Below are 68,053 nucleotides of genomic sequence, written 5' to 3' on the forward strand. Positions count from 1 at the left end.
GACATAAATTTGCGAAAAAGGAATGGACTCGGAACTTTAAAAAGTTTATGAAACACTTTCTTCCCATGGCGTGAATATTAAAGGATAAGAAAATCAATGTTCTTCCGTTTTCTTTTCAACTAATCTGCCCGCAACTCCATCATGTTCATCACGCCAGAGTCTACACTCTCAATACATCCCACAGAGAAGGCAAGAACTTACGACAGGGTATCGCTACAAAATTTTAACAGAGAGGCAAAGCTAGGAATATCAAGCAAGGGGGAAGACAATTTATTTAATAAAATGTAAACAAAGAAAATATAATACGATTCAAGCTTTCACTCGCACATCAAAATATTCTATGCTAAAATTGTGATGCGACTACTTAGTGCTATGAAAAATCTTATAACACCAAGAATAACAGCAGGGAACATGCTCAAAGAAGAGATCACAAAGTGCAAAATTTGCGCTGTCATTAACTCTAATATAGTGTAATCTTACAATCACTTGATTTCACAAATAAGAAGGGAAAACAAATAATCAAATCCCTCCCTATTTGACGCAATATGGAGGCAAAAACACGATCACAAATAAAAAATTTAAGCTTTGACCCCATAAAGCAGAAAACTATTGTTACATAATGATGTTCATTTGCAAGTATTTTAAAATAGCCAAAACATGTTCTTAAAATCCATGCTAAGATAATAAGAAAAAAAAATATTTCACTTCTGTCAAAACTCGAACTCATGGTTTCATGCTTTTGCATATGATTGCAAAAAGACCAAGTAAATTCTGAATGTTTTTCAGCAATTTGACCTGCTTGGAGACCTCGAATATTCATCTCTAGAAAAATTCCAGGTCAGCACTGGTCGATTTCGTTTAACAGGGATTCAACGGAAAGATTTGCTTTACAAGAGTGGCATTCAAGACTTGGAATTCAAGTACACATACATCAAAAGGTACAATGAACCCTATAGATCCTGGGAAGGAACATTTGTACACCAACCATAGAGAACGAGATGTAGGGATAATCCCTAAAATGTCCCAAGATTTGAAACTTATGATGAAAAGTAAACAACAGCATTACTACAGATGTTTGTTAATATACCAACAAGTAGGCAACAATAACACTCAAAATGTCGCTAAACACGAGAAGCTTCATAATATAATAATCTTTTTGATGCTCCTCTAATATCATACTTAATGAACTTGCATATACATTACAATAAATCCAGACAAATCTACACTACAATCCCAATCTCAAAAAGGTGTCACACCAGCCAAGACCTTACTCATCTACAAAAGCCGCGACAAAAAGGAAACTGAGAACAAAGAGATTAGTAAGTCAGTTAGGCCAGCTAAACAGGTGGATAATAATTCAGTAGGCATAACTAATTTTGTTAGCTTTAGTTAGTCGTTACCTATTTTCTAGGCTTGGACGTACATATATATTTCTTGTAGTTTGTAAAAGGTAGGAAATATATGAATAAGCGATCAAGGAGAATTGCAGTGCTTCTACTTCATTATCCTTTAAAATACGTTATTTCACATTTTCTTGCCAGGGATAATCTACCACAACAGGTAAACCCCACAAACCAAAAATGTTTTGAGCAAATTGAACAAGATTTAAAGGCTATGAAGGAGTTGTTATAGGATCAGGTTCATTCTAAAATCGCTGCGTTGGAGGAAAGAATTACCAAAAAACATGACAGCATTGGGAAATCCTTAGCCATCTTAACGGAGGGATAGGCGAAGTAATCGAAAAAAGATAATCTCAGTCCAACAAGATTGAGGGAAAGACAAGAATCTTCTCCTATAGCAGGGCATTCGAGAAATAGGGAAAATCTTCATATACAAGAACATGAAGGAGAAAGCAATTATAGAGGGGGAAGTCACCGGAAGTTTCAAAAATTGAACCTACCCATCTTTAATGGTGAGGATCCAGATGAATGGCTAATGAAAGCGAAAAAGTACATACCAGTTTATAGACCGAATGATGGAAAAGGTTGAGGCAATCGTGGTTAGCATGAAGGGAGAAGCACTTTTATGGTATAAATGGGAACATCAAATAACACCATTGACGGCATGGAAAGATTTGAGAAATCTCATTCTTAAATATTTCAGACCACAAGATGAAGGAAATATGTATGAGCAATGGTTTTCAATTTAGAAAATGGGTACACTGGTTTAGAAAGGGTCACTCACCAGGACATTGAGGCATTCTTGATTGGGCAGTCTTGCGTGGTTTGAATTATAAAGTTAAGAGGGAAATGAGAGTCTTAGAATCCACCAAATTGCAATAGACCATGGATTCGGCCACAAAGATCGATCAAAAACTTATCTTTCCACCCAAAATTCTACAAATTACTCAACTACCCTTAAAAACACAAAGAACCCGACCCCACCATATCAAAACGAACCCAAACCGAATACTCGAACAAAAACTCCATTTTTATCGAGAGAACGTTTTCTAAGATAAACAGAAAAAAGAGGACTGAGACAAAAGGGCAAAGGAGCTTTGTTTTCAATGCGATGGGAAGTGAGTTATGGACCACAATTGTAGTAGAAAGGAATTGAGCGTGTTAATTAGGGTAGAAGAAAGTGAAAGCTATATAGTGGAGAAAATTGGAGGAAGAGGCGACATAAACAGTAAACATTTCTCCTAATTCAGTCATGGGGCTTACCAACCCAAAGCTATGAAATTAGTGAGAAACATTGAAGGACAAGAAATTATAGTGATGATATATTCTGGAGCCACAAATAATTTATCTTGACAAAGGTTGTCCAAAAATTGAGAATTTCGTGTGTAGAAGACGAGAAATAAAGTTCAACGCTTGGAAATGGGGAAGACATCTTGTGACAAGGAATTTGTGTGGAGATACAATGACTGGAGGTAATAGGAGATTTCTTATGCCTAGAGTTAAGGAACTTAGATGTGATATTGGGAATACAGTGAAAAACTCAAACCATGAATTTTAGGAAGGTTTGGACGGCGGTTTGGAGATCCTTCATTAAGAAGAACAAAAATATCATTTACAATGATGTTTAAAATGATACGAAGAGAAGGTGAAGGCATATTGGTGGAGTATAATGGTGCGAAAAACAAGGTCTGGACTGTGGAACCAGAAGTTTCCTCATTCTTACAACCTATCGTTCAATCCTTTCCTGATGTTTTTCAAAACACCCTCAGCTTACCACCACAAAGAACGCATGACCACCAAATCAACCTTAAAGAGGAAAAAAAACCCATCAACATTTGACGGCGTTACCCACTTGTTCAAAAAAATGATATCGAACAAATGATACAAGATATGTTGAAGGCTGGCATAATTCAACCATCCAGGCTGAGCACTCTATTCTATAGCCAACCCCAACCCGATAATTTTGGTAAAGAAGAATAGATCTTGGCGCTTTTGTGTTGATATTTATAGAGCATTAATAAGATCATAGTACCAAATAAGTATCTCATTCCCATGATCGACCAATTGTTGATGAGCTTCCTGCAAAAGTGGTGTTTACAGAATTGTATTTAAAATCAGGGTATCATCAAATTCGAATGAAGATCCAGAACATTCGAAAAACGGCTTTTTGAACCCATGAAGGCCACTATGAATTTTTAATAATGCCATTCGGCTTAACAAATATCTTTCAAGCCTCGATGAATGAAGTATTTTGTCCCGTCCTACGCAAACTCATATTTTTTTAAATTGATGACATACTCATTTACAGTAGAAATGAAGAGGAACATTTGGGGCACGTAGAGTTAGCTCTAGTGTGTTTTTAAGAAAAAATACCTTGGTGATTAATGGAGGTAAATGCGTATTCGGGGTGCACATGGTAGCATATTTGGGATACATCATTTCAAAAGATGGAGTGGTGGTGGATAATGAGAAAATTGAAACCATGATGTCTAGGCCCATTCCCAAGAACATCAATTAAGGGGATTCTTAGGGCTAATCGGATGCTACTGGAGATTTGTTAAACGGTATGCTCAACTAGTAAAGGAACTTACTAACCAACTCTAGAAGGAAGCCTTCTCCTGGAATGATGCTTCCCAACAAGCCTTCAAACAGCTTAATCACATTATGACCTTGGTTCCATATACTCGTAGTTTGTAGAAGGCGAAAGTATATGAATAAGAGATCAAGAAGTCACAATCCTTAAAAATACACCATTTAACATTTTCTAGCCAGCGATAATCTACCAAGAAACCATAAGAGTATTGCAGACTCACAGCAGAAAGTTAGATGCTTCCCAATATCCTTCACATGCCAAACACACACATTGACCACTGGAAAGGGGTATATTGAACATTTGAACCTCAATCTATCATTATAATTAGTATTTCAAACAAGGCCTACCCTTCTGAAAAACTTATGCCTTATGAATAATAGTTGGACACGAAGTATCATTGTGCCAAAGCCCTAGAGTAGTTTTCAAATTTGTCGGTGCTAGAAGGAACCAGAAGAGCTCAAAGGCTAGACTTAGGCTCACATCTTGCATACCTAATAAAATCTTTAAAATTCTTTTAATAATCTTCATTTATTTGGTTTTAACCCCTTGTAATAGTTCTAAAAACATCAAAATTTAGAAAACTATTTTCTCCAAAACTATAACAAAACTCCTCTAACATGTAGACTAGAAGCAACTAACAACACATCAGTGTTTACTCCACCCTTCAAACATTTATGAAGTTCTTTTGAACTCTCTAAATAATTAGAACTGCAAAAAGAAGTCTCCATAAATTTCCAAATCATGTCATGAAGTCAAACTTCAAGCAAGAAAAAAGAAGTCTCAAAATTCCATCACTGATTCAAGAAACACAATCAATGTTGTTAACGATGCGATATCAGAGTTCGAACAATGTATTTCAAACTCCAATATTGCCAAGATCGAATGTATGAAGTCTTGTGACAAACACATTACGCTATCAATGATATCGATGTTTGTAGGAGAAAATAATGCAATAAAAACGACACAAAGATTTAACGAGGTTCACCCAACTTAGGCTACGTCTTCCGGTGTGTAGTATCTTTTATATTATCAAAAGGAGTTCAAAGAACTCTTAAATATGGAGAATTACAATAGAGAAAAGATATAGGCTAGTGTTTGGCTTGGGGTGTGTTTTGTGGATGAGTTTGGATGAACAAATGAGCTCTCTATTTATAGGAGAGATCACACTAAATAACATTGAGTACATTAAAACTATGAATAAATGACAATGAAACAGCCCAAAGCACTTGAAGAGTCAAAAACAGTATCCTAGGAGTATCAGAGACATCGCTCGACCAAAAGCAAAGGCTCACTCGATCGAGCGGGCTACAGGAAATTTCTGGTTACATTCTGTCTGCTCGCTCGACCCACCCTGAAGCTCGCTCGATCGAGCGAGCTGGTCGAGCGGCACTTCAGAGAGCTTCTGACAGTTTTGCTCGACTTTGCATAGTAGAGCATCTTGAATTAAACCTTTACACTTCTTCATTAAGTCCATAACTCCCATGATTAACTCATTAATTCACACTTTAATCATCATCATAAACCACAAACATTAAGTCAAAACTTAATACACCCATTCATGACATCCCTAGGATTGCATCCCATAAGTCACCACATGAATGCACCCATCGAATGTGCACTCAAGTCACACCATTCATAACAAATGTCAATAAGTTTTCATCAGAACTTTCCTGAAATAAACTAATCTACATAATGCTCACCATTCAAGTGAACCCAAAACTCAAAACCCATCATCTTTCAGCAAGTTGTACCCATTTAAAAGCACTAGATTACAATCCAAAATTCAAAATCAACCCAACAAATAACAATTTTCTGACAATCTTTATTAAGCCAAAGTTTATCAAAACCAGCCTAACAACAATCGATAGCAATAATATCAAAACAAATGCCAAAAACTTGATGTAAAATCACAAAAATCAATGCCAAAAAAAGTGAATACCTTAAGAGAGAAATTGAGAGCAACAGAAGGGTAATACCGAAGAACACCACTACCATTACCCCTCCAAAGAGAGACAAAACCTTCTTCTTTGACCACACTAACAATGCAATCAAGCATACCCTTAAATTTTCTATGTTTACCGGCAACAATTGCAATATTGCTTTCTTGGGTTTGTAATAAAAGCTTGGCTCTTTCAATGGGTGCAACAATGGTGTGAACCACACCACCCATGACTGCTCCTGCCATTAGATCTCTTTGGAAGCTTGTTGCATGTCTACATGACCCACTTGCTGTTTTTTGGGTTGAATTTGATGTTTTTTCTTCTCCATCATCTTCCACCATCATCCCTTAGTTTGCCTATGTAGAATTTGTGTTTCCCTCTCTAATGATTCATGATCATGTTGAAAGTTGCAAACCTTTTTGTTGTGTAAAATGGGAAATGGTTTGTGAATGGGAGTAAATGAAGAATTTTGTTGGGTTTTGAATCAAATTGAGGGATTTTTGCAATGGAAAAGAGAAGATGATGTTGAAAAATAAAAGAGGAAAACTTGGAGACGCGGAATTTTGGGCTTGGAAGGATGATTGGAATTAGGTCCCGAGGGATTGTCTGTTTTAGAGACGTATCATAAGTCAGCCCATTAAAGATTAATATTTACTTATCGTATTTTTAATGTCTACTTACATTATTTTTAATATTTATTTATCATATTTTTAATGTTTACTTTTAATATCTTAAATATCTACTTATATTGTTCTTAATAGATCGATCAATTAGAGCTCACAAGAATTTGTGGATCGGAATTGGGGAATGGTAAGTTTACAAGAGGAATAAAGGGATGGGAACAACGCCAACCAACTACATACAACATACTCAATTCTTTTCTTTGGGTCTAGATTTCGTGGAAACACACGTGGCAAAAATTATTTTATCCAAACTCTTTTTTTTTTAAAGATTAAAGGCCACTATTTTTCCAATTCATTCAAAATAATTGATCGGATTAAAGAAGGATAATTTTCCTTCCATATCATATAATATCTAAAATTAATAGACCTGCGAGCAAGCATATGCGTTGCTTTGTTACACTTTCTAGAAACAAAAGAAAATATACAAAATATAAAATCATTAATAAGATTTTTACAACGATTGATAATATCTAAACTCAGAAATATTAGTTATAGAATTTTTCATAGCTTGAACAACTCTTTGCGTGTCTAGCTCAAAACATACATGCTTCACTTCATTATCAATAGCCCATCTCATTGCAAATTCTAAAATTTTTGCTTTAAAATGTTTGAATCTCCGCCTTCAATATGAAAATCTAATATTGCAACTTGCACTTCGCCCGTATGATTTATGAGGATACCAGCCCCAACTAAACATATTAGTTTCCTCAAAACTTGCTGCATCTACATTAAACTTCCATTTGTTGGGATCTGGAGTATCCCAAGAAATAGCTTTCGCGCCACATGACTTTTTGGATGCGTCGTATTTATCATAACAAATCACCATTCTTGAATGTAAGCTTGTACCTGTAAAAAAAAAAGAAAAATTGACATCCACTAAATAACCATCCCTAACTCTATCATTTCTAGTATTCCAAAGGCACCAAGCGAAACAAACATATAATACAACTTTTCTACTGTCAAACTCACAAGCATATAATATAGCACGAACCCAATCCTGAAAAGAACTAGCATTAAAACAATCCATTGGCAAAACAAGATTTGTACAAGCCCAAGCCTCTTTAGCAAGCACACAATCTAATTACATGTATATTTTCTGTTTCATTAGAACCAGGGCCGTCGTGACATTTTAGTGGCCTTGAGCGAAATTAATTTGTGGGCCCTTAAAAATAAACATGTGTCTGATTATTATTTTAGTGATGGCTAATAAAATAATATATTTTTCAAAGGACAGTTCAAATTTATACAAGTAAACTAGTTAACAGAGAAAAATACAAAAAAATCAACAACACTAATTGACCAATACTTATATTAAATGTTTCTCACTTAAAAATATAAAAATGTTACACAATATTCACTAGTATACTATCGGCCTAACTTTAAAAAAGATTAAAAAAAAAGTAGCCACCAACAACCAAAACATTAGCAAAAAGCAATGAACTATTCAAGTATGTAATTAAATCCTGCAATTGGAAAAAAAATCTAAGATATCGAGCAATAGCAAATAATCAAGTGATCAAATTAAATTATTTTATGTCGCTTTTTTTGTGTATCCGTAAGTTTTATTTATTTATTTATTTTGTTTTGAAGGTTGGAGTTCAGGAGTTGTATAAATATTGAGTTGTGATGGATGATGGATGACATATAAATAAATTAGGAATTAGGATGACAATAGCATAGTAGACGTAGTTTCTAGAACTTTTATTTTTAAAGTAACTAATTTAATACTAATTAAGTAATGACATTGCTCTTCTCCATAACTTTTTGTTTTTATTGTGAATGTTAATAAGCTCAGATCTTGGCTTTTTAGACTTCATCTGATGATTGTTTTTTAGCATACTTTGCCAAATTGCCAATTTAAAATTGGTTGTTTTAAATCTTAGTACCAATTGACATTAATTTAGTAACTATAATATTGCTACTGGTAATAATTTGTTTTCTCACAGCATTTTATAACTATATCAATACCAATTTTAAAAGAATATACAGAGTATCACTTATATACTAAAAAAATGTTTTAAACATGTGCAAGAAAGATTCTAAACATATTCAACATGTTCGATTATACAAGGCTCTAAAAATTAGGGGCTTTACTATTAAATCACGTAGTGTACGTCAAGTGTTTACAGATATAAAATTGTTGGAAAAATATGAAATTGCAAAAGGCCATTAAAAAATTTGTCAATTTTTGCTCCGCCCCTATATGCAACACATTCCACCGTAGTGCATATTCTTAAATAAAGGCTTTCAAACATTAAATGTTATCAAATATGTTTGGGTATATTTAAGATATAAACAATTGGGAATCTTAAATATGAAAAATGCATAGGATCATCAAATTATTTACTAGTTTTTGCTCCGCCTATGATCACGAACATGTATTTTCAACACTGGTATAGTTAGGAGTTTTGTAAGCCACGTTATTTCATTGAAATTGCTACATTAAGATCTAAAAACTTATTCAGAAAACTAACAACTTTTAAGAGACAAATGACTATATACACGGTTATCTATCTATCTATATACGCGTATAACTCATCAAAAAATGATGATTATAATAAAATTATAGTAATAATACATTTGTTTTAGTTTGCAAACCAAGTAATATTGGATCTACAAAATGCATATTAAATTCAACAAGTTGACTGGTCATTTTTTGGTAGAGAAATAGGCATATAATATGATATGTATGGAAGCATTACAAACTCTTAGCTGTTTTTCATGGACATATAAATCATGAAAATTTGTGTACTTTGGGTAGTAATTTTGTACATTTTGGTAGTTGTTAATGGAGTTCACATTACAAAACAGCCTTATAGGACAGCCTTCCACTTTCAGCCTCTCAAGAACTGGATGAATGGTGAGTCTATCAATTTTATGTTATGTTGCTTTATATAAAACTATGTCCATCTGAAATAGCAGTATTTGACTCAAATACGTGAGAGTGTTTTAAGTCAAACAATGTTATTTCAAATAGACAAAGGGATTGATCATTCCAAATTTTATTGGTTATCATTTTGATGTATTATTACTTTTCCATGCTTATATTATTTATTTGATGGTGAATGGTGAATGGTGAATGATGTTGCTGATTTGGGATTATTAATGTGTAGATCCTAATGGTATGTCTTCTTTCTCTATTTCAATTAGTTTCAAAAATGATATGACATTTACATATGTGAGTGTTTGGTACGGTGAATGGGGATACGGATATAGACTGTTTGTTATCTTTTCTCATCCGGACCCTGTTTTCGAGCGGAATATTGGGTTGATGATGATGATATGTGAGTGTTTGGTGAATGGCTTTTACAGTAGGTATTTTAGGTTGTTTTTGGATTTTGGCTTTTTATTTAGTCAAACAACAAAAAAATGTTTGAAATATGGTTTTTAAGTTGGTTGATAAGCCGACTTCTAAACCAAAACCCAAAAGCCGCTATAAGTACCTTATTCATTGGTTTTTGGCTTTTTATCTGTTTTTTCCGTGTTAAACAGCCAACAGCCAATAAATAATATTTACCAAACATCTCCATAACAACCACCTCAAACAGTTGGCTTAATAGCAAGCTAATCAACCAATATTTCCAATTGGCCAAACTGACCAACAACTCTGAACACTCATTCCAAACAAGCCCTTAATCTAAACAACTCATATAATTCGTGTAAATTTTGCCTACAACAGGACCATTGTACTATAAGGGTGTTTACCATTTGTTCTATCAATATAATCCTTACTCAGCAATTTGGGGGAACATGACTTGGGGTCATTCAATTTCACATGATCTAGTAAACTGGGTTCATTTGGAACATGCCCTTAACCCAATAGACCCATATGATTTGGGTGGGTGCTTTAGTGGCTCAATTACAATACTCCCAGGAGGAAAACCTGTGATTCTCTACACTGGTGCAGATACTCAAATATTCCAGTCACAGAATTTGGCCTTTCCCAAAGACCCATTAGACCCTTATCTAAAGGAATGGGTTAAATCACCACATAATCCTGTAATTGCTGCAACTGATGGGGACATCGATCCTAGCAATTTCCGAGACCCAACAACTGCTTGGAAAACGACTGATGGTACGTGGCACGTTCTCATTGGTGGAAAGATAGATGGTCGCGGAATGGCTTTTAGGTACGAAAGTAAAGATTTTATCAATTGGACTAGGAGCGAAAAACCTCTTCATTCGTCAGTAAGGACTGGAATGTGGGAGTGTCCGGATTTCTATCCTGTGAGTGTTAATAGTAAAGATGGATCGGAGAACTATCTTGAGACGGTGAATACTAAGTTCGTTCTTAAAGCGAGCTTTCTTGATCATGATCATTATATACTAGGGTATTATAAGGCGCAAACAAATGAATTTGAGGTAGAAACAAGTGACTTCTTGGAAGGTAATATTGATTGGAGATATGACTATGGAGGCAAGTTTTATGCCTCTAAGACTTTTTTTGATAGTGGGAAAAATCGACGAATACTTTGGGCGTGGATCATTGAAGCTGATGGTAGAGCAAACGACGTAAAGAAGGGGTGGTCGGGGCTTCAGGTAATACTTATTTAGCTAAAGATTTGAACTTATCCGGTTTCTTATTTATGTGAAGTTGTAGATGATATTTGCTGTCAAGGGTCAGTCTAACAGACTCTTTGTTATTACAAGGAGAGGTTGTGTATTCTCTCTCAAACCCTCAACCCCCGTTGCTAAATTGTTTGATCTTACCTCACCGATAAAGTGTTGCATGCTATGTTTTGGTTTCTCTTTTGAATTCATGAATTTGAGCAACAGAGCGAAAATCTTACTATCATCGTCATATTGCAGTCGATCCCTCGTGTAGTATGGCTTAGTAGTAGCGGAAAGCAATTAGTGCAGTGGCCGATCCAAGAGATTGAAAGTCTTCGCAAGAATAAAGTCGAAATCCAACACAAGGAACTCAAAAGTGGATCAATGTTTGAAGTAGTTGGCATCACAGCAGCACAAGTAACCATTATGCAAATCACAGCATCATTTGTGTCGTTTTAAGCGTTCTTAACATCTATTCGCTGTTATAACCGACTATTTTGTTGTTGATTATAGGCTGATGTCGATGTCTCATTTGAACTTCCGAACTTAGAAGATGCTGAACAAATCGAACCTAGTTGGACCGATCCTCAGCTGCTATGTACACAAAAAAACGCTTCAGGAGAAGGCAGATTCGGACCATTTGGCTTGCTAGTGTTGGCTTCCAACAACTTGACAGAACAAACAGCAATTTTCTTTCGGGTTTTCAAGAATCAAAGTAGACATATAGTCCTCATGTGTAACGATCTGAGCAGGTTAATTTCCATGTCTACGCACAATTAACTCGTTCATCTTCTAATTAAATCACACTTCGTGCTCATCACTATCGCAATTTCGACAGATCTTCCTTGAGTAAAGATGTCGATAAAACTAGTTTTGGAGCTTTTGTTGACATCTATCCTCTTCAGAAGAACATTTCACTTAGAACTTTGGTAAGTATCGGATGGCAGTCGATAACATAATTTTTGTCATGTTACTCGAATAAGTTCATGTGAATCTGCTTACAGATCGATCATTCAATTATCGAAAGCTTTGGTGGGGAAGGATTGGCGTGCATCACAGCTAGAGTATACCCGGTTTTAGCAGTAGACAAGGAAGCTAAACTGTTTGTGTTCAACACAGGAAGCCTTAGCGTAAAGATCTCGAAGCTCAATGCTTGGAGCATGAAAGCGGCTACGATAGTTCCGTTCATGAAAAGAAGAAAGCGGCCAATTAAAAACTGAAGTTCGAGAAAGTAGGAAACAAGGGAAGCCAAGCTTAAAAATAATCATAAGTAGTTCCAAGGGGCATGGAGTTCATTTGTGTTGGAAGCTGTAAGCTTAAATGTTTGTTTTGAACTTTCTGATGATACTCAATTATTTATGTAATGCAAATAAAATACCCCTCCGTCCCTTTAAGTTATCCGAGTATGATTTCCCCCTTAAGTTGCAAACTCTACGCCTCATGGTTTGTAGGAAACTTGAAGAGCTTAGAATCAGAGGCCATAAGGTTGTAAAGTCATATCCGGAAGATGGTTCATTGCCCACCACACTCAATTTGCTTGAGATACGTTGATTCTCAAGTCTTAGATCAATCAATTGGAGGGAGCGTCAACATATCGCCTTTCTTCTCGAGTTAGAGATTATGAATTGCCCATTACTCTTTTCATTCTCTGATGAGTTACCCCAATCTCTAAAGTGATGGTGAGACGGTGTTGTAAGCCTGATGGGCGTTATGTAGACAAGGTTTCTCACATAACCTGCCTTGAAATGTAGTCTTCATGATCAGTATTCTATCTAATTTTGCACAAAGATGTAGACATTGTGCACCATAAAAAGAATTGCATTTACATTTTACCCACTTTAACAAAGTCATCAAACAAATGTTGCATTTACCATGTTAATGCATCTCAACCAATTTGATGCAATTACAGAAGGGCAACAAGAATGAAAATAAGAAGAGCAGCAACAAAAGAGTACTTAAGGGCAGCAACCACAATTGAAAATGAGACGGCCAAGAGCTGCCACACCACTTGGGCACTTGCCCATGTAAGCAAACCTGTCAAACCCACAGATAAAACGTTATCTGGGTCCGGGTCAAGTAGCAACTCAGTCCATCTCAATTTGAAGAATGGAGCCTGTTTATTTGTTGGGTCACTGCCATTGTCATTGTCATTGCCATTGCCGGGAACTGCCTCTTCGCTTAGCTCCTTTTCATCAACGTTCCTCTGCTCTTTAGCATATATGACAAGGTTTCTTGGTTTCTCAAACTGCTTTCGAATAGTAAGGTGATGTGGCCGGATTTGGTGGATCATGCATGATGTTGGAACTGAAATCACTAATATTCTGTGGTTCGGAAGAGTTTTGAGACCTGACATAACAGCCAAAACTGAAGATCACGAGTTAGTCTTCGACGAACAGTTAAAACAAGAAAGTAAATAAATTTTCAAATAATTAAATTGAACACTCAGCAAACGCACCTAGCTACTTATTATGTTATTTCCCAATGTTTTCTTTTGTCACTTATTGCAGCGTATACAATTCTATCACTTAAGAACCATATGGTCATTCATTAAGAATATACCTATCCAATATTGATTGACCATCTACATTACATCTCAGGCTTATAGAAGTATTTTAGCCATCTTCCATAAGGGAAACTACACAAGTAATTTAAGATTAATCCTTATCTAACAGAATGACACATTATGGAAAAGAGAATCTTCTCTCCAACAATATTTGAAGTATGGTTAGACTTTTTACCTTTTAGTACAGACAAAAACCTAATTACTTCAAATTTCAAAGATGATTTGATGATAAAATTATTACTCCTATGAAAGGGAAATGAAGGACACAAGAATTGCAACTCTGTATATGGCATTCGAATAACAGTTTTCACTGCTTTCTGTAACTGAGCTTGCTAAGGATGCTATATCAATATCCCTATATGAGGAAATACATGCAAATAGCTATATCACCTAGGAAAAATTGACATTAATAATCCAACCTTTTGCTCATCTACTGTGAATAATCCTACCTTTAGATTATTTTCTAATAATTCAACATTTGCCCTTTATTCGCCGTGAATAATCTAACCTTTGTCTTTGTTTGCTAGCATCATACCCTATTACTACCTGTTATTAGTAATATGGTATGTTGTAAGCAAATGTATGGCAAAGGTTAGATTATAAAAAATAATCAAAATGTGGAACTATTAACAACGGATGGGTGAAAAGACGATTATTAATGCCAATTTTTCCTATAACCTATAGTTTATCTATGGGTGGAATAACAAAGTGCAATGTTATTACAAGACAGTTAAACCAATGCTGATAGTATCAGTATACTAATAGTATAAGTATACAGTTTGTTTCATCAGCAATTATGAAGGGACAAAAAAGGAGATAAAGGAAAAGGAAAGAGAGCCATATCTCAAACAGTTCAATCATTCTATTTCTAAGGATACATCTCTATAAGGCATTACTAGACTCCCTTCACCTGATTTAACTACCTCATTGTTTCAGCTGTCTGTAATTCAAGATTCATCCATACAATAACAGCAAACTAAGATTGCAGAGAGCCACTAAAAAAGGGGAAGGAAATGGAGGGATTGCATTTCCCCTTCCCCCCTCCCCTTGCTTCAAAAAATGTTATCAAACATAGTGTAACTAAAATCAAAGAAACAACTCTAAAGGTTTATGATACACATATCAATCAGTAGCCATCTATTCCATGGATTTCATAGCTCTGCCAATTTGTAGATGAACAAAAGTGCACGAATTTACAAAAATAAATAAGAAAAAACCTAAAATTAATTACAAATAATCAAGAAAGAAAACATGTATTGATCAAAATTAGGTTAGTTTGTATTACAAAAATTAATAAGCACTAAGCCTAAACAAATCAAAATTCCAAAGTTATTTCTCTATGCCCCTTTCAATCAGTGTGAATTAAGCTAAAACAAAATCAAATTCGTACCTCTATACAGGAAGAGAGATTCGGTGTAAGCGACAACGGCAAAGGAGAGGACAGTGGCAGCAAAAGACGGAACAATTCCACGGTGGCTGTCGAGAATTGAATAAATCCCTAAATGAATTGAGCTATGAAGACTGAAGAATGGGTAAAGAATTAGGATTTAGGATTCGGAGGTTTTGGTGTTTGGGTGGTTATGAGATTTAGGTCACCGGCGCCGACGGTGTATTGCCCATCAAACAAATTCCAATATGATATTACAGGCGTTTGGCGGGGCTGTGGTTGTTAAACATTGACAAGTGAAAATCATGCCTATTGGATTGTGTATGTGGGGCACTTATTTCAAGCATTTCCCTTCTAGACCCAAATATTGCTAACTTGCGAAAATTTGGAAAAAATAAGATTATTTAACAATTTTATTTAAAAAACAAGTTTCGTTTAAACTTTATTTCTAATATAAGCGTTCTTGTCATCAAACCTAGGCTTGGTGTATACTCGCACTTACTAACAGCGAAATGAAAGAAATGGTCAAAAATTTAGTCCAGGATCAAGTCGCTGTTACTAATAGCGACTTAATGGTTGACTGGTCAAATTATTAAGTCGCGGTTACTAACAGCGACTTCATGCGTTCGAAATTTCTGCTGAAACTCCTTCTTTCTCATTTCACTTTACTTCGTTGAGAGCCCTAATAACCCACGAAAATCTCCCTCTTCTTTTCACCATTAAAATCAACTTCAATCCTTCAATTAATCTCATCAAATTCCAAGTTTGCATAACCAATTAGTTCCGTCATCTTACTACATTCACTTCAAGTAATAATTTTTTTTTTCTTTTTTCGAAAATTTATGGTTTATATTTGTTCATGAAATTTCAATTAAATGCAGGTTCATAAACTTGCAAATTACTACTCCTTGGTGATCTACAGGAAGGTACCTTTTTATTATAAATTTTTTAGTTTTTTTTATGTTTTTTAAAAGTATGTCATTTAAAGTGGTCATTTATACTTAAACTCTATAAATATGTCAAATATACTTGCTATTTGCTATGATTTTCATAATGTGGTTGTTTGTTTATGAATTTAATGTAGAAAATGTTTGAATTTAATGTAGAGAATATTTGAATGCAAACCTTAAATTTGAACAATGTATTTGTAGTCTTATGAACTTGATGGTGATGTTGATTTTGTGCGTATTGTTGTAGAAATGGCTTCATTTCGTGTGACTATTGTATGTTTTTGAAATGGTTCAATTCGATTAAATAGTAGCAATGTTAAGTATTCAAAGTCTACCTCTATTCCTTCTTTAGAGTTATATGCTCTAAGATTGGCATTGACACTACAAGAAGTACTGTTAATGTAAGTTTTAAGTACAATATGAATGGAGAATTGTTAGCTCTTCCAGTTGAGGATGAGGAAGCTATAGATGCAATGTGGGAGTATTCAAAGTCTACCTCTATTCCTTCTTTAGAGTTATATGTAGAAGAGGTACCCTTAGGGAATCAAGATGTCAATGTTGTAGAAACAAATGCATTCCTGAATGTAACTTCTTCTGCTCCTTCTCATACGCCCTTCCCTACCCAAGAAACCCAAAATCCCATTATGCCATCTTCTTCTTCTCCTTCTAATGAACCCAATCACATTCGTGGATTAGGAAGACCTAAGTCAAGGAGGATCACCAACGAGATGGACGAAGGATCAAGGAGACGCAACACTTGTCGACGGTGTGGTAGTGAAGGTCACAACACTAGAACTTGCACGTCAAGGTAAACAGTATTTGTATTTGAGTATATAAACATAAAGACTATGAAACAAATAAATAACATAAGTAAACAATTTAAGTATTTCTTAAGTCTTTTTACGTATAATCATAACTACAACTTAGTTATTGTTGAATTGCAGTAGAGATGGATCCAGCAGCTCCAGGCCCTCGAGACCCTAGTGTACTGACATGCAGGCAGATCACAAGAGCAGTGTACTATGGGATGTCCAGGTTAGTGAACTTAGTATTTTGAATGTACATGCCTTTATACTTTAACTTTATGCTAATATAATCTTTGCGTTTAGGTGTCCGACGTGGAGACCATATACACTAGGCATTCCGACTCTTCTCCGTGGGCCATTGACGCACGGATCATCTCCTACCTTCAGGGAGCGAGTTTGTACGACTTCCATCTCATCGCTTATGGGAGAGTTGATCGGGCGCTACTCACGGCTTTAGTCGAGCGGTGGCGCCAAGAGACACATACCTTCCACCTACCTCTAGGTGAGGCTACTGTCACTTTACTTGACATAGTTGTGCTTACACGGCTTCCCATCGAGGGACATGCTGTCTGCACCGTTGGACGCCAACTCGAAAGTTGGAAAGATAAAGTCCATAGATTATTAGGAGTCCGACCTCTCCCAGAGGTAGCCAAAGGGAGTGCGTTGCGCGTAACATGGCTTGCGTAGAACTTCTCGCACCTCCCTGAAGGTGCTGATGCGGCTACCGTTGAGAGATAGCGTATCTCTCATATCTGATTGGTGCTGTCTTGTTCTCCGACAAGACTGACAACAGGGTACAGCTTTTGTACTTGACTTTGCTTGATGCGCCATGGTAGGTCATCTCCGGTTACAGCTGGGGTTTCGCAGCCCTAGCTTATCTGTACAGAAGACTGTGTGAAGCTTCATAGAAGAACGTGAAGGAGATCGCTGGGCCCCTGATTATTCTCCAGGTAATACTAACTTTACATGTTAACGCTTTTCTCTTAATTTGTTTTTGAGAGTCGTTTACTTACTTATATCTCTAATTCATAGCTTTGGGCGTGGGAGCATATTCTCATTGGGCAACCGATGAGGATTGTGAGACGTGGTGCATTTGCGCCACCAATTCTTCCACCCCCACATATGCCGTATAGATCGCGGTGGTCCTTTGATAGACGTACAAGGACCCACACAGGATCGGGAGTGGGGTTCTACCGCGATCAACTCGATCTACTTCGAGCTGACCATGTAAAAACTTCACTACAACTTGTCTTGTAACTATCATATAGCGTAATTTATTAATTACATTTTCACGTGTAGTTTCGATGGGACCCTTACCCCGCTGAGGCATACGCTGCATTGCCTCAGCACTCAGGGATCTTGTCAGGGACGTAAAGAGCCTCTGTACCTTTGATATGCTTCGACATAGTTGAAGTGCATCTCCCTAAGCGCGTACTGCGCCAATTTGGGATGGTACAGGGCATCCCGCCGCCTTGTGACACAGTGGCGGATCTCCATCACAGCTCACGCAAGGGTCGGGAGCCCAAGAACTGGTTGGAGATCAACTGGCGCCATATAGCTCGTTGGGATCACAAGCTGGAGTTGCTGGCCCAAGGTGCGCCGATCGAGGCTGTAGGCGCACCTACTTTGGCGGATTACATGCCGTGGTTCCTCTCCATCACTCGTCGATGGATGACACCACGAGGTATCATCGCGGCAGCCCAGTACGCTTCCGCAGCACCGACGATGACACACTTTGTAAGTATTTTTCAACGTTGATTATTATCCATAGAACTTACATGTTATAATTTCATTAATACTTCAGTCTTAATGCAGGCACAGGGCATTGCATCTGTCATCAGCTCCACCCAAGAGGAGCCTGTACGGGAGATTGCCCAAGGCATACTCCTAGGGACACAGTTTCAGCACTTCATTCCAGAAGTCGTTGTGCTCGACACCACTATGGACAAGCAGGGGTCATCTCCTCATCATGCCGACGTTCATCTTGAGGAGGTAGACTTAACGTGCCCCGACTATGGTGCCGGGTCCTCACAGGGTGCTGGATCATCACAGTATCAATCACCTCCCCTACCCGAGTATATATTTTTATCGTATTACCACAGCTTCGTTCAAACTTTATTCCCAAAATATGTAAATGTATATATTTTTATCGTATTATCACAAGTATATTATGAATGAAATGATGTTAAATACTCAGAGTTTTCGGTGATGAATCATTCCGCCAAGAATGCAGTATGAATTTAATCAAACACAAACAGACAATCATATTCAAATAGGAAAAATGCTTTCAAAAATTCAACACAATTTCATTCATATTCAACAAATCCATATCAAATTACATAGTTTAAATTATACAAAAAATCAACAAAAGTCAAACCAGGTCAAGGGATATGTCGTTGTTAGTAACAGCGACATTAGGTTAACATTAGGTCGCTGTTATTAACAACGACATATCTCTAGACTAAAATTTTGATCATTTCTTTCATTTCGTTGTTAGTAAGTGCGAGTATACACCAAGCCTAGGTTTGGAGGCAAGGACGCTTATTTTGGGAATAAAGTTTGAATGAAGCTTGTTTTTGAATAAAGTTGTTAAATAATTTTATTTTTTTCAAATTTTCCGCTAACTTGCTATAGTATGACTCGATTCAGGGCTAACCATCAAAATTATGTTGTATTGGATCGTGTTTCTCGTGTCTTGATTAAAAATTAGACTCGTTCGTGCTCGTGTCGACTTAATATGTTTTTGTATTTACCATTTTGAGTAACATTGAGTAAATCTTGTGCATTGTGCATGCTTACATGTATTATTTATTTATTTAAATATTTGTATATTTGTATTGTTTATTTTTTAGATGAATATATATATATATATATATATATATATATATATTTTTGTAAGAGTAACTTTATAAATCGTGTCATATGTCATGTTGACTAGCCAAATTCTTCTACTTGAGCCACATGGCTTTTTTGTGCCAGTGGTCGTGTGATGTTATTTTCCTAAAGTTTTGAAAAAAAAACATAACGAATAGAGAGTTTTAGAATTAACCACTGTAGAAGAGATTTTTCGTTCCAATTATTTTTCATAATATTAGTTGTTGATTTTTTAGGTTGAACTAGATTAGCAAGCACCAAATTTTGTATGCTTTTATTAACTAATTCTATACATGCACTTCTGTGAGAGATTGTCTTTTTGAAAAAAGTAATTCACAACCAACACATTAACAATTTTTTTTTAAAAAAAGAAAATGCTTTTCCTGCATGTGTTTTCATGCATAATTACTTCTTAAAGTATCGCTGAAAAAAAAAAGCAACATCCAACCCTAATATTCGCAAAACAAATCCGGTAAAAAATAATCGAATCATCAAAGAGCATTACAATAGAAGATTGATGCTTGAATTTGAGAAGTTTTCATCTCAAAATCAATCCAGAAAATGTATAAATTTATGCACGTGTATCAAACGACATAGAGAAGAAGCCTATTTTTATTTATATTTTTTTAATCTTTTGATTTTCTTTTTTTTTTTTTTGAATATATTGAGCCAACCCATATTAAATAATCTCTTTTGAAATGGTGGATCGATAATAGCAACTACACCATAAAAAGATCAAAATCATCTTTATATTGATACATAACATGAACATGTCAGTTCAGATTATGCCCCTAAGATTCTACATCTCTAGTCCGATTTTCCAACTCACAGAGTGATGATACAGGGATAGCACCGGGTTACTTGCAGCAAATGCAGGCAAGAAACGTACCGAATGATTACGAAAACATCATCTCCATTGATGAAAATTCATAACAAGATATATGCACATTCATCCCATAAATTTAAACCTGATTCTTTATAAGAACAAAAATATCTAAAGACTAAGATCCCACAGGAGCAACCCCTTTCGCCTTTGCAGCAGCGGCCGCGGCAGCTGCTGCTGCTGATGCAGCAGCGCCTGGAGTTGATGGTGGGACTGGGTTCGACTGTTCGCTGCCCTGAGGGTTAACAATCTGCTGTTGCTGATCTTGTTTCTGTTCTGAGCTGACTTTTGCAAGCAACTCCTTGATTTGAGTACCTGTCAAGGTCTCGCTCTTTAGCAAAGAATCAGCCAAGGCATGGAGCTCCTTGCTATGAGTTGTCAAAATGGTTTTTGCGTTGTTGTATGCTCGCTCGAGTAAATACTTGACCTCTTTCTCAATAAGGAGCCGCGTTTCAGTGCTCATACTCCGTCCGTTATCATCATAGTCGTGAGTCACAAGCCCAACCTCTCTGCTCATGCCGTATTTTGTTACCATTGATCTAGCGAGTTTTGTTGCTTGTTGAAGATCAGATGATGCACCGGAAGTTACCTCATTTTCCCCAAATATGAGCTCCTCGGCAACACGACCCCCCATGCAAACGTCAAGACGGGCAAGCATTTGTTTACGGGATATGCTTGTTTGATCCTGCTCGGGAAGTTGGGTGACCATCCCAAGGGAGAGACCACGGGGGACGATTGTAGCCTTGTGAACAGGGAGGGCACCATCCGTGTGCATAGCAACAAGGGCATGACCACCCTCATGGTAGGCTGTCATCTTCCGACTTTCTTCGGAGATCACAGCAGATTTGCGCTCACTACCCATTAAGATTCTATCCTTGGCATACTCAAGATCAGACATGCTCACTGCCTTCGCTCCATCCATTGCAGCCTTCAGTGCAGCAATATTGACAACATTAGCAAGATCAGCACCAGAAAATCCGGGCGTTCCTCGAGCAATAATCATAAGGTCAACATCATCTCCTTTTAGCACCTGTATACAGTAAAACAACAGATATGAATATATGACACCGGTAGCAAAAGCATCACACAAGAATTAACACATTCTTTGATGTCTTACCCACACTAACTCGCAACAAGAGAAAAAAATGAGCGTTTGGTAATCGGTACTAAAAGGTCAATAGGAAACGACCTCTTTATTATCACTAACAAGTGTACAACAAGGGTAAGGTTACGTACATCTGACCCCCAAACCCCACCTTAGGTGGGAGCCACCGGCCCATTTGGTAATCGATACTAAATGGTGGAAATGGTAATGGAAAGTTAGTGTTAATTATGGTAGGAATATCTCTAGACAAACTTAATAACCATGTTTATTCTCCTTCAATAACCTTATTTTCTTCACAAAATTCATTCCAATGTATTACCATTTGAACATGTGGTATTAGGTGGTAATGAAAAATTGTGAACAAAAAATCTTTTTCATCATCAAACATTCATTATCATGGGAATGACATGATACATATCATGATTATTTACACTACAAACTATTCCCATTAATACCAATTAGTATTGTTAACCAAACGAGCCGTTAGTGGCATTGGGCCAATGAAATGTTGTGAAATGTTGTTGCCCTCTATTCACACTCACAAAGCATTTATGAACTTACGATCGAAAGATAATTTCTATTTAAACAAAATAACACAAGAATGAGAAATACTTGATCCTAGAATATTTTGCAAATATAGCTTCATACCTTGGACATATGAACTTCTAAAATCTGTCTGCGCCCTTCAACATCTGGATTTGGAACAGCAACATGTCGATCAAATCGTCCAGGTCTAACCAATGCATGATCTAACGATTCAGGAAAGTTAGTAGCTGCAATCACAATAATTCCTTCACTTTGTTTGAAACCATCCAGCTCAACAAGCAACTGATTTAATGTCATCTTCATATATTGTTGATCTTTGGGGTTACGACTTCCCCCTATTGCATCTATTTCATCGATAAATATGATACAAGGTGAACGCTTCTTTGCAGCGGCAAAAAGATCTCTCACCCTCCTGGCTCCAACACCAACAAACATCTCCTCAAATTCACTGCCACTGCATGAGAAGAAAGGCACTCCTGCTTCTCCAGCAATGGCTCTGGCGAGCATAGTTTTTCCCGTACCGGGAGGACCAACAAGCAAAACACCTTTGGGGAGTTTACCACCCAAACGAGTGAACCGCTGTATATGGAAAAAGCGTCAACAAAAGAAAACTATATATCTACGTATTATAATAAAGCTGGTCATAGTTACATACATCACAGACATAAACGAGAAAACAAGTGGTAAACAGCAAAGCGAATCAATAAGAAAATATATAAAGCACTATCAATGAAAGCACCAAAAGTGGCGTCCCCAAATCCTTTCTTTGTGGCCCTGTAAATAAATAAAATAAAATACATAATTTAACAAAGCCCTCACATTATGATAGAGGAAGAGGATCACAGGAGTCATAACTGCTAAAAAGAAACACTTTAAAATTCGATAATCATGTTGTAAAAAATGCACACTCCAAAACAGATTTTTGTAATTCGTAACATATATCTCAAAACTCCACATGTGAGTGTTAGTCGCTTATTACTGATCACAAGGCCGGATAAAGGAGGAGGGTGAGCTGTAGGTTACCAGTTCTATAAAACTTAATCACATCCCATGATCATGAACCAAAAATATAACTCAAGCTTTTGGGATTAAGGCTCTGGTATTATTGTAACATATATCTGAAAACTCCATTAATAGCCCACTATAACGCATCATTCACCAAACAGAAGGGCTGGAGAATATATCGAGAACCGAGAACAGTTAACATTATAACAAGTAATCCGACAAGAAATGATCATAAGCATACAACAACTTATACACACCTTCGCGTATTATGAAAGATTAATACAAACTTCCCCTCTATCCCCCAACATCCATAAAATATTCTCTCTCTATCACAGCAATCCTATCACTTCCCTATTCCCCTACAATCTCCTTTCTTCTCTCTTCATTGTCAATTTGTTTAGTATTCAATTATTCTTGATCTCATTAGCCATTACCAATCAAGATGTGAAAGAGATGTACTGTGGCACTAGAATAATCACAAGCGTCCAAAATTAACATGCTCACCATCAACAACCCAAACATGAATGAACTTAAAAAAGAATTGAAGACAAAGGGATTAAATAACGTATACAAAAAACTAATATTCGCAAACCTTGGGATCTCGAAGATAGTGAACTATTTCTTCTAGCTCGGCTTTTGCTTCATCAACACCTTTGACGTCATTGAATTTTGTGTTAGACTCCATACTAGGCTGCACCTCTTCATTCAGACCCAAACCTGAAATGCGGAAAATGTGAGTTTCATGAATAGCTTTAAGACCAATCATCAAGTGAATTCAACCGCTTTCTACGCTCCATTGAATAAATATATACCCCATAAAATTTAATGAAAGGGCAATAAATAAACACAAAACAAGGCAGAAAGCTCGCGTCCCTTTGGACCATTCACCACTTTACTTTGAGGACTTGATTTCCTTACCTTTGCTAATTCCTCTGTCTTCAATCAGTGCTCCAATTCCTGAAATTAGGAGAAAGGCCAGTGCAATAGTACGAAATGTACGCCACAGCTGTTCTTTAAAATGTCCTCCTTCAGCAGCCACCATGTGAATTGGAGCACTAGAAGTTCCAAGTACTCCATCTTTTGTGGCTTTCCCCACATTGCGGAAAGCGGAAAGTCCACCCATGCTTTCTTCCTCAGAAAAGGCACGGTCACCAGTGGCAGCAATTCCTGCAGAATTTAATGAACTATCTGTGAGCGGTAAAAGGAATATGCAACAAAGGACAAAGGACAAACTAGAATCTGTATTTATTTTGAATTCGTAATGAGGTACATAAACCAAAAAGAAAATATGATACGGTGCAAGGAACCAAAACATAAACGGTAACGTGAAACATTAATTTGGAGTTCCAGGAACAAAGGTTTCATATGATGTGATCCTTTTTATATTATATCCTAAGCAATTGTAGTTTAAAACATTTTTTCATTAGACATTAATCTGAAGTTTCGGGAAAGAAGAATTCAAACCAGAATCTAGAGTTCCAGAAAGAATTTTCCGAAACGGGATTCAGTGGGAAGTTTCCGATTTCTAATAGCTAGGTACTCTTAAATACCAGACAATAGATAGCCCAGTAAGAAAAATCTTTAAGGGCACAAAAGAAAGAGCCGTTTAAAACAGAAACTTAGAATGACTATCAAGAGACAATATTGCAGCAATAGACAATTCACGAGCATCCTAAAGCTGAGTGACAGAGGTTCCAGGCAGATTAACAACCTAATGAGTCTAGTCCACTAAACAAGATATCATTTAAATTACATAAAACGTCTTTCAAAATACAAAAATAATCCTCGACACATAGATAAAGGTTTACCAATATAATATCAAGGTCAAACATCAAAAGAGGAGAGAAAAAGACTGAAATTACTGAACAAACTTTAATAGATAATTGAAGAAACAAAGGCTTCTATAAGATAAGAGATACTTAAGGATCATGCAAGCAAGCCATAATGGCACATATGAATACCAAATTATAAAAAACCATAAGATATGCCCAATTCATTTTTGGGGCTTAGGATGAATGGAACACACATATTTTAAAATCTTAACTTAAAATAACAATCACCATAACCTGCTATAAATTTGTAAATTAAAGAAAATAAAGTGGCATAAACCTCTCTGCAATGTTCTGAGCAACTCACTTTCATCCAACCTATCAACCTTGACAAGTGCTTTCACATACTCTGCAATGGCTGCTTGATTATTATGCAAAGCAGGTTGGCTTTCAAAGGCTCTTATTATGGATTCTGGATCACTTGTTCGGCGACTAAAGCTCCCAACATAGCTTGACTGGAATCTTTTGTGAGACCCAGCTAACCTACTTTCTGCAAAATATATCCGATGATGATGAATGTCTGCTCAATCAAATGAACATAAAAATCTAAGCAGTCACCGAGAATAAGAAGCACAGAACATCAAAAATTCTCACAAACATGTCCGAAATGGAAATCAAACATGTCTTTTAGTCTCACTAACCGAGCTCTAGCAAGAGAAAATCTAGTAGGCCTTAGAACTCAAATTGATCAATCCTCTATACTAATTCCATCCTATGTTACTTGGACTCTTCACTTTACTTCACGTACCCGTGTCCGATCCTTGATGCTGGCTTTTCACAGATGTATTCTAGAAGAACGAAAAATCAAGCAACAGAATGAAGTTGGCTTTCCAGTTAGAGGGAATCTTTTTGGTTATTGCATATGCTGAGTTGTCAGATGAATTCTAGAAGCAAGTACAATAGCATATAATGTAATAGAGGAAATAGATTTTATTCATGCTTGTAGTACAATTTGGAGTGTAGTATACACTATAGGAGAGTTACTGAGTCACTCTAAGAACGCAGGGGGTACACTGCCCTCTTTACATAATACAAGCAATCTATTCCTCTCATCTTTTCTTCTTCGTCTTAATTCTTCTCTTTCTTGCTCATACATTCTGATCTTGGTACTTTGTTTGTGTGCAAACTTTGCTGCTGTAACCACCATCATAACAGTGGTATCAAAGCACGATCACAATGCCACCATCGCAAGGTACTAGGCTGGATACTTTGGAGGAAACGGTTCAGAAGTTACAAGAGGCTATATCTGAGCTTCAGACATCACTGGAGGACCGTCTCACTGACATTATACAACATTTTGAGGAGTCACAGTCGAGATTGGTGGAGGAACAGAGTAGAGCAAAGGGTGAGTTCAGTAGAAATCATGAAGAATTGAAGCAGTCTATAAGTCATGGCGGAATGGAGGAGCAAAGGCAACAGAGTTGGGGGAAGCTCTGACCGGGAGGAAGTTTCAAGGGAATAACAACTATTTGTACAAGGAGGGGGATTCAAAATTCCTCGCACCTTGGCAAGAAGAGTTGACCAAAATTCATCCCAGGAGATTGAACAGTGGAAGTTGAGGCGTTTGGAGTTCCCGACATTTTCAGGCATTGATCCAGATGGGTGGGTGGCTAAAACAGAGCGATGCCATGAATTTTATGAGATGACGGAAATCGATAAGTTGGAAATGGCGGTCATCGGACTTGAAGGAGATGCCCTACACTAGTTTCAATGGGAAAATAAAAGGAAACCTGTGACATCTTGGAGAGCCTTGAAGAAGATGATGTTGAAAAGCTTTAGAGGTAAGCAAGGTGGGTCTCTAATCCAGCAGTGGTTGTCGGTGAGGCAGGACGGCACGATTGAAGAGTATGAATAAAAGTTCATCCAACTTGCTTCTGATATCAAGGAGGAGAAGAGTGAGGAGTACTTGATTGCCCATTTTATTCAAGGCTTGGAGAGGAAGATTGGGAGTGAGATGTGGGTGTTACATCCAGTAGATAAGGAGAAAGCATTAGATATGGCGTTGAGAGTGGAGGAGAATTTGATGGTGACTTATGAACCCAGGTGGAGTACAGCCAACCAACACATTAGCCGAAATTACCCAAATAACCACAACTCCCCAAATACCCAAAACACCCCTAGCCCCAGTCGAACATTTATTTACCATAAAAACCTACTTAATTCCCATCTCAGAAACAACCCACAACCCAGCTTTACCAACCACAAAAAAACACAAACCCATGAAAACACAAGGCGACTGTCGGATCGCGAATTCCAAGAAACGAAGGAACGCAGATTATGTTTTCGATGTGACGAGAAGTGGCAAATTGGGCATGTATGCAAACGACGAGAACTTAGTGCGTTTATCGTGGGAGAGGAGAAGGAAATCGAAGAGAGTCGAGAGGAGGACTGGGAGGATGCGGTGGAAACGGTGGCGGTGGATGATGTGATGAACGTGGAAGGGCAGGTGAGTATTTCTCTCAACTCGGTAGTGGGAATTAATAATCCTAAAACCATGAAGCTTCTGGGTAAAGTAAAAGGAGTTAGCGTGGTGATCATGGTTGACCTCGGAGCCACAAACAATTTCATTTCCCTTAATACAATAGCCACTCTTAACATATCCATAGAACCTACTGATGATTTCCATGTAACCTTGGGCACAGGCGATGTGAGGAAGGACAATGGGATTTGTAAGGAGGTGGAGTTGGATTTGGGAGCCTTGATTATCTCTGAAAATTTCTTACCCTTAGGATTGGGCCATTCGGACATAATTTTGGGTTTGGAGTGGTTGGCTAAATTGGGCACCATAGCCACAAACTGGAAAATTCCATTGATGCAATTTAGTTGGAAGGGATAGAAGGTCCTTTTGAGGGGTGACTCGGCGTTGGAGCGTTCGCAAATTACTTTGAAGGCTATGATGAAAACGATCAAAAAAAGTAAAGGAGGGTTGTTGGTGGAACTTACTCCAATGCAGCCTATTGAAGAGACACCATTGCAAGCGTCTACTCACACTTGCCAGGAGCTAAGTGGAGTCTTGGAGCAGTTCAAGAAGTCTTTAATATGCCCAATGGGTTACCTCCTATAAGGCAGCACCAACACCAGCATCTGCTCAAAGAAGGCAGTGATCCGGTTAGTGTGTGTCCGTACAAGTACCCGCAAGTTCAGAAAACTGAGATCAAACGATTGATAACTGATATGTTGGAAGCCGGTATAATTCAGCTGTCCCATAGCCCGTTTTCCAGCCCAATATTGCTAGTAAAGAAAAAAGATGGTTCATGATGGTTCTGTGTTGACTACCGGGCTCTTAACAAAGAAACAGTGGCCGATAAATACCCGATTCCACTGATTGAAGAGCTACTTGATGAATTACATGGTGCCACAATCTTCTCCAAACTTGATTTAAAATCCGGTTATTGTCAAATACGGATGAAACCTGAAGATGTGCCTAAAACAGCGTTTCGAACTCACGAGGGTCATTGCGAATTTTTGGTTATGCCATTTGGCTTAACCAGCGCCCCGACCACGTTTCAAGCTATTATGAATGAGGTTTTAAGCCATTTCTTCGCCGCTTTGTCCTTGTGTTTTTTGATGACATACTCATTTATAGCCACACCATTGAAGAGCATGTGCGGCATTTGGCTACTATACTTGGGGTTTTGAATGATCATCAATTTGATGCTAATGTAAAGAAATGTAGTTTCGGTCAGCAGGAAGTGGCTTATCTGGGCCATATTATCTCCGCCCAAGGAGTTGCGGTTGATCCGGAGAAGGTGCAAGCAATGGTGGCATGGCCTTTCCTCAAATCCTTGAAGGAGTTACGTGGTTTTTTAAGATTAACAGGGTACTACCGCAGATTCATATTGAAATACGCTCACATAGCCGCTCCCCTCACCAATCAGTTGCATAAAGACAATTTCCACTGGAATGATGAAGCAGAAGCTGCTTTCTCCGCCCTCAAAAATGCCATGTTGGTTGCACCGGTGTTGGGTACACCAGACTTCAATGTTCATTTCGTGGTGGAAGCGGATGCCTCGGGTAAAGGGCTTGGCGCAATTCTCTCTCATAATGCTCACCCTTTTGGCTTATTTTAGTAAGGCATTAGGGCCAGGGGACAAGCCAAATCCATCTACGAAAAAGAGCTCATTGCGATAGTCCTTGCGGTGCAAAAATGACGTCACTATTTAATTGGTCGTCATTTTGGTGATTTGGGTAGACCAGAAGAGCCTCTAGTTTATGATGGGATAGCGTGAGATTAGTACAGAGTATCAAAAATGGACATGTAAACTTTTGGGATACAATTTTGAGATCAAGTATAGGCCCAGAATCACCAATGGAGCTGCTGACGCTTTGTCGGGCCACCCAAACTTGGCCCACATCCAGTTAGCAATTGTAATTACCTCATGGCAAGTCGATTGGGCGGCATTAAAACGGGATATCGACAATGATGATGAGCTTACCAAGCTAAGGGCTGAAGTTGCTAGTAAGAGCACTACGATTGTTGGGTTTCACTTGCACAATGAGCAGCTGATGTATAATGATCGTGTGGTAATTCCTGCTACTTCCCCTTTAATTCCCAAGTTATTATTTGAATTCCATGATTCGGCGTCGGGGGTCACAATGGGGAATTCAAGACCTACTTACGCATTGCGGTTCATTGGTATTGGGTGGGCATGAGAAAAGGGGTGGCCCAATATGTCCAAGCTTGTTCTGTCTGTCAAGCCAAAAGGCCTCTCATCAACAACCCCAAGGCCTCCTAAATGCCGGCACATGTATGGGATGAAGTTAGCATGGATTTTTTTGAAGCCTTACCCAGGTCCGAGGGTTCGATACGGTCTTAGTAGTGGAAGATCGCCTCTCTAAATACGCTCATTTTGTGGGACTTCGTCATCCTTTCACCGCCAAGTCAGTGGCAGCTGTTTTCATCAAGGAAATAGTTCGCTTTCATGGGTTTCCGACGTCAATTGTGTCAGACCGTGATAAAGTATTCATTAGCATTTTCTGGCAAGAACTATTTCGATTACAAGGTACCTCCTTACTCCATAGCTCTGCCTATCACCCGCAAACGGATGGTCAAACTGAGATTGTAAATAAAGCGCTCAAAACGTACTTGCATTGTTTTATCAATGGCCAACCCAAGGAATGGGCCAAGTGGTTGCATTGGTCCGAATACTGCTATATTACCTCCCCACACATGTCCGTCAACATGTCCCCATTTCTAGCACTGTACGGTCGTCCTCCTCCATCGTTAATTCGTATAGGGTCCAATATTACCTCCATCGACAGCCTCGACACTTTGTTGCTTGAACGTGATGCAATATCGGATGACCTCCGTTTTCATTTTCTCAAGGCTCGGCACCCTATGAAGAAGTGGGCTGATGTTAAGCGTCGACATGAGTCTTTTGATGAAGGGGATTTGGTATTCCTTAAGCTCCAACCTTACCGCCAACAATCCATAGCTTGTCGTCCATGTGATAAGTTGGCCCCTCGCTTTTATGGTCCATTTGTGGTTCTACAAAAGATTGGATCAGTTGCTTATAAGCTCCAGTTTCCGGCTCACAGCAAGGTCCATCCCGTCTTTCATGTATCGCAATTGAAAAGTGCTCGTGGGGCTGCCTTCAATCCAACACCTATCCTGGATCAGTTATCATCAACATTGGAACTCATAGCTAACCCTGAACAGCTCCTGGGTGTTCGCCAAGATCCTTCTAACCCGTCACAGATTCGTGAAGTGCTCATTAAATGGCAAGGCTTACCAATATCCGATGCAACTTGGGAATTATTCTCCATCATCACTGCTATGTTTCGTGATTTACACCTTGAGGACAAGGTGCGTGTTATTGGGGCGGGTATTGTCATGGACCACGAGATAATCATGCCCAATATTACACAGATGTATTCTAGAAGAAGAAAAAATCAAGCAACAGAATGAAGCTGACTTTTCAGTTAGAAGGAATCTTTTTGGTTATTGCATATGCTGAGCTATTAGATGAATTCTAGAAGCAAGTACAATAGTATATAATGCAATAGAGGAAATAGATTTTATTCATGCTTGTAGAACAATTTGGAGTGTAGTATACACTATAGGAGTTACTGAGTTACTCTAAGAACTTAGGGGGTACACTGCCCTCTTTACATAATACGAGCATTCTATTCCACTCATCTTTTCTTCTTCTTAATTCTTCTCTTTCTTGCTCATACATTCTAATCTTAATACTTTGTTTGTGTGCAAACTTAGCTGCTATACCCACCATCATAACAGTATGACACTTAGACACTTCATTTTAGGCGTAAAATTGAATATTTAGACGTATACACTAGGATACGAACCCGTATCCAACATCAGTACCCGAGTCCAAGTAACATAGATTCAATCCCAACCTAAAATTCATATAACACGCTCTACTCTATATGCTCTCCAACCAAGTCTAATATTTATTTTAACCAAAAAAAGAAAGATGATATAAGTTAAAAAAATATGCAAGTTTAAAATGAAAAGTAACTCATATTTTGCTCGTTAACGAATTCTTTGTAATTCAATTCAAACCATTTCCGTCAATCCATTTTCGGTGCATCACATACAAAAAATTTAATAAGTCTTAAGAATTCCACTAATAAGACACAAGAAAATCACGAACTTCTACACTTTTGTCCTCATAATACAACTTAAAATGAAAATCCAAGGAGTTCAAAAGGGAAATATAGATCACCTCCAATGTCAAGCAGTCTTTGTAAAGTCAAATAAAGCCTAGACGATCCTGCCATTTCGCCTCCAGCATAATGCAGCCGTTGCAAAGTCGAATAGGACCGAGACCAGGCTGTACTCAATTGTGCAAGCTCTCGATCCCGTCGTTTTACCTACCAAACACAAAACAATTACAAAAAAGCAGTCTTAAAACTAAGAGCACAGCTCAAGAAACAAAACCCAAGCAAAACTCCTCTACCAATTCATAACCTTTTTCAAGCTACAGACTTTATCAAAATCTCACCCCTCATAGTTATTCCCTAAGCCATTTCATTTCCAACTTCACAAGTTCTAATACTCTCAAAAAATCAATTGAAACCATCAAATTGATAAGCTATTGATTCGTAAACACATCCACAATCACCATCTTTACAATTAACCTCAGCTCCAACATTTAAAACAAAAACAATTCAATTTCTATTTAATTAATAATCACACATAATCCAATTCCAACCATTAAAAAGCAACAATAAACTATTTCAACATCCAAGAACTTCAAAAATTAAGCAATACCCGTAATTAAATCAAAAAAACCCACATCCCATAAAACATTATAATCAACTAAAAACAAGAATAACTAGGGTTCCCATTAAAAATCAAATCAAAAGTACAAAACTTTAATATAAAGTTCAAAACTAAATAAAAAAAAGGATTCAAACTAAAAATAAGGCAAATTACTAACCTGCCTAAGAAGCTGTCTCCAAGCCATTAAACACCAATTCTCCAAAGAAAGTTAAAGGAAATGATCTTTATTTCAATCAAATAAATCGGTCAAATTTGACAAACCCTTAATAAGAAAAGTGAATCTTGTATATGTTACAATAGTTTCCCAGTGATTTTGGGCGTAGTGACGAGAAACAATTTGTGGGTCAAGTTGGGATTTTCTTGCGTTTAGTTGTTTGTGTTATTAGGTACTGTTTTTGGGTGGTGAAAGGGAGAGAAATGGAAATGAGATACCTTGAAAGAACTCGACCGCGACAATGTGCACATAAAAAATCTTCGGTTATGAGTGTAATAAGGTCGGTGATCCATATTCTCCCACGCTATCCATAGGTTAATTTGGTTAAAATAACAAATTACTTGGTCTAATCTAGTCTAATTCTTTATAAAATGAGCAATCTTAGTTTATAAATTGTTGTATAAGACGATCTTACCATAAAACACATTTTATATTTTGGTTAAATAGCTTAATAATAAAATGTTTTTAACATATGGACTTCTTGTTTTTAGATTTTTCACCGAGAGACAGTATTTTAGGGCTCGTAGAAGTATTAATATGAAAGAGCGTGACTTGAGTGTTAGATTATTTTGGTCATGTTGTTACATGGCATTTTAAAGTATAGATGGATTTGGACGCAAAGGTTAGATGTAACAACTTAGTTGTTAGACCTTGGGCATGTGTTTTGATTGGTGGTAAGTAGGGGTGTGCAAAATAAGTCCAAACCGAAACCGATTGAGACCGGACCTAAATCAGATCGGATCGGTTGCATCCAATCTGGGCTTCGAGTCATAATTTTTCTTCATTCCGGGTTTCCGATCCGGTCCGGTCTAAACTCGGAAAAATTCGGCATTCGGGTTAGACCGGATGTATATAAAAGTAATTTTAAAGGAATAATATTTACGATTTTTATGTATATACTTATTTAAAGGGCTTTATATTTTTTATTTCTAACATAAAATAATTTTTTAACTCAAATATTTTAAATTTATAATAATTAATATGCTAAATTATTTTAAAATCTTTCATTTCTTAATTTATTTTTGGTATCAAAAACTACTTCCGGACCGGTAGGAAAACAAGTTAGACCGGGACCAGACCGGATGGAACTGGTCCGGTCTCCGGTCTTAGCATATTCAAAATTCAGGTCTTTTGGTCCAACCGGGTTTGGAACGGTGAACACCCTTAGTGGTAAGCACACTCAAAGACTTGGCAAGGTGCACCCTTGATGCACGAGGTATAAGTTAATGCTTTGAAATGGCATTAGTCTTGGTGGTAGTACACAGTACACACAACAGATGGGTGAATGCCTTGGGAGTAAAAAGGGGATCAATTGAACACTTGGGAAGATCAATATATGAGCCAGAAGCAGCACAGGTTTGCCTACTCAGACGAGCGAGCATCGTGCTCGAACGAGCAGCTTGGTCAAAAACTCCTCTGGCCTTTTCGACAATAATTGCTCTTTTCTGTAATTCGTGCCCTAGTTCTCCCTTTCCTATATATATATGTTCTAAGTATTGTATGCAGTAGTTGCAGAGCCAAACAATATGCTTGAGCCTCCTATATATTCTATCCTTACCGCATGACTCATAATTCTTTTGCTTGTGTCAAGTTCTCTCACAAACACTCATGTATCTCCATTGATGTAATTCCTTCAACTTGTACTGAGTTTTTAGCTCATATATATCCTTTAAACGCACAATGAATACAGTAGCTTAGGATGGTGGATATAGCCCCATTGATGGTGAACCACCTTAAATCATGATGTTAATGTTTGCATTTGTTTTTCATGCTTAAAATCACCTTAATATCTGCAAATTAACCTTGTTTCATTAGCACACCATCAAACCAGGATCTTTAATCTTTCTTGACACCTTAAGACATTCACTTCTGTCTCATTAGGCTACTCTAACATAGTATACACTCCTTAATTTTAAACTTACATTTAAATCATTGCACATTATCATATTTTAAGAAATAACGCCTAAAATAAAAAGGATAATAATAAATTAAAAAAGTAAAATAAAACTCTAACTAATTAATTAACTTCTTAAATTTGAACGTACATTTAAACTATCTCACATTATTATATTAAAAAATTAAGTCTACATGTAACTCCTTAAATTTAAATGTTAGAGCAACGTATCATTCAACATACTTCCTTCGTCCCATTAAATTTGCAGCATTTGTCATTTTAATTCGTTTCACTTAATTAACATTATTTTTAATTTTGAAAAATACCCACCATTTTCTCTTAATCTATCTAGACACTTTAATTATCTTTTAATTTCATTATCAAATTCATTCTTTCCTTTTTATTTATTTGCATAATCCAATTTTTTCTTAAAAAACGACACTTTCTCTTTTGCGTCAACCCAAACAGAAGAGAGGGAGTAATCTTTAAGAATCAGTTGGTCGACAAAACCCTTGGTGACACTCACAGAACCCATTCACCATCTTTCAACCCAAGAGTCCCTTCACTTTCTGTCGGCTTCTCCTTCCACCGGCACTGCCACTAGGTCCGGCCCTTATCAAGGCAAAATAATATTTCTTTTGGTGGATCTTCTGAAATTCCAATTACCATTCTTGTCAAGGTAAAATTCATTTACACTCTTGATTTTATTTGTTTGATTGATTTATTTATTTTTTTTGAAAATTTTGGATTGATTTGTTCTTTGTTAAACTGTAGTAAATCCGTAATCATCAATTCGTCATTTCTGGGTTAATTTTTGGTATGTTGATAGTGTTTAAAATCAGAAGACTTTTGTAAGAGCAGTTAAATATTTTCAATTGAAATTCTTAAATTTCTTCCAATGGCGGATGCTTCAAGTACTCAGATTAACCTAATTCCTAGGCCCTAAACCCTAATTTCACACTCTTCGCCAGGGTATTTTGAAATTCAGCTTGGCCACAGTATTATTAGATTTGAATTTGGCCGGTAATGTTCCACTAAATTCAACCATTATACATTCCGTGACTCTTAGATTATCAACAACAATCTGAGCATTAAATACATTTTTATGGTATAATCCATCATTTGATCTTAAATTTTGTTCATTTTTTTTATCAATTTAACAGGTTGAACCAAACAAATTCGTCAATTACTTAATTTGGCCAAAGAAGATGAAGGTGTTTCAAGTTCAAAATCACACAATTTGTCTTTCCCTCTTCATTGATGTCACCAATTCAAAGTATGTTTCTTTCTGTCTTATTCTTTCTCTGTTTGTGTATATATGATGAATTCAAACACTGCCTGATTAAATTCAGAAAGGAAAGGGTTCCTGGATCCAGTAATAGTGAGAAAAGGTGTAAAAAAATGAAGAAAACCGTAGTATACACACAGCAAAAATATTGAAATTTTGATTCAACAAAGCTCACGCAACAATATTAATGGTGTATTGGACACCTCCCAATCAAATAGTATTATATTTCATTAAAGACTCAACAATACCTTAAATGAAATGCCACTCACAAACTAAGAACTCACTCACTTGAGCTCAAAGTTCACTCCTTTGATGGAGATTTTACAACCAATACAAAGGAGACACTCGTTCCAAACTCTATATCTCTCTTTGTAAAATATCCCTAGCAAAAGAATATTATGTGTCCCATAAACTTCAACAAATGGGAAAATGGGTCAGAGTGCTCCCATGACTAGGTGCTCGTTCGAGCACCAGGTAGGCAGCTTCTGTTCTGGCCTTTTCGATGCTCCAACCTTTTGTCTACTCAACCTCCTTGTACCCTCATTAGTATCATTAATGATATATGCAATGGTTTGAGCCATTTGGTATCAATATCACGATACAAGTGTTGATTTGGCTCTTGCACTAATAAATTTAAATTTATTAGATATGAAAAAGGTAGTTGGACTAAACATTATGGAAACTAGGAAATGGGTATATTACAAGAGAGGTGGAGCTTTACAAGATTTGCATAATTAGTCCCATTGCTACTTAGCTAACATTTTTAGAGTTATAGTACAGGAAGTTGTTATATAGTCTGAAACTTGTGCTTCTTAATTTAGATGGAATGACTTAGTGGGTGACAATGGTGTGGGCTCGAGTTGAGTGACAACAATGATGCTTTTTCAAGGGAAGTTTGTTTGGCTTTTTGAATGAACAGAGCATGTTACATGCTCTGTCTACATTGAAGATATGATCTAAAATCACGTGACATTTCCGAGAGGAGACTTTTCTTTCAGTAGAGCTTGTGATTTTTTTTCATGTGATCTCAGCAGCATTCCCTCACTACCTCATTGATCCAGTTTAAATTTTGATAAACTGTTATGTTGCTTCTGGGTGATGTGGGTATGCGGCCAAGAGTTGAGTGAGGGACAGAAACCTACAAGACCAAAACAAGAACACAGAACAGAGACAAAGGATAGAAGAATGCTTGTGTTTTATTATTGACTTGTGAGATTTAATCCCACGTTGGACTTCAAGTGGACCAGAAACTCCCGAAGTGGTTACTCACTAATTATTACATAAGCATACCCATAAACCCAAAATAGCCACCTATATATACAAGGTTAACAACAGAAATAACAAACTACCCACCCAAAAATAGAAGGAAAAATTGACATTAATAATCTAACCTTTTGCTCATTCGCCTTGAATAATCCACCCGTTAGATTATTTTCTAATAAATCAACATTTACCTTTAGTGGGCTGTGAATAATTCAACCTTTATTTTAGTTTGCTAGCAGTATACCCTATTATTACCTATTATTAGTAATATGGTATGTTGTGGACAAATTTATCACAAAGGTTGGATCATTAGAAAATAATCCAAAGGTGAGATTATTCACGGTGGATAAGTGAAAGGTTGTATCATTAATGTCAATTTTTCCAAAATAGAAAGAATAAAAAAGCCAACTCAGCTTATTTCTTTCGTCTACTATAAGTAAGAAACACTTCTGATTTCTTTCTTGCGGTATCCGTGGGTGCACTTGGGTTCATCTACATAAACATAATGAAATTTATTGGGAAAGCATAGTCACAGAGATTGCTCAGGTTTGAGGTGTTTGATTTTTGTATACCAGGTCTAAACATCAATGGATGGGCTCAATTGTTTGTGTGTAAAAACCCATTTCCTTCTGTTGAGGCTACCTGATTAACAAGTTGCAGGTCTATTATCCCAAAGCATGGAAGATTGTTGATCAATGTTCATACATTCTACCCCCCCCCCCCCCCCCTACCGAAATATGTGTTTTGACTGTTCTCTATTTCCGATTATATTGCAAAATCTGCAACCGGTGATGAACACATAAATCAAATTACAGATTTTTTTTCCAATTTTGGTTTCGTTTGCCATGCTTGTATTTGCAGGGAACTTTTGGACTCCATGCAAGCAGGAAATTTGAAGCCAGAACTTGCATTTCTCAATGCATCTCTTGTGAGTTTTTTCAACTAAACTACTTTTACGTTACTATTGATCACTGCTTAACTTCCGTCTTCCAATTTACTCTTCTTTTGTTTGCTTTCCGTGAGACAGATCCCTGATGTCTTCCCTGTTCTAGCAGCTGCCCACAAGGCGCTTATATCCAAAGAACGGGAGTCTCTTACAACTAGGACTCTTCATTCCGAGTTAGTCTACAACTATTCAGGATCTAAGCATGTAATACAATAGCCATATTACAGAATTTTTCCCAACACTGCTCACAATGAATGATTTAGATGATCGTCTGATCCAGTTTTCTGGTTTGTAGATTACAGAATCTTTGAAGAGGTGCGGAATTTCTGATGGTTGTACCTATATTCTTGCTGCGTGCTTCAATGCGTCTTTAGATGAGGTAAGCCAATATCTATTAATGAATGAGTAGCAGCGCTGAAACCTTCAGGCTTCAGCATTATTGACCTTAAATATGGAATATACGTAGATGAAAGCCATTCGAGAAACTGTCAAGGGTAAGGAGATTGATTTGAATGAGTTGGCGGGGAGAGCAAATCAAGCCCAAATACAAAAGGTTGGCCTCTTGACGCTTAAGTCGATCACTTGTTTACCTTTAGATGTTTTTATTGACTAGCGTTTGGTCGACCTTTTTTGTTATATATTGGCAGCACTACAAAATTCCCTCCCCAGAATTGGCTGTTGGCTCAATTCCAGATGCTATTACATGTCGAATTGCTGCTCGTGATGCTTTGTAAATCAAAAGAACACATTTTGTGCGGTAGATTTCTATTTTCGAATTTTTTTCTCGATCAATTTTGAGATTTTGAATAGCGTTAATGTTAATGAATTAGAATGAGTTTTACTTGTTTGTTTTTCCTGATTTTCAATTTAGAGGACATCAATGTTTGATAGGATATTCCGGGCTAAATTATCTTTGCCCAGCAAAAACCCATGTAATCCATCGTTAACGCTCAAGTCTTATAATATCTAGTGACAATCTTACATAGGGGAATTTGTTTACTTTCATCAAGGCTAGGAAGAGAATCTAGGTGAGAATCGAATCTGTGACTTTGTTTGTGCAAAGCGGTACTTGCTCCAACTGAAACAATACCTAATTCTGACATTCTGAACAATGCTATGTTTCAACACAAAATTATTATATGAGACGGTCGCATAGAGAGATGCGCCCTATACATAGGTTAAATTACTCATTTAATACATATTATGAGAATATAAACTTTCTTTTTAAGGTTGCCACATCGAGAGACGGTCTCACAAGAGTAGCTCATGTTTCAATTTCTTAGTATTACCATATTTTGAGCCCAAGTTCTCATAATTTTTAATATAATGTCCCTATGATTATCAAAACTTGCCCCTGATTCGGTTACATTTTTCATATGATCTCCTCTTACAATTTGTTGAATGTCTGTTTTCGATCTTAGAATTGTAGTTCGTAGGGTAACTCGTTTGTTTTAATAACAACTATCATATTTTTTTATCTAAAATGAATTTGTTGGAAGGGAATATCACAATTGAGAAAGAACTTAATATATTTCTCAAAGGTACAGTCTAGTTAAATATTCTCATGTGTATATATCACCAATTAAACAAACAAGAAATAATACAAATCTTTATTTAAAAAGTAATACAAAGCAATGCCTTCAAAAAAAAAAGTAATACAAAGCAATACAAACCAAGGCCAAGAAGAAACATAGCAAAGCAATACAATTCTAGGCTTATAGTAGATAATTAGATACATACATAAATGATAAATCTTAGTTGGAGGGAGGAGGAGAGACAAAAGGGATGGATGGAAAAGAGGTAGGAAGAGGAATAGAGGGCATGTTTGGCAATGGGGGAAGAGCAACCTTAGGGATAGAAGGCATTATAGTAGCGGGAAAGTTTGGAAGGGGTGGTAAAGATGATGGTTGAGGCAAGGAAGACTGCTGTTGGGGAGTTATAGTAGGGATGTTTGGCAAACTTGGTAAAGAAGTTGGGATGTTTGGCAAATTTGGGATGTTAGGCAAAGTGGGTTGGGGCATGTTTGGCAATGAGGGGAGTGGTGGTAGTGTTGTTTGAAGAAGGTAGCGAGCTCCTTGGCTAACATCGATGCTTGCCATCGATATGGCAATGAAGAGAGTTAGGAGGAACGTGTTGTTGGAAGCCGCCATTTGTGTACTCAAAGTTATGTTGCTAAGAATTATACTGTTTTTTTGGTGGGGAATAAGGATTTAGTTTGATAGAGTTTATATAGGAGTAGTGTTGAGGATCAAGATGTTCAATGATAAGGGTAGGTAAGTTGGTTAACAAAATTAGTAATGTCGTTGAGCAAAATTTGAAGAATGTTTTGCTTCTTCTAGCTAGCATCTTAGGTATGTGGAAGTTGGAAGTCCTCATTTATGTGATTGTATTAGTTCAACTAAGAAGCGTTTGATTTGAAATCTTTGGATAAAGTAAGAGAATTTTATGTAGGTTTGTAATAATTAGGTAGTTAGTTGAGGTATTATTTTATTTAATATTTTATTTGTTCTATTAAATTTGCTATATTTCTCTCTAAAATCTCTTATTTGGGGAAATAAAATTAGACAAACTTAATAGAACGAAGGGATTAACGATGATAGTGGAAACATGTGAGAGATTATGTTTTAAAAGAATCATTTATAAATAATAAGTTCAATTTTTATGAGTTAATAACCAAAATGAATTAAAAAGTGCATTTCTTGTAACCATGTCATTGAACCCGATGACTGAACAAGTGATTTTTTATCCTTGACTTTATTTGTTTATCTTTGACCAATTAACATAACTCATCCTACCTAATTCTAATTAACCTTTGACTTCACTTGTTTAGCTTTCACAAATAATGTACTTATAGTAGTATCCGACCTTTAGAGAGGGCATGTCAAGTCCTATTCTTTAGTTGCATGTTCGTTGATTTTACTATTTAGCAAAATGCTTGTTCATGTAAATTCTTAGTTGTCAATGAGTCTATTTTGGTAATCAATCATCTAGCCGATTTTCTGAGAGACTGTCTTTCAGGCCTAACCCATTAAAGCTTAATATTTATTTTTTTATATATTTTATTTTATAGATCAATCCAATTAAAAATAATCTCTCACAAGAATTTGTGTCAATCATCACGTAAGTGATATCCTCATGAACCATGAAATAAATTGGACTAACATGATTTATTGGGCCTTTAATAAGGTCAAACCCAACCGATACATTATCTAATCTTTTAATTGACTAGAACTAACAAAGCTTGCTCAATCGTCCGAGCTTGAACTCTATCCTTTTGAGATGCTTTGTTGAATATATATAGTGTTTGGTTTTAGTTGTTCTAATTTTCTTGTTAACCCAGTAAATTTAAATAATCTGTATTATTATAATATTATACACTTTAAACCCCAACTCGCTCAAATTTGTTTATAAACAATATTTTATCAAACCTAATACTAATTAAAGCTCGACGTTCTCTTTCTATATTTTTGTGGACTCTTTATTTTTTTAAATAAAAAACACTGAATATCCAGTAATTACAACAGGAGTTGAAGTGAATAATGCAAAGACAGAATTGTGACAATACAAAAGAACAAAGGCAGTATACACTCACACTTAAAGTGCCTGTTGAAGCTAAGTGAATGCAATCTAGTGAGGTGACAGCTTGCAAAATGCATTATCACAACTTGACCTCAACATCCCTATTCTAATAATAATGGGTGCTACTTCCTCAATTTCACGAAATTTATCCTATTTTTCTTTTTAATTTATTTTCGTGTAAATTTTACATTATTTTTATCTGAACATTTAACTTACTCTCTCAATTTCATTTTACGTGTTATACTTTCTCTAATTTATTAATTGTTTTGAATTACTTACTATATTACTTCCTCTAATTCTTTAAAGTTGTTTTATTTTGGTTTTGACATACTATCCAATGCACTAATTCAATTCTAAATATCTTTAATTGGGTATAATAAAAAATTTTAAAAATTTGATATTAATAAGATTTACATTGAGACGAATCAAACAAGATCCCACTTCATAATATGTTGACGTCTAGATTAAGAATAAAATAAAAATTAACTGATTGATAAATAGTGTTAAAAAACTAAATAGAACAACTTAAAAGAATTGGAGAAGGTATTATTTTGGGCAAAACCTAATTGTAAATGTCTCTTTTGCTTGAAGTTTTTATGCAATATTTCTTTTACGTCTATCTCCTTAAAAATTATCAGCTATTGTTAACACAAAACACTTAATATGTGCATTTGTCTTATTTTGCCCATTTACTCTCCCCTTTGATTTACACAAGATTTTAACTTGAGTGCAACTCCAATGCGAAAGAGAGTAACAACTTATAGTAGTATTCAATGTTTTACAAAATTTATGTCACTTTTCTTTTACTATATCCTATTAAGTTTGTTTATATTTTATATTTTGTTAACTCTTATATTTATATATATATATATATATATATATATATATATATATATATATTTTATTTACTTTTTCATCTTATTTACGCATTTATCTATTATTCCACAATATTTATCACTTTTATTTGTCTATTTTTTTAATATGCAAATTTGGTGGGCCATGGGAGTAATGTTGTTAGGCTTTTGCAATTATGATAATTCTTTTGTTGATCCCAAGGTGATGTGTAATTTCCATCATGTCGGTAATGAGTGAGTGAGTCACTATAATCATCATTCTCATTTATTATTATCATCATCTTACTATTCACACGAGAGGTTTACACACTTTGCTTACATGGCTCTACATTGTAAAATGAAATTAACTTTTTTTTTATTTATTTTATAAAAAATATATGGGTGTAATCATATGTTTATCATCAAGCACTTTGAAAAGCTCTTCTAGGTAAATCTTAATTATCCCTTTTCTAAAGGGAGTAATTATCCTCTTCCTTATTTTCTAAGCTCTTAGCTAGTTTCTTAACAAGTGTAGCATTCCTCCCATTCATTTCAAGGTAAATGAAAAGTAAGGCAGAAAATAGAAATTAAAAGAGATTATAAAATTGTGTAACAATATTAGAAATATATAATAGAAAACTTTATGCGATTCGGATTAAAAAAATAGGTCACAAGAATAGACGGTAAAAGTAAGTCGCGGGGAATGTAGGCCAGGAGGTGGGAGAGAAGTGTAGAAAAATATTAAAAAGTTAAATTAATAATGAATTTTGATTAAACGAGTCATACAACATTTACATTGATTTATTATAAAAGAGCTATCCAACATTACATGCATCGCTATATGAGATTAGATAACAATCTAATTTAATGAAACCACAATCATTGAATATGAGGTTTGACACTTTTATATACTCTCTTTCACATCATTATTTGATGAAACTTTCGTTGATAGATTGTATATTTAATCTGATGCATTGAATCAGATAAAGTTTATTGTAAATACAAAATTGACACATTGTGTAAAGATTTTCATCAATAAAATTAACTTTTACCATACAATTAATATCATGACTTCAGACTTTCGTAGACTTAGAAATCCAATAAATGGTTAGCAAGACTCATTAAAAAGGTAACTTTCTTATGGAGATAATGTGAAGTTTTATTCCAAACCTAATAGAAAAAAGAATTAGAATAGAAAAATTATGGGGATTTTATCGATCAAAAAGTTGATGAGGCCCTAAAATGACAAAGAAAATTATGTTTCAAGAAAATAAGAGAAATGAAGAGAGAAGAGGCAGCTCAAGTCGAGCCATCTAACTACACTAGTATTTCACTTAATTTGCCTCTTTTTATTTTTATTTTTATATGAATATACCATTTTAATCACTCTCATATTTCTAACTCTAATACTTTAACTCATTATATTTTTTGTTTTCATACCAAAAGTCATCATCATCATCAACTTTATATCCGTTCGAAAATAGGGTCTGGATAAGAGAAGATAACGGACAATTTATACTTGTACTCCCTTCAAAGATAGGATTAGAGAAATGCGGTCAATTTTACCTTAAAAAATCTAGAGTCTTGCATAAAGAGGAAAATGAGTGACATCGTTGCCTTAAGAGTAAAACTACATGTAGAAAAACAACACTAACAAAATTAGATATGAAACAATATACAAAATACTTTCGTGCTAAAAGTTAATGAAGCTTAATCGGAAAAAAAAAAAGAAAAAAAAAAAAGCATATAACCCTTTTAATTACCCATGTATTTGAAAATATTCTTTTATACTTGATCAATATTACATAAGCTACAAATAGCATGAATTTGAAAACAAAGATAAGAGTACAGTAGAAGTATTGAGCAAAAAGAAGAAAAGACTTGATAAATTATTTGACAATAGTCTATGAGATACTCCATGTGTTGGCAAATAGTACAACAGGACCTGAGCATAGTACTCTTGCTTGTTTACTCCAAAAAAAATTGGTTTTGTTTGACAACAATTTTTGGGAATATAAAGGGATGTTTGCCTTAAGTTCATTCCATGTATATGAAATAGTTTAAAATAATTGCAAAAGTACTATTGTTTGGGATTAAACTGTACGTACTTTTGTGGTGTACTAGTTGTTCAGAGTTGTTCAAAATATAATTGATAATTGACATCTGATTTATCTTATAATCGAAACAAAATAAACACAAGATCCGATTGTAAATTGATATCGAAACATCTAATTTAAAATCAACCTAATTATTCAAATGAACTGCTCTACTATTCTGTACCTCTATGTTAGCATTAAATAAAAAATAAATTGTTTTTTAAAAAATGTCAATTATTAGTAATAAATGATGAGATAATTTAAATGTATGAATCTAATTAAAACTAAGTGTTGAGTCAATTCCTAAATACTCAATGCCCAATGGCAGTTAGAGTTTGAGGATTAACAATAAAGCTTTCCACCATGAATGCTAAAAGGAATTATAAATACAAGTTCCATAACGTGGCGTGTTGGGGAACTGTCCACTCTTGTTTATAAATCCTATGTTTTAGTCTATTTCTTGATGATTTGTTGTTTACACAACTTAAAAAAATTTTAGACAAAATATAATAGGAGTAACAACTATTTTATTAATTAAAAACAGATTTAATAAATAAATTTATGTTCTATTTGATAAAGTTACATAAATTAATAATAATTTTCAATAAAAAAATATTAATTTTAAGCAAATTTTAATTTGCTTGAGACGAGATCAATTATTGGTCTTTGCAGTTTTAGTAGTTTTAATTGCTCGACTGAACTTTAAGCACAGTTTCATCCAATAAACCATATTATCTACAACCCGAACATCAAATAATTTTGTTTTTAATTCAAAAAATGAAATAAAGTCATTTTTGAAGGTTAATCGAAGTCGTTATCCTAGCTAGGTCTCTAGGTAGTCATTTGTAAACTCATTATTTATTTTTACCAAGTAATTTTCCACATTCAATAAAGATTTGAATCATTTTTAAGTTTTGAAACACCATTCTGTTTGAAAATAAGTATTTTATTTTAAATTATTAATTTTAATTTATTAAAATTATAAATGAAGAATTTAAGAATGACAAGGTTTGAAAATTCATTATTAAATTCTCAACTTTAAGTATTTTAAAAACATTAATAGAGAATTGATCGAAATTCAAATTTGAAAAATTTTAATTTGTCAAACAATAAATTTGTGTTAATTTTAAATTTTCAAATCAAATCATTATTCCTAAACATAACATAAAAAAAATCTAAAATTATTCGGATTATTAAATAACCTGGTCTCGTCCCCAAAGACCTAGATAAATGGTAAGACAAAGTCTTTTTTACTAAAGGAAAAGGAAATTGCATGTAAAAAAAAAAAAAAAAAAAAAAAAAGTTGAACAAGTCTATCTTCACGTATTGAATTTGCTGAGACGAAATTTAAAGTTAGTTTTTATTTAGCAAACTTTTATATCGTTTATTAATTTTTCCCTTCCTTTAATTTAAAGACTATTATATATGAAAATTTAAACCCCTTCCCCTCCCAATCCCTCTTTATTTTAATATTAATTTTATTTCTTTTTATTTTGAATTTGTATACTTATTTATTTTAAAGTATATTCTCCTCAAGGTATATGTGCAACTTTGAAATGTCGATACATATTAAGTGTCTAGGGGCCTAGATCTTACCCTAAAATTATGTAGTATCTAATTAGTGACTAACATTTGTTTATGCCGGAATCATAATGTTGACCAGTAAAGTAGCAATTCTGCAATGCATTTCACTAGTATCATAGTATAGGATGTATTAATTCCGTTTTGAAATACTACACTCGATTATTATATGTTATGTAGAAAAGTATTGTTATAAGTTACTAGTAAAGTCAAAGACCATATTGACGGTCAACTAATTGATTCCATTAAGTGGTAGTCTTTTGCAAATTTTATGTCATGTAAGGTATTTTTTGCAAAAAAGTTAAATTAGGTAGTTTTTTACGAAAAGTGCTATAGATTAGGTAAATTTTTTGTAATTTTTCCTTTCTACAATGCATTTCATTAGTATCATAGTATATATAATTTTCCATCTAATTGTGATATATTATTTAGAAAAATAACTACCAAGAAAATATATAACATAATGCTAACATGTAAAGTAGCATTTCATTCTATACATACATTTAACTCGATACTACACCAATAATTTTGAATTCAAAATAAACTTATTGATAAGAAATAGTAAAAATTTCAGCATATTAAAGGGGAAGCAAAACTAAAGTTTACAGTATTACACACTACTTCTTGGGATTGGGAAAAAAAGGTACCTCTGACTGAAGAAATGAATTGGCATTATCATCAATTGCCCTCATGTTCAAGATTCCAAGTACCCTCTTACATTGTCCCTCCACCAAAAAAAAAAAAGTAGAAAATGAAAAAAAAAATTGCAGAAAAATTAAATTAATTTATTTAACATAGTGAAGAATTACAAAGTTTATAACAAGAGAAATAGTGTTCACTAATTCCTATAAACATACAATTCAAAGAAAAAAACAACTAATTTAACCCAACAACGAACTGAGTTTACGTTTTTAGTTGAGTTAATTTCTTAATATGGTATCAGAGCTTTTCTTAGATTGAATAATAGCTCATTTCTGCTCATTTTTGCATGTGTACAAAATCAAATTCATAATTATCTTTTTTTTTTTCCGATCACGTACAACTTAGGCAGACTCGAATTTAGATTCCACCGGCCTGTTTAACCCATTTGTTGTTCTTACCAAGGTGTTTGATTTTGATGATCATGTTGTTGTGGAAAAGAAGGTGAAGATGAACTCATATGTCCAAGTGCTGCCATGTTAAGAAAATCCTTATGTGAAAAAGTTCTCAACCCCAAGAAATCTCTAGTCAACCCCTCATTCCCACCACCACCACCACTCCCTCCACCACCTCCATTACCTTGCGCCGCCTTTGTAGCCGCCATAGCTTGATGAAAATCTCCAAACCCCGAGGAGTCAAACCCACCACTTACTGAGTTTGACTGAAAAGATGTCAACAACATAACATCATGCAACATAGAAGACTGCTGATTATGTTCTTCTGTTTGATCATCTCCTATAAACCCAGCTAGTCCACAACTAGTACTAACCGTCACACCCATCTCCGCCGCCTTTTGTAGTAACGCCGTCGCCGACATCTGGGGATTTGCCGGCGCTTGAAAAGAAGATAATGTAGGCCCCACCCCACCATTTTGATCATACTGGTTAAAAGTATACAAATGAGAAGGTTGTTGGTGGTGGTCAAGAGGGTGGTGGGACCCACCAATATCAACCATATTTTGTTGTGGTGGGGGAGGACAAGCTAACCATGGTGGAATATTATTATTGTTATTATTATTATTATTATTATTATTATTATGATTATTATTATTATTATCTGATCTCATGGTGATTAAATTATGGTGATGATCAGTATTAGGCTCTCTTTTAAGAGGAAGAGATTGTAAGAGTTGATGATGAGAAGATAAGTGAGGGGGAAGAGTGAGATGGGATAATGGGGTTGAACATGTGTTTAATGAAACACCAGTTTGGTGAGATGATACTGAGGATGGAAAACTAATTAGTGGATTTATTCCTCTTGCACTTTCTTCTGCTAATGCATCACAAAATGCTCTGTGTGTTATGAAACTGTCCCTTCTGCAAAAATAAAAAAAATAATATAATAATGCTTTTCAGATACTTGTTACATTTGGTTTTTTATGCAATTTAATATGTTATTTTGATCATTTATATATTGAAATATGCATATCTAAAACTTATAAAAAGTTAATATTATAAAAATATGCGATTAGATGGTTCAAACAAGATCTCATTTGATTATATTTCTTCTTACACGTAAACTACAAGACAAATAAACTTAAACGATAAATAGTGCCAAAGGCAGTAATGTAGCAAGTATTTCAGAATGGAGGAAGTATATTTTTTACGCAATCTAATACATAATGTGATATAGTAAAGTATGAGATTAGACAATTTAATACGATTATATCATTATCTTTTGTGTATGGTGTAGCGAGTATTTCAGAGCCAGGGAGTAAACAAAAGGAACAAATAATGATATTCAGTTGAAATAGTAGCTCTTAGAGTTTATTAATTGTTGTTTGTCATCTTCACTCCAAATTTGTATAGCTTGTATAGGTGTATCAGAATGCCTTCTTTTCAGCATTTTTTTTGGTTAGTGACTGACAAAAACATGAACTTAACCCTTTGCTTATTTTTATTTCTTTTAACACTAACTTTAGTAATAATCAATTGTGTCACAAGTAAATTAAATAATGTTTGTTGGATGGAGCTGTAGATTGAAACTGGCATAAGTACTAATTGATTAAGCTATTATTATGAGATATCGTTTTTCAGTGAAATGACCTCTAAATAAGAAGTTTATATGCTAATAATTTATATTATTAAATTATTTAACTCATTGATGCATCTCATACAAGACTTTATGTAATTGATTTGCTAGCTTGATTAAGCTACTTGTTACTTATAATTTATACAAGATGTTTATTAATGACGAAGCAAATCAAAACCCAAAAGTTTATGAAAAAATAAACTACTCATAATTGATTATAAATCATTTAACACACCTTTTAGATTATTTGGCAAAGCCAACAAAAAAGTGATTAGAGTATTAGACACCCTTAAGTAGATGTGTTCATTTGGGTTATTGGGTCGACTTTAAAAAAATCGAATCTTATTCATATTAATTTTTATATAATTTTAAATTTATTTTAAAACCGAAATAAATCGAATTTAATTATAAAGTCGGATAAAATATCAAATCGTTCAGTTTGTTATCAAAACACCTCTACCTTTAACTACATGTTACAGCTAAACTGGAATGCTAGGTTGCTGCTAAAACTTTGAAACAGGTCTCATTGCTTGAACCCCACATGCCTTTCCTCTATTCTCTTTCACACACATACACTTACACTTATTCACGGGCGGGCAGCACATATTTGGCTTGACTCATGAAAAAGACTTTCCCAAGATTTTAAACAAGAAAAGTTTTTTATTTTTCTTTTTTTTTTAAATAGAATCAAGATTTTTTAATAAAAGTTTAATTTTTGAAAAAAAGAAAGGAAACAACACCCAATACAAATTTGATAATCCCAATACATTTTATGCATGTTATTCAAAATGTAATTATAAAAAGTAGGATTCCCATGGTTGGCTATGAAAAGTCTAATAAAAAAGTATTAAGGAGCTTCAAAAGTTGAAATTATGATCCTAAGTTCATTTATTTGTTGTAAATTAGGAGTAATTGAATACTGCTAATTTCAATAAGATCTTATACTAGTACACACTTCTTATTGTGTTATGTGTAATATATTTTTATATATTATTCATATTAATATGTAATTTCCTAATAATATTTACTTATGTTTAACTAAATATAATTGAGATCAAAATGATAATTTAAATAGGGCATTGGAAAATATTACTCATTAGAATTATTTTGCCACATATAGTCACATACATTCATATGTGGAAAATAATTCTAGGAGCTCAAAACTAATTAGACGATTATTTTGCTTAGTATATACTTACTAGCTTATCTTTATCTTTCTTAGGTAGCTATTTATCCTCTATGTATAAAAAATTATGTCCATTTAATCATGAACTATATTTTTGTGTATCATCTAAATAATCACAAAACTAGGGCCTTTAAATTGTGGAAATGTTAACAAAAATATAAGCTAATTTAATAAGAAAAATTACTTGCTAAGGTTTATAAACAAGCTTATATTTTTCCATTATTTTCACAAAATTTATTCACTTACATATCATTTTAAAAGACGGTATTATAAAGCAATGAATGATAATAAAGAAAAACATATTTGAAATTAGTGGAAGCTTCGTTATTACCATCGAGATAATATGAGCCATGACATATACTAATAAACTATTAAAATATATAACAGCTTAATCTTTTAGTTGAAGTTTTTGGATATATTATATACTTTAATATATAATATTTTATATAAATCAAAATTAAAATTTATTTTCATTTCATTACCACCGTTTAATATCACTAAATAAATTTTTTAATTTTTTCATTTAATTTCCTTCCTCCCAATAACAAGAGCAAGTTTTAGTGACTTACAACTAGACACAAAGTCACAACCCATTAAACAATTATTCCCACTTAGTCAAATGTAATATTTATGTGCATGTAATCTAGAAACTAAGAAGGGTTACACCTACATATAAAGACATGAACTTCAACACGTTATGATGATTAATTATATTATAATAATTAGCTCCATATAATTAACAAATATTCCATATACCACTAAAATATGTCAGCAGATCTATTAACCATTAACTTAAATTAATTCAGTTTCTTAATATGATTAACTTAAATTTTTTAATTAATTTAGTTTCTTAATATGATGCAACATCAAAACAACAGAAATAAGCACTTACCTAGAGAAAAGAGTGCCACAATCACATCTATACTCTCTAGTACCACAAATCTTAGAATGAGCTTTCCAATCAGATTGAACAGCATATTTCTTAGAGCATTTTTCACATTTCCACTTCTTCTCACCATGTTTCCTACAAAAATGCTTCTTAATCCCAGTTAAATCCCCAAGTGCTCTAGAAGGTTCATGGTGCACACAGCTTGGCTCTGGACAAACGTACACTTTCTTTCTTATTATCTGATCTTTAGCTCTTTGTTTTAGCTTCCATGGTAGATTATGTCCTCTCCTATGAAGCTGTAAATTTTGATCTCTTTGAAACCCTTTGTTGCATATCTCACATATAAACCTGTTTGTTGCTAGTAAACTCTTTGGTGATAGTGCTATCACTTCCGCTTCTGGGTCTACCAAAAATTTATTAAACCTTTTCAATTCTCATATATATTCGAATAAGCTAGTAACTACTGTCATCAATCAATTGATATTATTTTCCTTTATATTTTTAGATGAAATTATAATCTTATTTGATTCATCTGATCCATGTGATATTAAGTTTTTATAATTTAAATTGTGGGTGATTAAATATATTATGAATTAAAATTGTAGTATTTTTAACCTATACTCCCTCCGTATTATTAAAATTGCAATATTTACTCTTAAAAGTTCTCACCTATATTTAGGTAATATTGCAATCTCAAATGGGTCAGATGAGTAACTTGTATATGATTAAGAATTATGATTGAAACAAATTAAACAAGATCTCATTTTACTGTATTTATTCTTATATAAAGAATATGAAATCGATTGATGAATAGTAATACGTAATTGCACATGTAGCAACTAATTTCAACTAGTTGTATATTTTATCATAAATTCTTGTGTAAGACGATCTCCATACTTAGGTTGAATAGCCTAATTAATACAATTATATATTATTAGCATATAAACCGCTTATTCTGAGATGGACTTTCACAAGAATAACTCTAACTTATTGACTGACCTACCTGGGTTTCCGGGGAGGCCTCTTTTCTTCTTAGCAGGAGGAGGTTGAACTTGATGAGTAGAAGCAAATGATGAGGCGGATGGTTGAGTGTACAACATGGTGTTGGTGCTGGCGGTGGCGGCGACGTTGGTGGCGGTGGAGGAAGATTGATTATCGTTTCTAGCATTGGAAGAAATGCTTGTTTCACCAGATATTGTAGAAGTTAAATTTGACATGCTTTCATCTAATCCCAAACCCTTCATCATCTAATATGAAAATTAAATAAAAATTTTGTATTATTAAAGCTAGCTAGCTAGGTTTAATGAATTACATAATGATAAAATATTATTTTGATTCATACAAAATAATTCTTTAACTGAATTTTAAGCTAAGTTGATGAGTTGAGATCTAAAGAAAAAACCCTAATAATAATAATCAATATGAAATTAATTGAATTAATTCCTTTTTTTTTGGGTTGATGGGAAAAAAGGAAAGGAAAGTGGGAAATTAATAATATAAATTTTAAAAATTATATCTTGATATGGGTATTTTATAAAATATTGTTTGATGCTTGCTAAGATGCTACAAACAAAGAAGATGAAACCAAAAAGAACATAATAATAATATGCAAAAAATATACTGACCTTGGATGATGCTTATAAAGATAGACAAAACAGCAACCGCAGACAGAGATAGAGGATGAGAGAGAGAGTAGAAGAGAAGAGAAGAGAAGAGAGAGAAAGTTAAAAGAGGAGAGAGAAAGATGTGGATGATGAGAAGGTAAAGGATTCCCCTTGTAAAGTCCACCACTTGAGTACCAAAAAGAAAAAAAAAAAATAATACCCTTTTCGGGTAGTCGTTGATATGTGCAAGGTGTTCAGTCGCATAAAATTCTAAACTAAAGAGCTTTAAATATTAGTTCATTTCAATTTACGTTATTTTTACTTAAGTTTATTTTAAGCGCGTTGAATTGAAAAAGATGTAAAATAAATAAAATCCAAAAATTATTATGTATTTTTATTGCGAGTTTTTACCCTCTGGAGCAAAGAATGGGGCAGTCACACACACACCCCTCTGAAGTTGCACTTTCTGTCCTATCCTTTGTTCACTTCCTTCATACTTCTACTAACAAGTAACAACATATCTTTCCCTCCTTAATGATAATTGTCTCATTTGCTCCTTTCAATTTTACCTCCAACCCACTTGATCAATCAACTTACATGCACCTTCAAATTAAGAAACATGTAGAGTATGTACTCTTTACCATTCTAAAAAAAGCTTGTCAATTTTTTTTTAAAAAAATTAATGACATTTTGTAATATGATTGTGAACGAGATTTAATTCTGCCTAGTAACATGATTATGAATTAAAAATTGATTTTTATGGGGTTGCTGGAATCCATGTAGACAACTATTAAAATTGATATATTGGTTTATGTAATTGATTTCAATATTTTGGAATTAAAACTTTGCCAGTAATTTAATTTTTTTGAGTTTATTACTTTATTGACATAATTCGATCATATCATGTTACTGTCTAATTATGCAAATTATATATGATATTCATATTTGTAAATTGATAATTTTAAAGAGTTGAAGCAATGGTATTTACTAGTTTTTTGAGGGTGAATGATTGGGTACAAGAAGTCTAATGTAATTTAAGCTATTTTATATGCTTAATTTTTATGCTTTATGTTAGAGGATGTACAATGATTAGTTTAATGTTATCTATTAATTAGGCATAGATGTAAATTCATATAAAAACACTAAACATTTTTACCCTAAGGATTGATGGTGATCATAAGAAATAATTATTAATAACACGAGCCCAACAAGATATTAACTCATGTTTTCTTGTACTCAATTGTTTTGGTCCATAGCTAATCTATATTGATTTGAACTTACTAAGGACGTCCATAATCTAGGTCAACCCAAAAATATAGTTAATCAAATTCAACTTCTATTTGTTGTTAATAGCTTGAATTCGATTAATTTACTTGATAGGTATGTAAAATAAATTAAATTATTGTGCATGTGAAAAAGAGAAGAGATAATATCATTTTTAAAACTTTATCATTAACTCCTCTACTATCAATTGATTTTAATATAGTGAACTTTATTTGGATTTGTAGAGTTGTAGTGAATTATTCTTACTGTCTTTGTTTGGATAGCTTATACCCATTTCTTGAATTCCAACACAAAGTAATCCGAAGGAGACCTCCAATTGACCCTATCCGATATTTACTAGACCTACAAATGACTGAATTTGATACATACAAACTCGCAATTGCTTCAAATTGGTTGATTTTGAATGGTTCTTAGGCCAATCTATTGATTAATTTTCATCCTCTTGATTTGTTGCGCTAAGTTTCAAATTAGCTTGAAGGATGTGCAATCGGACATGAGCATTTGATATTTGGAACCTTATTAATTTGAAGGCTTGGTTAAAGCAAGAAGAGGGCTTCTTCAAGGGTACCTTGAACAAGACAAAACGTGACTTGAACAAGTGCACACATTTTGCCTTGATCGAGGCATGGTGTGCATGAGGGGTGCTTTGAATGAGGCACAAATTTGTTGTAGTTAGTGAAGGGTCAACATGAGCTTCTCGTTTAAGCACTTATCGTGCTCATTCGAGCAACATAGTACAAGGGCATTTTTGAACTTCTGTTATGCTCGATGCTAAATCAATATTCAATATGGGCAAAAAATTAGATTTTTTAACTGATCTGAAACACCTAACCTGAAATCATCCCAATAACCCGAATAAACACCGTTGAATTTAAATTATTAAAGTCATTTTTACTATAGACTCGAAAATTGATTTCAAAGAACATACACATATAGTGAAAGAAAAGTATGAAAGGGAATCCTAAAATCAAACATAGAACAAGCATATGTTGATGAATATGGATTAGGTTTTGGTGATTTTACAGTCCATTGTAAAGTTTAGCTTGTTAAATACAAAATGAAGTGCCTAAACATCACATTTTCGACATGATTGGAGTTAGCTATGCCTATGTCCCCATAAGGCTATATATAAAGATGAAAATATGTTACTAATTAATAATCGTAGTGTGGAAAAGCTTTTAGAAAGAGGGAATGTCTGGTGTTCCAATATAAGAAGCTTTATTGTCTTAGGGGATTTGTTTTTATAGCTTTAGTTAAGCTAGAAGGTGGAGAACGTAAATGGCAAGTAGTTTGATCAATATTCAACTTTTGTTTTCATCTTTTCAGTTCCTATTTGTTAGGATAACAAAATATTGGGTTGTTTAGCTATAAATTCATAGTCATTGAATTGATCAACTAATTTCTTCGGTTAATTCGACCAATTAATTTGAACAAACTTGTGGGAACAACTTGTAAATTAGTTGATTCATTAAGCTGTTTTGATCGGAAAATTTAACAAATACTTGTATTGGATGATTTAACTATCTAATTATTTATTTTACATAAATGATGCAAAATTGTCTAATAAAATATTTTACTAAACATCCATTAATTAATTCAATTCCTTTAGCTTTAATTAATGCCTAGAATTATTGAAGGCCTTGACAAAGAATTATGATGTATAATTCTAATAAAATAATAAATTTGATTAAAGAAAATAAGCTAAAACGATTGAGTTCAAAATATATCAATTGAAATTAACCCATTTCTTTAGTTTTCTATATAATTTTTTTATTACATACCAGACTTTCAAATTACAACATCTAATTTTTATTATAAATTTCGATTTAATTTTTTAGTCCCCACAAAAATTGCCAACTCAATTACAATCGATAAAATTAGTAGCAATTTCATGATGAAACATTTCTAATCATACATCTTATTATCGTCAATTTACAACTCATTATTTATTAATAATAACGCGGAGTCGCATAGTTTTCCATCGAAACAACTCAATTACAAGTCAATCATGCAAAATCCAATTTCTTTTATATACTCTTTATCCCCTCATTTTGCATCATTCACGTAAAAAGTTGTTATATTATAATCTGAGATGATGCAAATTAGTGACGCAGAAAAATATTTAATTTAATAAAATTAGACGTATTTATTTAGATCACATGATCAGTTTCGAATTAAGTGTATCAGGTCGGATTAAAATCGCATCTAGTGTTCACATTGAGTTTACCTAAGTTTAAACTCATTTTATAATCGGTACAAAATCAAATTTAATTACAAAATCGAATAAATATATTAAGTTGTCAGATCTGTTTATCGAATATATGTTGAACAATTTTACACAAAAGTTCAAAACATCCAAGTCATGGGGCTGCTGTATGTTGATGGGGTACATTCATTCATGGTCCCTCAACTGAAGTTGAAATCTAAAAAATTCACGTGTGTACCTATCTAAGTATCTATCAATTTTTTTGTGTCTATGGTAAGTTCAATTATTTATTTTTATTCTTACCTATTAAATTTTTATTCCTTAGACTTGTTCTTAAAAATCTATGAATGGACTACTTCTAGGCGCCTCCATATATATCCCCTAGAGTTGCAAAAGTTAACTCTACATGTGGTAGTTAGTTAATTCTAAACCATTCATTTATTATTATCAATTGCTAATAATAAAAATGTAGATTATAATGCAATAAAAAAAATAATATGACTAAAATATTAACGGCCCATTTGGTAATCAATATTGAATGTCGAATGGTAATGAAAAGTTAGTGCAATTTTGGTAGGAATATCTCTTGATAAGTTTATTGGTCATACTTATTTAATTTTCTTCAACAATTTCATTTTCTTCACAAAATTCATTCCAATGCACATCATATGAAAATGTGATATTAGCTAGATGGTAGTCTAATATTATGAAAAAAAAACGTTTTTATGATCAAATTTTCATTGTCACGAAAATAACATAATACAAAGCTTGAAAATTTACACTATAGATCTTTCATGTTCCTTAATACCGATTATTAAACGAATCCTAACTTCTTGATTCACGTAAGAAAACCCAAAAAAAATACTGTTGACTAGAAAAAAAATGTACAAACCATAATCGTCCCATTATTAAATAAGACATAACACTAACATTCAGTTTCATTTTGGGTTTATCATTTCCTTCAAAGTTCTTGTTAATCTTAATTATGAAATTACTAGTTATAAGTTAACAACTAGTAGTACTAATATGGATGAATCAGATAATTAAATGAATTTAATGTCATAAATGATTATTTTTGTATCATATGATTATTTTTATATGATAAATTTATTAGGGTGATTTTTTATTTTGTAAGTGATCACTTTTTATGTATTAATTGATTATTTTCAATGTATTAAGAAATTAATACATGTTGAATACATGTTGATATTCGATCAATTAGCGTAAATACTTTTGAACTATAAGTGATCGATCATTTTATATGATGAAAAATCAATGTCAAGGTTATAATTTTATTAGTGTCATAGTAAGTAAATACTATTAGTGATCACTTTTATGTACTAAGTGATTATTTTAAGATGAAAAATAATCAATTTATATAATAATTTATCATTGTCATATTAAATACCATAAACGATCGCTTTTATGTATTAAGTGATTTTTTTTATATGATAAGTGATTATTTTTAACGTCTCCAAAGGAATTATATGTTAAATATATGTTGATGTTCAATTAGGTTAGAATACTTTTAATGTTAAGTGATTATTTTTTACTACATATGATAATTGATTAGTTTCAAGGTAATTGATTTTATATCCTAAATGATCATTTTTATACAATAAGTGATCATTTTTATACGATACTCCTTCTGTTCTTTTAAGTTCTTCCATCTTATTATAACGGGTAGTTTTATAAGTTCTTCCACCTTAGAATACTTTCTATTTTTAGAAAGTTTTTATCCCACTTTTACCCCTTAAAACCCCCTTTTTCTTTAATGTACCCCTTTTCTTTTTATTTACAATTATTTTCTCTCCCATACTTTCAATAAAATTATTACTTCACACTACTATTTAATTAAAATAATACCCACTACAACCAAAGATTTTCTTTTTCTTAATATGTGTAAAAAACTCAAAGTGGAATAACTTAAAAGAACGGGAGTAAATGATAATCTATCATTGCCATAATAAATATTGTATATATTAAGTGGTCATTTTTATATGATAAGTGATTATTTTCAAGGTCTCAAAAATTTACATGTTCATCTTCAACAATTGAGTTTTTAACTTGATTCTTCTTCCATCTCGCATCTCCACTTCTATGCTTTCTCTTCTTGTTATTGTTTATCATTATTACATTAGGTATATTTTTAGACTTAGTAATTGAATAAAAAATAAAACAAAAAAAAAAGAGAAAAAACATCTCCTCATATAGCTTCTTCTTTCTAGGTTTTTTAATCTTATATGTTAAAGAACCAACTCAATCAAAAGTTTAAGCTGATAGTTGAGGCCCATATGTTATATACTCTAACATGCCCCCTCATACGAGAGCTCTTTAGGCTAAAAGTGTAGATGCGGCACATGCTCTTCTCATACCTGGCACTGGATATTCCACTTTAAATGAGAGGTGGTTGAGATTTGAACCTGTGACCTCTTGTCACACTGACTCTGATACCATGTTAAGGGACCAACTCAGCCAAAAGCTTAAACTGATAGTTGAGGTCCCAAGATATATTATATATTCTAAATCGTATGTTTCTCTTTTTGTTTTTCAAAATTAATGCATTGTCTATACTTTCCGACATATTAGACGATTTTGCAACTAATAAATACACTAAAAAATCCTTTATGAAACACTATGAACACAAAATAGCATAAAATTCAAGAACTAAAATGATGATAAAACCCCAATTCTTCAACTAATCAACAAAAAAATTTAAAATAAATAAACATTACCTAAAAAAAATTCATTATCTAGAACTCTCACAATATATTCAAATCTTTGATTTCATTACCTAAGAGAATGATTGAATATGAGGGAGGAAAAGATTTTATGTTTAACAAACAAAATTTGTGTGAAATACGACAGCTTTGGGGAATTAAGACTTGAATTTAAAATTTGAAATTCAGTTTTGAATTTCTAAATTATGAATTTTAAATATTTAAATTCATTGTTTGGAAAATCTTAAAATTTTAATTTCATAATTACAAATTCTAAAGTTTATTTGAAATCATTGAGATTTTCAATTGCTAAATTTCAAATTCTAATATTATTTGGCAAAAATGAGTAATTGCAAATACAAAATTCAATGTTAACATTTGATCAAACATAATGGTTCAAAAACCTTTTTGGTAAAATTTTGTCACTACTTAACCCAATGACACGATATTTATCCAACCTTGAAACCGAATCCGACTTAATCCGACTTCTGAATGAATTTAAAATAATGTAAAAATTAATGTGGACACAAGACCCGAATTTAAACCAACACGAAACACCTAATCTTAAATTGACCCGATGACTTGAATGAACGCCTCTACAGGCAACATCTCCGATATACAAGTAATACAACAACACGCAGCCAATGCTACAATAAGAAACCCTGCCAAGTGACCCTCTCATAGAGATTAGTTATATCCTAATATGCATAACACGAAAGCTTCTGCGGAAGCTTGGAAGTCTAGAGCTTACATGTGGTGCACTATCGATTGGCTTCAGTTTCTAGAATTGAAATGACAAGCCTTGGGTTGGGTTGGGTTGGGTTGTCATATTAGTGTGGGCTATTTTTAAGAGGGTTAAAATTAGGCTAAATTTTAGAATTGAATTTTATAACCTCTCAAAATAAGTGAATTGAGGCAATTTAGGATTAGTGTTTCACTAATTCTTAAATGAGATGGTCTCATGGTGTGACTATCTTTATTGGGCTAGCCTAATATACATTTTTGTCTTAAAATGATCACTTATAACGTTAAAGTGATCACTTATAATTTTAATATAATTACTTTTTATAGTCTAGATTGATTACTTATAACCTTAGCTGTTAGCGTTTAGGAATTTAAAAATAACAGAAATTAGGAGAAATAATGAGAGAATAATGGAGAGAAAGTGATTTTAGGAAAAGTTATTTTATAAAATAAGACTAAATTTCAATATTAGAATTGGTTGGGTCTAAAAAAGAAGTCTTAAGATTGACGGTCTTAACTAAAACTTTGTCAATTGATAATTGAACATTAGTTTTGAAAACATCTAAAGGGGTTAATAGGAAATTTAACTTTTAAAATTATTTGTGAATTACAACCATAAAGTTAATTTATTTGCGAATTATAGTCTTAATGGTTTTTCTGCGAGATACAGTACAAAATTATCAAAATTTATTGTGTTTAGGCCAAATCATAACATTAACACCATTTTAGTGGTAAAAAAAAATTTAGGTTAAGTAGTTGGAATTTGTGATTTAACTTGAATGATGTAAAAATTAATACATTAATATTGTAATTCACAAAAAATAATATTAAGACAATAATTCATAAAACATCTTCATCATATACAAATTATTCAAAGGGAAATTCACCTGGTAACTCTGAAGTATTGGATTTTCTACGTGGTAACCAAAAATTTTAAAAAATCCACGTGGTAACCATGAGGTTTAGCAAATTCTTTATCCGTGACCTTTTTACACAGATTACGTTTGAAAACATCAATTATAAAGCTTAAACCATGATGTACGCCTATTTATTCGTTTCACAAGATCAAATTGTATCAGTTTCATAAATTTCCACCAAAACATAAACCCTCTACCATCTTTTCTCCAAATCACGTTTTTTCTCCTAAATTCAAATCCTAGTTTTTTTTTCAATTCTCTTCTACTATCAAATTATGAAACTAATGCAATTTGATATGGTGAAATGAATAAAATAGGCGTACAACATGGTTTAAGCTTTGTAATTGACATTTTCAAATGTTTTCTGTGTAAAAAGGTCACGGAGAAAAAAAGTTAATAAATCTCAGAGTTACCGTATAAATTTTTAAAAAGTTTTAATTACTACGTGAAAATCCTAACACGTGAAATTATAGTTAGAAAAAAATAACACTTTTTTTCGCAAATTAATTTCCTACCTTCATTGTTCTTCCAAGTTCCAATCTACCCCTAAGATCTCTTCATCATGGCTGATCATCAACCCAAAGACTTAAATTTGTCCGTAGAAGAGGGACGAGCAAATAACAGATTAAGTCATCTTAAGAATTCACACAGTGAGTACTTGATATTACTTCTCTTTCTGTATCGTTATATCTCAAAAGTTAGGTCATGTTGATGATCGCAATCCTTATTTTCTGCAAACTATATTATACATTGCTAAGAAAATTGGGTTTTTTTTTTCATTTTCCAGAAAGACAATTGTGTTTGTGATTTATACCCAATTCATTGATTTTGCTCATTATTGGATGAATCGTTCTAAAGTTTAGAGCTTTTCTGTTTTCATATTAATGGTGTGTAATTGATAATTATTGATTTGGGGATTGGGATTATAGAATACCCTTGTATATTATTCTGCTAATTTGATTAAGATAAGAAAATGATATTAACAGTTGGAAATAGTAAATTGATTGTTATACATGTAAAGGTTTGCCTTTTGCTGTTAGCCTTGGTTTAGCTGCAATTGTTAGTATGTGATAGTTTTGTTATTGATTAGTATTGTTGGATCAAGCCCTTTCTTCCTCGGTTTACGTTGGCTAGAATGAAATCAAGGGGAGGTAAGGAGAGGGAAATGGAAGGCAAGTCGTCTTGAAAAATTAGGGGTGTTGTGCAAAACTTTTATTTTGTACCTTATTTTATTAGTAAATATATTTATTATATTAATAAACTTTAACATATGTTTTTTTTATTAACTTTTTTATATACGAGAGAAAGAAAGGGCCCAGTCAATCACCTCGAACACCCTCAATGAGAGCCCTTTAAAGGAAGGATACCATTTTGTTTATTTGGATACCAAAAAGGGAGCATTGGAATGATTTGAAAAGAAAACACGTCAATCTTTCATCCCTCTCCTTCCTTTCTTCCTAAAATGTTATGCGAACACAATCTTATGTCCTCATCTTAATGTTAAGTAAGTAGGAATTGTCATAGGGCGAGAAGGAGTTGAACATATTATTGATATTTGTTTATGTGTATGCGTATGAGTATTGTAGTCCAATTGATAGATAATACTATCATACATTGCAAGAACTCATTAAGGGATGGTTAATAATACTTAATTTTGGTGCTATATAGTTCGTCTTATGGAAACATTACTCGGGTAACAAATGTGTCCTGGCACAAGCTACTCGTTATGCTTGTCATCTATAAGCTACGAGTTATAATGAACTAAATCCAAAAACTTGAAGGTCTTACCTAGTAATACTTCATTTTTTTGTTGTTTAATTCCATGAATTTTAGCTTGTTTATCATGTGGATCATTAAGTCATTTTTCCATGAAGTCTATCTCTATAAGGCCTTAATTCTCCAAATCAATCAAGAATGGGGCATAATAATAAGCAAAAATCTAGCAGCAAATCGCCATCTTTCAAACTCGAGCTTAAGCTAACCAAGAAAACACAATGTCTCTCATTACCAACAAGCACATCTGATATTCTACCAGTATCTGTTCTGTTTCCACCACTACCAATTATTCGTCCCACAATGACCATATTAGAACTTTACTCAATGCGGTTGATAAACTTCTACACCCCAAAGTCATGAAGAATTCAGCTTCCTACCATTGTTGTTGTTGGGGTCTTGGGGATCAATCATTAGGAAAATCCAGTGGTCTAGAGTCTTCAGCAGAAATAAGTTTCCCTTCGGGTCAAGGAAAGGGATTTGTACACATGTCCCATTGATCACGAGGCTTCAACATTACTATCACCCGGGACCCGGAACTTTTCGTGGTGTACATGAGTAAAACTGTTAAGAGCGATGAATCTAATGGTTTGCATGGTAGTATAGATATTAAAACAATAAGAGCAGTATAGATATTAAAACTTAACGGTAATAGTTATTATCTATTTGCTTCATTAATCATCCACGCCTTTTGCTTCACTTTTGTAACATGCTTTGGTCTTGATCTTTATTTGTCAGCTAATTGTTCAAAAGAAATTGTGCCCGTTGTAAATTCCTTTTGATATATTGATGCAGTGACAACAAAAAGTAAGTTTATCATACCAAATCATCATAGCGAAAAACTAGTGGGGATATTGCATGACACAGGGTCCAAGGATCTTGTAATTATATGCCATGGAATCAAGTCTACAAAGGTTAGTATTTGATCCCGAAGAAAGTTAGCAATAGTTCAATTTTGAACATATTACATTTACTTCCACCACAACATATGAAAACAATGGAGAGCCTGATTTCTTGTTTCAACTTGCTTTTAAAGCCTACGTTACAATCTTGTTTCTACCATTGCAGTTAGATATTTTCTCGAAAAATATGAAGTGGAATTTATATTTTTGCATGATCACACTTTAGCTTGCTGCCATCTTTGCTCTCTGCTAAATTTTCCATACGGTGCGGACAGAGATGCGTCCGGAACTTTTTTTTTTAACGTATATTCTTTAGATGTGAATTATTTGTTACTAGTTTGTGTTTTGTGGTTTACGGTGGTAAAGTGATATTCTTCTTGAGTCAATTTAAGTGGGAGCTGCTTTATTTTTGTTTTGAACTGACAGATACAACTCAATTTAGTTGACACTCCATAATTTTAATTGAATGTTATTAGGAACGCATACCCATGGTGAGCCTTGCCAATGCAATAGAAAGGATCGGAATTAGTACCTTCCGTTTCGACTTTGCTGGAAATGGGTGAGTTTTGTGAAACTTACTGGACAACTCTCTATCCTGAACTATTAAAACAGAGATTAATAGGCAAGAAATACCCCGTCCCCCCCCCCCACACACACAAAAAAAAAAAAAAAGAAACTACCGGATTTGATTCCTCTTGGTCCACACGCTGTGATAGACATCTAATTTAAAACTATAGTTGTGAAGTGGCTAGCAGGTCTACTGTGTCATATTTTATCCATGCGCTAATAGTGCATTCTTATGTGTCTAAGCAGCACTTATAATGTCCATTACATTATCCCAACGTCATTAAGTGGCTCTTGGTAGTGATAGCAAAGAGGCCTTTGGTAGCAAACATCGTATGCAATTTCACATAAATAATTATTACACATGATTTAATGAGTCAATTTATTAAAAGTTGTAGTTCAAGATGACAATAAATTCCTAAATTTTATGAAAAATTCAGGATGTGACACTTTGATTAAAGTATTTCATGCTCTTTATGCAGTGAAAGTGAGGGTTCTTTTCTATATGGAAACTACCGTAGAGAAGTTGAGGATTTGCATGCAGTTATCCAACATTTCCGGGGACTTGACCTTGTTATAAGCACAATTATTGGTCATAGTAAAGGTAGCTTTATTTTACTATGAAATTAAGTAGTTAAGAAATTTTTGGTGTTCTAATGTACTAGTTGTAATATTTATAGACCGTAAACGTATGGTGTAATCGTAGGGAGTCAGAGCACTACACTAAGGGCGTGTTTGAATGGGCGGAAATGGAGGGAAAGGAAGGGGAGAGATTTGTAGGGAGGAAGAATCCCTTATTTGGATAGCAAAATGTGAGGGAAGGGATTTAGAGGGAAGGGAATTAAAAGGATTTGATGGATACTTTTTGTTAAGGTTCCAATCTCTCTAAAGTTGGAAAGATTTGAAGCATCCCCTTCCGTATCCTTACATTCCCTCCTATACAAACAAGAGTTATTTCCCTTCCATTTCTCTTCCCTTCCTTTCCCTTTTCTTCCTTCCCCTTCCCTCCCTTTGTTTTCTTTCTAAAATTGTTATCCAAATATAGTGTAATATCTAGAAATCAAGGTACACTTACGGGGAATGATATGATTTATACGGTAGATTTACATTAAAAGAAATGGAAACCATTAAACTAACATTTAGGGCATAAAGATCTCCCCATTAGCATGCATAGATAAACTACTAACTAGATAAATCCCATCATTAATTCATATACAAGGCTATGTATATTGATAATGTCCACATCAATCTGGCAAATCAGGGCTTAGACAAGCAACTTTTTAATATATAACCTCCTAATCTTAGGCAATTACAGAGAAATTGATGCAACAAACAAACATATAGATCCCAATTAGTCACCATTTCGACATGTAATCTTTTATCAAAACTATTTTTACTGAGTCTCGACTTTCACGTGGCAGCCCAATAACAAATCAACCAGACTCTAACTTATTCCACAGTCTTGTCTTCCCAATGGTGACTACAGAAGTTATGAATTTAAATATTTTTTAATAGAATAATTCTGAATTGATTAAATCCTATTGAATTAAATCATGGAAAGAAAAAGGAATTAGTTATCCATTCATACATACTCGAGTTCAAACAACTCTAGGAATTAACCACTCCATAATAAAAATAGCATTGGCAACCTAAGAATCTGCTTCTGACAAGCTTTGTGCGTTTTACTTCAGTTTTCAGGTGGCCAATGTTATGCCTTTTTGTTTAACTGCATTAGGCAGATTACTAGCAAGCTCAAAACTCTAGCGAAATAACTCGGGTGTGGAAAAGGTTCGTGCAGGAGGGAATGTAGTGCTGCTGTATGCTGCTAAATACCACGGTGTTCATAGAGTTGTTAATATTTCTGGTCGTTTTGATCTGAAGAAAGGCATTGAAGGTCGCCTGGGCAAGAATTATCTGGAGAGGATGGCTAACACTGGATTTATTGACGTTTTTAGTAAAACTGGTAAGCTAAACGGAACATTATCTAGATTGCCGATAAACTGATTTTGTTATGAAAGATTTTGTTTATTTGCTCTTTTTGGAATTCATTGTAAATTGTAGTTGTTGGTCTTTTATTGGTAATGTACTTTTTAATTCAGTATTCAACTCAGTGGTGTCTTCTTGCAGGGAAATTTCAGTACCGTGTAACTAAGGAGAGCTTAATGGATCGCCTTTCAACAGATGTTCAAGCAGCATGTTGTTTAATACCCGAGAACTGCAGGTCAGTGTTGTGTGAGTTTGATATCGTTAGCAATTTTCAGATCATAGCTGCTGAATTATTAGCTTTCCAGGCTTCCAGCAATTGATCCGTCTTCGTGTAACAATGAAACTGCAATTCTTTTTTTGAATTTGTGTTTCTAAAATGATAGTTATTGCTCATCTGACTCGGGTATAGGTTATAGGCCATTAGGGTATGATATTGGCGGTCTGGAAGTAAGATTTTGATATTCAACACTTGTTTAAAGACTTGAAGCGAACGCACACCCTTGTGGGTTTGGTTCACCATTCACCAGAACAATGCCAAATCCTTAATCTCAACGATGTGACAGGACTCACCATTAACCTAACAAATTTTATGTTTGCATATGGAGAATATAACTCATTCTGAATAAAGTCTTATGGATAGTTTTACCCTTGATGATGCCGTGAGGGGCACAAAGATAAACAACAATGAAAAGACAAGGCTGTATCGTATTATATGGGTTGCGGTTTTCATATCTACCAAACTGGTATTATCTGTGTCGTTTTGGCCTTTGTTTGGCAGTATGACAACCGCATCTTTACCTCATCACCATATTCGTTGACGCAATTGTGACCGTCAGTGCATGATTGCACTATGGCGACATGAAGCTGGTGGTGCAACCGTGCAAGGTGTGAGTCACCAATGGTAACATTTGAGGAGAGGTAGAGATTTGGTCTTGAGGGGAAAGTTGATATTTAAAGACTCAAATCACCAAGAACAGAGAAGCTCGAATGAGCAAGTAAAATGCTTGCTCGAGCGAACAGGGGAGCAGTTGAAAAGCAGCTTAGGTGCTCAGCCGAAAAACCTTTTTTCCTAGGTTAGCAAAGGAGTGAGTTGAGATAGAATGAGATAACGATGTCTTTTTTTTCTTTCTTTTGGGCGGTTGTAAGAGGTAAACACTTCGAGTATTTGATTATTTGTTATTAAGTCGCAATTGTTGAATTACATATTTGTTTTGTTTTGCTGTTATAAGTTATATGTTGCGCTGTCTTTAAACTGGGGGATTTGGTCATGATTCTGATGTTTGTAGCTTTACCCTGCAGAGTTTTAAGTATCCATGGTTCAATGGACCAAATTGTAGCAGTTAAGGACGCCTTGGAATTTCATAAAGTCATTGGCAATCATACGCTTCATATTATAGAAGGGGCTGATCACGAATTTACTTCGCATCAGAATGAATTGGTAAAAGTAGTCTTAGATTTTCTTGGAGATCAAAATCGACTTAATGATGCAACGCAGTCGGCACCATTTGATGTACAAGGCCCTTTTATCTGTTCAAAGCTTTGATGGGTGTTTCATTTCAAACGACATTCAACGCGTTCTAAAAGCAAATTGAGTTGTTCTTGTTAGTACAATGATACATGAACAAGAGAACAATCTCGTCATGTGCAAATCAACTAATCAAGTCTACTAGTATAAAGGTGGGTTTAACGCTCACCGTTACGTGTGCTGAATAAATTCAACTACTATTCATCTATGTTATATATTACATAATTCAATATCACAAATTCTTATGAAAGACCATCTCTAACTGGGCTGGTTCGGAAAGGAAAATATAGAATAAGTTTTTCGGTAGGTATTAAGAATATTATTAGTAGACATTTAAAGAGTCTGGCTTATTCAATATTGATTGGATTTGTGAGCAAATGACTCGGCATGTATCGGGCCTTAAATTCCCCTGGAAATAATAACTACAATAAAATTAAAAGGGTAATCCCTAGTATTCCCTACCCTAGAAATTTGAAAAAAATAAGATTATTTAACAACTTAAGTCAAAAAATAAGCTCCGTGAAAACTTATTTCCCAAAATAAGCGTCCGTACATCCAAGCCTAGCCTAGGGAAGAGTCGTTGTTGGTAACAGCGAAACTGAAAAAAAAAAAAATTAAAAGCCCAAAGTCGCTGTTAGTAACAGCGACTTAAAAAAAAAATTTTAAAAGCCCAAAGTCGCTGTTACTAACAGCGACTTAATTTTTTTTTTATTTTTTATTTTTTTAAATTTTAATAGTACTGAACTTGAAGTGATCGTTATGTGAAAGTTGTTTCTTTCGCTTTGCTGATTGTTTGGGTAAAGTTCAAAACTCAGAAAATGTATCTCCTTATATCTTTCCATTTATAACAAACCTTCTGTCTATTCTTACTCTGTTTTAATTAACAAATTACCCATTCAAACAAACCTCCTCTCAACTAATATCAAGCTTACCCCCTTTGTTCTTAGAAAAAATCACTTAAAAGTAGT

General features: G+C 34.1%; 7 protein-coding genes and 1 pseudogene across 10 annotated transcripts in view; 4 read left to right on the forward strand and 4 right to left on the reverse strand.

The window, feature by feature from the left end:
* Nucleotides 1-6,700, reverse strand: part of LOC130804140 (probable ADP,ATP carrier protein At5g56450) — a 7,817-nt gene extending 1,117 nt beyond the window's left edge. Inside the window, exon 1 of the mRNA XM_057668476.1 lies at nucleotides 5,933-6,700. Within this exon, the coding sequence (XP_057524459.1) occupies nucleotides 5,933-6,277 (345 nt within the window). The 5' untranslated portion in view covers nucleotides 6,278-6,700. The remainder of the gene's footprint in view (nucleotides 1-5,932) is intronic.
* Nucleotides 6,701-9,286: 2,586 nt separating this feature from the next.
* On the forward strand, nucleotides 9,287-12,961 carry LOC130804395 (beta-fructofuranosidase, insoluble isoenzyme CWINV3-like). Its single transcript, XM_057668814.1, has 7 exons — nucleotides 9,287-9,476; nucleotides 9,730-9,738; nucleotides 10,296-11,155; nucleotides 11,426-11,584; nucleotides 11,681-11,919; nucleotides 12,006-12,096; nucleotides 12,172-12,961. Exons 1-7 carry the CDS (start codon nucleotides 9,353-9,355, stop codon nucleotides 12,385-12,387), a joined length of 1,698 nt encoding a protein of 565 aa, XP_057524797.1. The 5' UTR covers nucleotides 9,287-9,352; the 3' UTR covers nucleotides 12,388-12,961.
* Nucleotides 12,962-12,970: 9 nt separating this feature from the next.
* Nucleotides 12,971-15,439, reverse strand: LOC130804394 (uncharacterized). Its single transcript, XM_057668813.1, has 2 exons — nucleotides 15,121-15,439; nucleotides 12,971-13,531 (listed from the first exon to the last, which is right to left on the reverse strand). The coding sequence occupies exon 2, from the start codon at nucleotides 13,518-13,520 to the stop codon at nucleotides 13,071-13,073; it is 450 nt and encodes a 149-aa protein (XP_057524796.1). The 5' UTR covers nucleotides 13,521-13,531; nucleotides 15,121-15,439; the 3' UTR covers nucleotides 12,971-13,070.
* Nucleotides 15,440-20,476: 5,037 nt separating this feature from the next.
* LOC130803988 (ATP-dependent zinc metalloprotease FTSH 4, mitochondrial) lies at nucleotides 20,477-32,856 on the reverse strand. 2 transcript variants are annotated; one of them, XM_057668249.1, is made up of 7 exons: nucleotides 32,519-32,856; nucleotides 31,802-31,949; nucleotides 25,396-25,605; nucleotides 24,205-24,453; nucleotides 23,879-24,003; nucleotides 22,384-22,860; nucleotides 20,477-21,660 (listed from the first exon to the last, which is right to left on the reverse strand). In XM_057668249.1, exons 1-7 carry the CDS (start codon nucleotides 32,543-32,545, stop codon nucleotides 20,749-20,751), a joined length of 2,148 nt encoding a protein of 715 aa, XP_057524232.1. In that variant the 5' UTR covers nucleotides 32,546-32,856; the 3' UTR covers nucleotides 20,477-20,748. The 2 variants fall into 2 exon arrangements, with proteins under 2 accessions (XP_057524232.1, XP_057524233.1); XM_057668250.1 differs by having other exon boundaries at nucleotides 25,423-25,605; nucleotides 32,519-32,829.
* A 2,046-nt stretch (nucleotides 32,857-34,902) lies between these two features.
* LOC130803476 (uncharacterized) lies at nucleotides 34,903-41,798 on the forward strand. Of its 2 annotated transcripts, XM_057667586.1 has the most exons (8): nucleotides 34,903-35,148; nucleotides 35,633-35,745; nucleotides 37,882-37,948; nucleotides 38,048-38,170; nucleotides 38,262-38,345; nucleotides 38,433-38,519; nucleotides 38,614-38,723; nucleotides 41,491-41,798. In XM_057667586.1, exons 2-7 carry the CDS (start codon nucleotides 35,678-35,680, stop codon nucleotides 38,698-38,700), a joined length of 516 nt encoding a protein of 171 aa, XP_057523569.1. In that variant the 5' UTR covers nucleotides 34,903-35,148; nucleotides 35,633-35,677; the 3' UTR covers nucleotides 38,701-38,723; nucleotides 41,491-41,798. The 2 variants fall into 2 exon arrangements, with proteins under 2 accessions (XP_057523569.1, XP_057523568.1); XM_057667585.1 differs by lacking the exon at nucleotides 41,491-41,798 and having other exon boundaries at nucleotides 38,614-38,951.
* LOC130803764 (uncharacterized) lies at nucleotides 39,450-40,220 on the forward strand (annotated as a pseudogene).
* A 5,021-nt stretch (nucleotides 41,799-46,819) lies between the features above and the next one.
* Nucleotides 46,820-52,812, reverse strand: LOC130803477 (protein indeterminate-domain 11-like). 2 transcript variants are annotated; one of them, XM_057667589.1, is made up of 4 exons: nucleotides 52,486-52,812; nucleotides 51,864-52,021; nucleotides 50,864-51,263; nucleotides 46,820-48,070 (listed from the first exon to the last, which is right to left on the reverse strand). In XM_057667589.1, the coding sequence occupies exons 2-4, from the start codon at nucleotides 51,958-51,960 to the stop codon at nucleotides 47,152-47,154; spliced, it is 1,416 nt and encodes a 471-aa protein (XP_057523572.1). In that variant the 5' UTR covers nucleotides 51,961-52,021; nucleotides 52,486-52,812; the 3' UTR covers nucleotides 46,820-47,151. The 2 variants fall into 2 exon arrangements, with proteins under 2 accessions (XP_057523572.1, XP_057523570.1); XM_057667587.1 differs by having other exon boundaries at nucleotides 51,864-52,107.
* Nucleotides 52,813-60,822: 8,010 nt separating this feature from the next.
* On the forward strand, nucleotides 60,823-67,335 carry LOC130804376 (uncharacterized). The gene is made up of 7 exons (XM_057668790.1): nucleotides 60,823-60,985; nucleotides 62,904-63,022; nucleotides 63,487-63,569; nucleotides 64,057-64,178; nucleotides 65,373-65,537; nucleotides 65,702-65,795; nucleotides 66,860-67,335. The coding sequence occupies exons 1-7, from the start codon at nucleotides 60,898-60,900 to the stop codon at nucleotides 67,101-67,103; spliced, it is 915 nt and encodes a 304-aa protein (XP_057524773.1). The 5' UTR covers nucleotides 60,823-60,897; the 3' UTR covers nucleotides 67,104-67,335.
* The last annotated feature ends 718 nt before the right edge of the window (nucleotides 67,336-68,053 follow it).

Source organism: Amaranthus tricolor, chromosome 17, assembly GCF_026212465.1.
Source record: "Amaranthus tricolor cultivar Red isolate AtriRed21 chromosome 17, ASM2621246v1, whole genome shotgun sequence".
NCBI classification, from domain to species: Eukaryota; Viridiplantae; Streptophyta; class Magnoliopsida; order Caryophyllales; family Amaranthaceae; genus Amaranthus; species Amaranthus tricolor.

Coding starts and splice junctions, on each gene's coding strand:
- LOC130804395 (XM_057668814.1), top strand. CDS start 9,353: ATGAAAATTTGTGTACTTTGGGTAGTAATTTTGTACATTTTGGTAGTT. Junction 11,585..11,680: donor TTGGCATCACAGCAGCACAA/GTAACCATTATG, acceptor TGTTGATTATAG/GCTGATGTCGATGTCTCATT. Junction 11,920..12,005: donor ATGTGTAACGATCTGAGCAG/GTTAATTTCCAT, acceptor CAATTTCGACAG/ATCTTCCTTGAGTAAAGATG.
- LOC130804394 (XM_057668813.1), bottom strand. CDS start 13,520: ATGTCAGGTCTCAAAACTCTTCCGAACCACAGAATATTAGTGATTTCA.
- LOC130803988 (XM_057668249.1), bottom strand. CDS start 32,545: ATGGCTTGGAGACAGCTTCTTAGGCAG. Junction 24,454..25,395: donor GCTCAGAACATTGCAGAGAG/GTTTATGCCACT, acceptor TAAATTCTGCAG/GAATTGCTGCCACTGGTGAC. Junction 24,004..24,204: donor AGACAGAGGAATTAGCAAAG/GTAAGGAAATCA, acceptor TCCGCATTTCAG/GTTTGGGTCTGAATGAAGAG.
- LOC130803476 (XM_057667586.1), top strand. CDS start 35,678: ATGAAGGTGTTTCAAGTTCAAAATCACACAATTTGTCTTTCCCTCTTC. Junction 37,949..38,047: donor CATTTCTCAATGCATCTCTT/GTGAGTTTTTTC, acceptor TCCGTGAGACAG/ATCCCTGATGTCTTCCCTGT. Junction 38,346..38,432: donor TCAATGCGTCTTTAGATGAG/GTAAGCCAATAT, acceptor GAATATACGTAG/ATGAAAGCCATTCGAGAAAC.
- LOC130803477 (XM_057667587.1), bottom strand. CDS start 52,107: ATGATGAAGGGTTTGGGATTAGATGAAAGCATGTCAAATTTAACTTCT. Junction 51,264..51,863: donor AGGCCTCCCCGGAAACCCAG/GTAGGTCAGTCA, acceptor AATTTTTGGTAG/ACCCAGAAGCGGAAGTGATA. Junction 48,071..50,863: donor TGTGGCACTCTTTTCTCTAG/GTAAGTGCTTAT, acceptor TTATTTTTGCAG/AAGGGACAGTTTCATAACAC.
- LOC130804376 (XM_057668790.1), top strand. CDS start 60,898: ATGGCTGATCATCAACCCAAAGACTTAAATTTGTCCGTAGAAGAGGGA. Junction 63,570..64,056: donor TTCGACTTTGCTGGAAATGG/GTGAGTTTTGTG, acceptor CTCTTTATGCAG/TGAAAGTGAGGGTTCTTTTC. Junction 65,796..66,859: donor TTAATACCCGAGAACTGCAG/GTCAGTGTTGTG, acceptor TTTACCCTGCAG/AGTTTTAAGTATCCATGGTT.